General features: G+C 44.7%; 2 protein-coding genes across 4 annotated transcripts; both read right to left on the bottom strand.

The window, feature by feature from the left end:
- Positions 1-2,239: 2,239 nt before the first annotated feature.
- LOC138951143 (unconventional myosin-Va-like) lies at positions 2,240-40,931 on the bottom strand. 3 transcript variants are annotated; one of them, XR_011451010.1, is made up of 14 exons: positions 39,409-40,931; positions 26,827-26,947; positions 25,374-25,397; positions 23,527-23,604; positions 21,892-21,985; positions 17,502-17,654; positions 16,919-17,070; positions 16,611-16,700; positions 14,488-14,638; positions 14,113-14,255; positions 13,143-13,300; positions 10,760-10,931; positions 9,465-9,942; positions 2,240-9,329 (listed from the first exon to the last, which is right to left on the bottom strand). XR_011451010.1 is itself a non-coding variant. In XM_070322785.1 (13 exons), exons 1-13 carry the CDS (start codon positions 40,440-40,442, stop codon positions 9,694-9,696), a joined length of 2,619 nt encoding a protein of 872 aa, XP_070178886.1. In that variant the 5' UTR covers positions 40,443-40,931; the 3' UTR covers positions 2,240-9,693. The 3 variants fall into 3 exon arrangements, 2 of the variants coding, with proteins under 2 accessions (XP_070178886.1, XP_070178887.1); XM_070322785.1 differs by having other exon boundaries at positions 2,240-9,942; XM_070322786.1 differs by lacking the exon at positions 25,374-25,397 and having other exon boundaries at positions 2,240-9,942; positions 39,409-40,929.
- Positions 40,932-46,235: 5,304 nt separating this feature from the next.
- On the bottom strand, positions 46,236-48,494 carry LOC138950047 (uncharacterized). Its single transcript, XM_070321830.1, has one exon. It carries the CDS (start codon positions 48,492-48,494, stop codon positions 46,236-46,238), a length of 2,259 nt encoding a protein of 752 aa, XP_070177931.1.
- Positions 48,495-60,000: the final 11,506 nt, after the last annotated feature.

Here is a 60,000-nt window from a genome sequence, read left to right as displayed (position 1 = left end):
TATAATGAGCCAGTACAAAATGCTGCAGAAAAAGTGTAAACAGGTTTTCTGCAGTAAAACAACAGCACCATTTTACTGCAGCATTCTTGATTTCAATTTTACTGCAGTAAAATGTTTTGCTCCAGAAAAACCCGTTGCTTTGGCGAAAGATGATTATGCAGAAATGCTGCAGAAAAGACAGTTTTTCTCCAGTATTTCTGTTTTTCTGCAGAATAACTGAATAATGCCAAAATGCTGAAGAAAAAGTGTAAACAGGTTTTCTCCAGTAAAACAACATCACCGTTTTACTGCAGCATTCTTGATTTCAATTTTACTGCAGTAAAATGTTTTGCTCCAGAAAAAAACGTCGCTCTCGCGAAAGATGACATTATGCAGAAATGCTGCAGAAACAAAGAGTTTTTCTCCAGCATTTCTGTTTTTCTGCAGAATAACTGAATAAAGTCATAATCCGCAAAGGATAGTTCTGTCTCAGTTGTTTGGCTATTTTCTGAGCAGATTGAGAATTATGTTAACGTTTTTGAGCTGTAGAAGTTTCGCGAGTCAAACTCCATCAATCTGTGCCGGTTATTTAGAGAAGAAAAAAAAACCCACACAAATACATCCCAGTCCACCGCATGCAAGCCGTTCTTTCAAACACACACACACACACACACACACACACACACACCACGCTAATAACAGTCCTGCAGCGGTCGGGACACACACACACACACACACACACACACACACACACACACACACACACACACACACACAAATATTGACGGGAGTGGGATTCGTAAATATAAAGTTGTAACTTAGTGAATGTTCACACACAAACATAACAAACAAAGATGGAACAAACCGTGAACCACAGAGCGATTTTAAAGACATACACGCGCGTATGTGTGTAGAGTGTGTGAGTGTGTGTGCGTGCGTTTTTGACAAGGGAGGCAACTTTAACGCGGCCTGCCGAGGCTCCAACAGACTCGTGGTTATTTTACCCTTTTCTGCAGACGCTGCTTCAGGGCAGTAAGCTTCGGCACGGATGACGTCATTTTCTCTTGGGATGACGTCACACTTACCATGGACTGGGCCTTCAAAAGTGTCATCAAGGGTTACTCTATGGCTGACGTCAAATAATAATGACCACACGCAGACGCATGGCTGGGAACTGTTCACTGTTAACAATAAATCCCAAGTGCACCTGACATTTTCAGGCAGTAGAACATCCTTCTGAGAAGGTTTACCGTCTTTCTTTATTTGGTGTTTAACGCCGTTTTCAACCACGAAGGTTATATCGCGACGGGGAAAGGGGGGGAGATGGGATAGAGCCGCTTGTTAATTGTTTCTTGTTCACAAAAGCACTAATCAAAAAATTGCTCCAGGGGCTTGTGAGAAGGTTTAGCATTATGTCTCTCAAACTTAGCTTTCACATTACACTTCATGACAATATTTCCAGTGATGATTGACAGGTTGGTTGCTTGTTTTCTGTTGGTGTTAGTTCAGCTAACTGCTGTCAGTGTTGCTTGGTTGCTATGTATGCAGATTGTGAATTTGATGTGTAGTGTTGGTGTTAGTTCAGCTATCTGCTGTCAGGGTTGTATGGTTGCTATGTATGCAGATTGTGAATGTGATGTGTAGTGTTGGTGTTAGTTCAGCTATCTGCTGTCAGGGTTGTATGGTTGCTATGTATGCAGATTGTGAATGTGATGTGTAGTGTTGGTGTTAGTTCAGCTAACTGCTGTCAGGGTTGTATGGTTGCTATGTATGCAGATTGTGAATTTGATGTGTAGTGTTGGTGTTAGTTCAGCTAACTGCTGTCAGGGTTGTATGGTTGCTATGTATGCAGATTGTGAATGTGATGTGTAGTGTTGGTGTTAGTTCAGCTAACTGCTGTCAGGGTTGTATGGTTGCTGTGTATGCAGATTGTGAATTTGATGTGTAGTGTTGGTGTTAGTTCAGCTAACTGCTGTCAGGGTTGTATGGTTGCTATGTATGCAGATTGTGAATTTGATGTGTAGTGTTGGTGTTAGTTCAGCTAACTGCTGTCAGGGTTGTTTGGTTGCTATGTATGCAGATTGTGAATTTGATGTGTAGTGTTGGCTGTAGTAGTTCAGTAAGCAAGCAACACCGATGCCAATCTGTGAAATGAATTCAGTAAAAGAAACCCAAAACCATAAGTTACACCCCAGTCTGCTGCATGCAAACCATTATTTCAAACACACACTCACATAAACACACTCACACAAAATGACACTTTGCTGTTGTTGTATACCATGACAAACTTTGTTTGTGTTTATTCATTGATGTCTTTAAAGTCGATGGGTTGGGGGCGGGGGGATGAAGGAAAGGGTAACCCTCCCCAGGAGAACAGTCTACACTACATCCTGCTACCCAGGTATTTGTAACTACCCTCACAACCATCAGTGGCGCCATTTGACGCCCCACATTGTCAACTGAAGGGCTGTGTACTGACGTCAGGGTCGCACACCCCACTATTCACACGGTCGGTCAGTCAGTCAGTCAGTCAGTCAGTCAGTCAGTCAGTCAGTCAGTCAGTCAGTCAGTCAGTCAGTCAGTCAGTCAGTCAGTCAGTCAGCCAGCCAGCCAGCCAGCCAGCCAGCCAGCCAGCCAGCCAGCCAGCCAGCCAGCCAGTCAGCCAGCCAGCCAGCCAGTCAGTCAGTCAGTCAGTCAGTCAGTCAGTCAGTCAGTCAGTCAGTCAGTCAGTCAGTCAGTCAGTCAGCCAGCCAGCCAGCCAGCCAGCCAGCCAGCCAGCCAGCCAGCCAGCCAGTCAGTCAGTCCTGGCAAATGTTTCATTACACACAAGCACAAGACTTTGAAACTTCATCTTCAAAAAAATACCCAAAATAAAATGTAATAAAATTGTAAGAACTCCTGATTCTGCTTTATGTAGAAGCAATACACTGTATACATGTGCCATTACTTTCCATTTTCTAAAAATCTGCCATCTCTTCAAATCCTCTTTGCCATTTTGTTTATACCTAATTATCGTTCGCTGCCACACACATTTTTCAAGCTTATTAAAGAGTAGCAAAACAAAACGTTATGACCATTTCAACGCATAAGTGATTGTGAGACCTGATAACAGCTGATCAATTTAACTGCCCTAATTACATGCACAAAACAAAAGTACTTAATGACTTTCATCCTATTTCCATTTACTGTGCTCCGCAGTTAACTCGCTCAACTTATTCCACAATCCGAAATAAGTATGAAATGCCTTCCACTTTTTCACTCAGAAACAAACGTCTCAATATGCAGTTGTACTGCTAAATGCGTTCTTTGAGATGTACAACTCCGCTAGTTCAATGACACAGAGTCAGTTATGTAAACGCTTCACAAAAAGAATGGACGTTTGTCAGATGATGCTGTTTCTGTTACATTTTTCACAACTCCATTTCAAGAAGACAATTTGTTTGGTTGTATGAAAAGCTATGCCAGGCATGAAAACTGAAGAAAGAAAAAAAATACTGAAAACAAAATTCGAAGGCGCGTAGCGCCAAGTTTCGCAGACACAAAGCGCCAAGACTTCTAGGGGGGTCCAGGGGCATGCCCCCCCGGAAATTTTTTTTTTCAAGGGTGCAATTTGGTGCAATCTGGGGCTATCTGAGCCTTAAAATTGGATTCAAACATGGCCCTAAAACTATTTTACTATAACTATGACTAGGAAAAAAAAAAAAAAAAAACGAAAAAAAAAAAATACGGTTTATTTTTTTCAAAAATACGGAAAATACGGAGAATTTTCATGCCTGTATGCTGACAGCAAAATACACGTTCTGCTTTGCATGACGTCACTCCAAGATACAGCCATCCAATAAAAGGGGTGTATACGTTGCACTCACACCATTACGTAGTATCAATAACCATGAACACCCACAATTCAATCATCAAAAGTTGGTGTCATAGACAAAATCTGACCTAACCTAACAACTGAAACATTATCAAGTACAATGCTAATGCATTGAACATTTACCAGACTTTAAAACTGGCTTAAATATTCTAAATTCTGGAGAGAGAAAAAAGAGATGATCTTACAAAGAAAATGGGCTTGTTCAGTCCAATGTAGTATCAATTCATGTCTGCCTAAAATTCGTGTTCTCGCCTCAGTGAGGCACGATTCTGTTCACAGTGTGTGTGTGTATAATCCTCACCTTTAAGGGAAGACATTCAAGCACTTATCAAGATAACTACTTCAACCCCTCAAACATGGCTGAGGGCCCATCTGGGAACAGAATAAGTACAGTCCAACCTGCAGCGCAGACCTAACGACCGCCTCCCGACTACGATCACCTGCTGATAATTACGTTCATCCGAATGGATCCATAGCTGCCAACCTTCTGAAGTCAAAATCCAGGGTCCAGGGGGTCCAGGGGGACCGTTTAGTCTTGAATATGAACAGGGAGAAGTTGTAGAATTCAGGAGATTCCCGGAAAATCCGGGAGGGTTGGCAGCTTATCCCTTATACTGTGTTTTTTTCTACCATATAATTCTCCGTTCCAAACCAACCACCTGTCTGTAACAATAACTTTCTTTCTTTCTTTATTTGGTGTTTAACGTCGTTTTCAACCACGAAGGTTATATCGCGACGGGGAAAGGGGGGAGATGGGATAGAGCCACTTGTTAATTGTTTCTTGTTCACAAAAGCACTAATCAAAAATTTGCTCCAGGGGCTTGCAACGTAGTACAATGTATTACCTTACTGGGAGAATGCAAGTTTCCAGTACAAAGGACTTAACATTTCTTACATACTGCTTGACTAAAATCTTTACAAACATTGACTATATTCTATACAAGAAACACTTAACAAGGGTAAAAAGAGAAACCCGCGGGGGGTCCTTGGGTCAATTTGGGTGGTCGGTATTGACACGTTCCACTGTACTAATATAAAAAATCAGAAAAAAGCCAAACAGTGATGCGGCGGGGACTATTTCTATTGCAAATAAACACAATTTTTGTAAAGCAAAGTCGTGGTTTTGCTGAAGAATGTCAAATGATAGTAGCGCAATGGAATGATTTCATTATCATACAAACACAAAAAAGATAAAGTAAAGAAAATGTATAAAATAACAATTTCTACATTGATTTGATTTCATTTCTTGATCGGCGGGGCTTGACACAAATCTGTTGCAAGAAATAAACAGAAAAGGGTCTTCGTGTTTCGCATGTGCACATTAAAAAAAAAAAAACTCATGAAAAAGACTCATGAATTGTATACGCCTTTTACAATACATTCAACCTATGTACAACAAAAACAGCGGAATGCAAGCAAAAATGAAAAGTTCACAAAAACTCAATATTAGAAGCGATGACAAAGCATATTTTCATAACGACAAACACATGCAAAACTTTATTCAGTATGAACGCAAGATCCGTTAAAGCCTGAATGACTTATACATATGGCAATATTTCCTTGGAAGTTTCAACGGTGGTTTTGAGATGGGCAAATAAAATGAGACATAATTCATCCACGCTATTACTAGGATGAAGAACTATCATGACAAACAAAACCCACCCTACAAGATCAATGCCAATGCCCAATATACAATTAAAATATTCACCGTGGAACAGACACTGATAATATTTCAGTTTCCCAAACAAAAATTGCAATCTGTCATAATTACAACCAACATCAAACCAAGCACAAAAAGACTTCAATGTTCATTCTATGATATCTGTCACACAATCTCTGTTCATACTGCTATCATTTACACAAACATTACTTTGAATAAAACTACAAGTTTTTCATTGAAACATGATCGAAAAGATGTTAAAAATGATAATTATTAACAACTTTTCACAAACAATTTTTACACTGTACCCACTGTTTTTGCAAATAGCAATGCAGTTATGCTGTGACCAAAATCAAAACAGCTTGTTAAAACTTGGTTACAAAAGCTCAGTACAATATTGAACAAAGGCAGCTTGCACCAGCCAGGCTACATGGCAAATCAATAAATAAATACATCTTCATCAGACGTCATCCCTTCTCCATCTCTTTGCATCCAATATCACAGTAACTGCGAGTGAAACAGACTAGCAGCGTTTCGCGAAACGGGCACCCTGGACAGTGAAAGGGAGGCAAGCAACATCTGTGTATAGTTTTGACCACAACAACGCACAGAAAGGATACTCTACGAGTGTATGTACATCTGGAACAACACGTCTTCATGGGACCGTTTGGTGGTATGTGTACTCTTCAAGTCAAACATTCTGTTAACTAGTAAAAAAAACAATTGAGAGAAAAAAAATTTTTTTTTAGTGTTTTATGGGACAGTCTGGTTGTACTCTTCAAGACAAAAGTTGCGTTAACTAGTAAAGAAACAAAAAAAAGAAAATGATTAATCTTTCTTTATTTGGTGTTTAACGTCGTTTTCAACCACGAAGGTTATATCGCGACGGGGAAAGGGGGGGGAGATGGGATAGAGCCACTTGTTAATTGTTTCTTGTTCACAAAAGCACTAATAAAAAAATTGCTCCAGGGGCTTGCAACGTAGTACAATGTATTACCTTACTGGGAGAATGCAAGTTTCCAGTACAAAGGACTTAACATTTCTTACATACTGCTTGACTAAAATCTTTACAAACATTGACTATATTCTATACAAGAAACACTTAACAAGGGTAAAAAGAGAAACAGAATCCGTTAGTCGTCTCTTACGACATGCTGGGGAGCATCGGGTAAATTCTTCAAGACAAAAGTTCCGTTAACTAGTAAAGAAACGAGAAGAAAAAAAAAAGAAAAAAAGAATATGATTAAAAGTGTTCTTGTTTTATGCTTCAATTTCAATACAGTGTGGCCGCAGTTCCTGTGATTCAGTCCAATGCACAACAGACGCAGAATGAATCCCTGTACTGTGGAACCTGACTTAACAGACCCCAAAATTTAGGACCACATACATGATCAAAAAAAGAGCGTATGTTTTAAATTCCATGTGAATTTCTTCTCAGTTTCAACTCGTTGCCTTTCAAGAAACTTGAGAAGAATTAAATCACAGACTGTAACGCAACATATCCGTCCTGAAAAACAAACGCAGATAGTTCTACAAGAACTTCTAGTCTAAAGCTTGGAGCTGCACGAGTTGAAATACCTTGGCAGATACAGATAACCATCACAAACTACAGCCTGACACATTAGTCCCTGAACAGCAAAAAAACACAGACAACTCTACAAGCGCTTTCGGTCTACAGCTAGCTAAAAGCGACATGTTTGAAACACCCAGGCAGACACAGAAAACCCTGCCACTTTGAAACAACCCTACTAAACAACCCTACTAAACAACCCTACTAAACAACTGGTGTTGTTAAGACTGTAAAAACTGCGTTTTCATAACACCGCAGTCTTTTTTCACAACCGTTTTATTTCTCAAAACTCACTCATTTGGTATGAATAAGTCAACTGAACGCAATAAACTGTACCAAAAACTTATCCTGATATCCACATATCACCGATATCAACTATTTACAACTGGACCAAAAGCGTATTAACAATTCTTGACAAATCTCAACGGGTGTCAAATTCTTTATCAATCATTGCTCATAAATACAAGCAATGTTTTCTAAAGCACGTCCATTTTTGGGGAAAAAAAACAAGAACCAGTTTTACACAGCTGATGCTATTTGGTGGCTTGAAAAGCTAACAGTAACAGTGTCATTGCATACGTAGTAACAGCAGAAATGGAGGTACAGAAACGAGGCAGGCAGCTATAAAGCGACTGGTACGGCGGCCTCGCACACAAGACAGAAGGCACTAAATCTAGTGAGTGTGACGAGGAGCAAGCTTGTGACAGCACACACCAGTGGGTCACGTTACACAGTCAGCGTGTACCAAGCTTGTGACATCTCAAGCCAGTGAGTCACGTTACACAGTCAGCGTGTACCAAGCTTGTGACATCACAAGCCAGTGAGTCACGTTACACAGTCAGCATGTACCAAGCTTGTGACATCACACGCCAGTGAGTCACATTACACAGTCAGCGTGTACCAAGCTTGTGACATCACAAGCCAGTGAGTCACGTTACACAGTCAGCGTGTACCAAGCTTGTGACAGCACACGCCAGTGAGTCACGTTACACAGTCAGCGTGTACCAAGCTTGTGACAGCTTACGCCAGTGAGTCACGTTACACAGTCAGCGTGTACCAAGCTTGTGACAGCACACGCCAGTGAGTCACGTTACACAGTCAGCGTGTACCAAGCTTGTGACAGCACACGCCAGTGGGTCACGTTACACTGTCAGCGTGTATCATGCTTATGGAAGCCGACTGACACACTTCACATGACAATCAAAAGCATGCTTGTGACAGCACATTACACATTACACAGACTGAAACAACACAGTCACATATTTATTTATTAAGGAGATTTCTATATTCATAAATGACTCTCTTGATAATCTTCATTTTGCACAAACGTGTCGCTTAAAACATCACATCACATCCACTCAGCAGACGTGGTTAAATGACAAACTTGATGACAATGTTAAATGACAAACTTGATGACAACGAAGAAAGAATCTCCCACAGTTTATACGCATATTCTTAACTTCATGATAAAATGCGTAACCCTGAACACATGCTAAACAGTTCATGCATAATTACCTGCAAAATGCCGTCAACATTTCTATGTGACTCACAAACATTTGGTGTGCACTTGTAGTGAAAGTGTAAGAAGTATAACACTCAGCAAAATGACATGACTACCCTTCAGCTTTTACTGTGACTACCCTTCAGCTTTTACTGTGACTACCCTTCAGCTTTTACTGTGACTACCCTTCAGCTTTTACTGTGTATCCAGCATGACGCCGTGTTCTCTGAGACCGTATCTACAAGAGTAACAGACTCCACGGAACGCATACAGACATCATTCTCTGGCGCTACACAGGACGAGAACCTACAAGAATAAACTGTAACTGGAGACGACTACATCCACAGACAATATTGAGGTATTGGTGATACTCAAACCTGCCCTGGCGACCACCTCTTGATAACGACCAATTACTCAAAACGACAATCCTGAAGGATCCTTTAAGAGTGTGTTGTCCATGATGTGCCTTTCCATAGCAACAACCTGTCTATAACAGCCTATTTTGGTCAGCCTGTTGGTGGTCGTTAGAGACAGGTTCGACTGCATCATCACTAACTAAAACATCATCACTCCACGACTCTGCCCGTACTTTCAACACAGATGAGATGTGTTTTCAGAGACAGAAATCCGTCAGAGCGACAGACAGAGGGTGGTGGCACTCCAGAAATGTAAGAGCGACACTGTTGCCTTAGGTGGTCGTAAGAGACAGGTACGACTGTATTATCACTACCTGAAACATCACTACCTGAAACATCACCACCTGAAACATCACTACCTGAAACATCACTACCTGAAACATCACTACCTGAAACATCACTACCTGAAACATCACTACCTGAAACATCACTACCTGAAACATCACTACCTGAAACATCACTACCTGAAACATCACTACCTGAAACATCACTACCTGAAACATCACTACCTGAAACATCACCACCTGAAACATCACTACCTGAAACATCACTACCTGAAACATCACTACCTGAAACGTCACTACCCTACAACTTTGCCAACTCTACAACTGGTCTGGGAGACAGAAATCCGCCAGAGCGACAGACAGACAGATGGTGGTACTGTATAGCGCTAGAGGAATGTTGGGGGAGTGTTTACAGCTTCTTGAGGAAGCCTAGATGCAGCTGCTCGGGGACGTCGATGGAGTCGAGCAGGATGCTGGAAGGGTTGAAAGGGAAGGTGACAGGGAAAGAGAACTTGGTGTCCATCAGCAGAGTGTTCCCCCCTGTCTGCGCCATGTCGGCCCGCTGTTTCAAGCGCGCCTGGATCTTGCGGATGAAGGGGATGGGAACTCGCTCCTCGAACTCGTCCACCGGTGTGTACAGGTTGAGGATTTTCACGATCTGAAAACAAACGCAAAATATTATCATCTACATGTCCAGCATACAGGGTGACTCAGTCTTTAAACTATATAAGATTCCAGCTTACAGGGTGACTCAGTCTTTAAACTATATAAGATTCCAGCTTACAGGGTGACTCGGTCTTTAAACTATATAAGATTCCAGCATACAGGGTGACTCAGTCTTTAAACTATATAAGATTCCAGCATACAGGGTGACTCAGTCTTTAAACTATATAAGATTCCAGCTTTCCTGCACGGTAGGCCTCATTAGCTGCAAAAATGCGTTTCCTACCAAGTACAAGAAAGATTGTGAGCTAAGAAGACATTTCACAGTGTATAGACTCTGCGAAACTTCTACAGCTGTTCAAGACACACAACAAAACACACACACACACACACACACACACTCTCTCTCTCTTTCTCTCTGTCACAGTCTCTCTTTCTCTGCAGAAACCAGTACATACGGCCACTCTTATCTCTCTATAGTAGCTCTTTGCAGGGAACATGCAATCTTCAGAAATAACTGTCAGGATGTCCAAGCATTGTGGACGAGTTGCACCCCATGTTAGCGAGTCAAACAATAACACACTGTCAACCAGTTAAAACCAGCAATCACAGTGAAAAACTGACTCCCAATGTTAACCTCTCTCTCTCTCTCTCTCTCTCTCTCTCTCTCTCTCTCTCTCTCTCTCACACACACATTCATACACACTCTCTCTCTGTCCCACAAACTCTCTCTTTCACACATACACATTCTCTCTCTCTCTCTCTCTCTCTCACTTGCACACGTGCATACACACACACAAGGCAACCCCCACCTGAGCCATGGTGAGTTTGGAGCACATTTCACAGATGCTGTCGACATCGGTGTCCGTCTTCCTGGCCTGCAGGAGCTGAGAGGCCTGAACGATGGGGTCCAGAGCTGACTGCGCCCCGGACTCGTTGAGCTTGTTGTCTCTCAGCCACTGCTCCATGTGACTCAGGTTGTATCTGTAACAAGTTGACATGCAGTATAAATACATGCGTGCGTGCGAGCGTGCAGACAGTCGCAAAGTAACATTCCTGGATCCAGACTTGAAAGGCTTTATGGTTTCACAGGCATGAAATTCAACTGAAGTAACATCTGGTCTTTGCTTGCAGCACCTCCATAGTTACAGCTGTTTGGCAGAAAGCCCCCTCCCGCCCCCCATGCTTAAAACTATCTTTGATTTGTGTGAAGCTTTCAAGACAGAAAATGGGGATACCCCCTGCCCACACTTTTCTTTAGAGAGATAACGCTTGGCCTGCAACGCAACCGTGACTTGTTTTAATGTCACGTCATTCAACTTTTCTGTTGGAGAAATATCATGAGCAAACTTCAACCTTTCACACTAACGTTCAAGCCCCATTCTTTTTTGCCCTGAGAATATAACCTTTCACACTAACGTTCAAGCCCCATTCTTTTTTGCCCTGAGAATATAACCTTTCACACTAACGTTCAAGCCCCATTCTTTTTTGCCCTGAGAATATAACCTTTCACACTAACGTTCAAGCCCCATTCTTTTTTGCCCTGAGAATATAACCTTTCACACTAACGTTCAAGCCCCATTCTTTTTTGCCCTGAGAATATAACCTTTCACACTAACGTTCAAGCCCCATTCTTTTTTGCCCTGAGAATATAACCTTTCACACTAACGTTCAAGCCCCATTCTTTTTTGCCCTGAGAATATAACCTTTCACACTAACGTTCAAGCCCCATTCTTTTTTGCCCTGAGAATATAACCTTTCACACTAACGTTCAAGCCCCATTCTTTTTTGCCCTGAGAATATAACCTTTCACACTAACGTTCAAGCCCCATTCTTTTTTGCCCTGAGAATATAACCTTTCACACTAACGTTCAAGCCCCATTCTTTTTTGCCCTGAGAATATAACCTTTCACACTAACGTTCAAGCCCCATTCTTTTTTGCCCTGAGAATATAACCTTTCACACTAACGTTCAAGCCCCATTCTTTTTTGCCCTGAGAATATAACCTTTCACACTAACGTTCAAGCCCCATTCTTTTTTGCCCTGAGAATATAACCTTTCACACTAACGTTCAAGCCCCATTCTTTTTTGCCCTGAGAATATAACCTTTCACACTAACGTTCAAGCCCCATTCTTTTTTGCCCTGAGAATATAACCTTTCACACTAACGTTCAAGCCCCATTCTTTTTTGCCCTGAGAATATAACCTTTCACACTAACGTTCAAGCCCCATTCTTTTTTGCCCTGAGAATATAACCTTTCACACTAACGTTCAAGCCCCATTCTTTTTTGCCCTGAGAATATAACCTTTCACACTAACGTTCAAGCCCCATTCTTTTTTGCCCTGAGAATATAACCTTTCACACTAACGTTCAAGCCCCATTCTTTTTTGCCCTGAGAATATAACCTTTCACACTAACGTTCAAGCCCCATTCTTTTTTGCCCTGAGAATATAACCTTTCACACTAACGTTCAAGCCCCATTCTTTTTTGCCCTGAGAATATAACCTTTCACACTAACGTTCAAGCCCCATTCTTTTTTGCCCTGAGAATATAACCTTTCACACTAACGTTCAAGCCCCATTCTTTTTTGCCCTGAGAATATAACCTTTCACACTAACGTTCAAGCCCCATTCTTTTTTGCCCTGAGAATATAACCTTTCACACTAACGTTCAAGCCCCATTCTTTTTTGCCCTGAGAATATAACCTTTCACACTAACGTTCAAGCCCCATTCTTTTTTGCCCTGAGAATATAACCTTCCACACAAACGTTCAAGCCCCATTCTTTTTTGCCCTGAGAATATAACCTTTCACACTAACGTTCAAGCCCCATTCTTTTTTGCCCTGAGAATATAACCTTTCACACTAACGTTCAAGCCCCATTCTTTTTTGCCCTGAGAATATAACCTTTCACACTAACGTTCAAGCCCCATTCTTTTTTGCCCTGAGAATATAACCTTTCACACTAACGTTCAAGCCCCATTCTTTTTTGCCCTGAGAATATAACCTTCCACACTAACGTTCAAGCCCCATTCTTTTTTGCCCTGAGAATATTCATAGTGCAGGTTGGACGTATGGATTAATGACTGGGACAGTTCACATCGACATTTATTATTGTTCCGCCTTTTGCCCCCGTGACCTACCTGATTTGCATGCCCTTGGACCAGTTACACATGTCCTTTCCCCCATGACCTACCTGATTTGCATGCCCTTGGACCAGTTACACATGTCTTTGCGTAGCAGCAGGTTGTTGAGGGCCCCGGCACACATGAAGTAGTACAGCTGCCTGAATATCTGCTTGACTAGCTCGGGGTCCACCGCATGCTGCGTCATGATGCGCATGTAGCTGTTGAGCTGCACACACAGACAACACAACATTGGGTATCTTACACTGTCACACACAGACAACACAACATTGGGTATCTTACACTGTAGCCTGGTCAATTGCATTATATCTGATAGAAGCTACTTTTATCAATGCAAAGAATGACTCCGAGGACATTAAAGCCAACTTCTTCTGTCTTCTTCTGCGTTCGTGGGCTGAAACTCTCACGTACACTCGTGTTTTTTGCACGAGTGAAATTTTACGTGTATGACCTTTTTTAACCCCGCCATTTAGGCAGCCATACGCCGTTTTCGGAGGAAGCATGCTGGGTATTTTCGTGTTTCTATAACCCACCGAACTCTGACATGGATTACAGGATCTTTTTCGTGCGCACTTGGTCTTGTGCTTGCGTGTACACACGGGGGTGTTCGGACACCGAGGAGAGTCTGCACACAAAGTTGACTCTGAGAAATAAATCTCTCGCCGAACGTGGGGTCGAACTCACGCTGACAGCGGCCAACTGGATACAAATCCAGCGCGCTACCGACTGAGCTACATCCCCGCCCATTAAAGCCTACACAATTTGGTCGTTTGTTGAAGGACAAAAGCAACACCACTCGATTGGAGGTCATTCCAGCCTGTCTCTTTCATGTTCAAAATAGCAGCGCAAATTTTTTCTTTCTAATCAGCCTCCAAACATAACGGAAACCATGAATGCCACAACAAGCACGATGACAAAAACAACTTACAGTGTTGTTGATGTCTGATGTTGATGTCATGTCATATATGTACCTGAATAAAAAAATAAAAAAATAAAAATAAAAAAAATAAAAAAACTTACAGTGCGCATAAGCTGGTCAAGGGAGTGCATCGCGTCTTTCTCGTCGTCCAGCTCACGTGCGTTACTGGATGATCTGCCCCTGAGTCCCGCGGGCTTGCTGGCCGTCAGTCCTGCGATAGCCTCGTGCTCCAGTATTGCCGGTACTGTGGACATAGCAACATCATCCTCAATCATCATCATCGTCGTTGTCATCGTCATCCTCATCATCGTCATCATCATTATCGTCATCATCATCATCATTAATCGTCATCATCATCGTTCTCGTCATCATCATAATCATCATAATCATCATCATCATCATTAATCATCATCGTTCTCGTCATCATCATCATCATCATCATCATCATCATCATCATCATCAGCACCAGCACCTACCGATGTTGGGCTGCACCAGCTCCTCCATGAGCTTGATGAGCGTCTGGTAGATCCAGATGGCAAGGTCAGAGAACACCTGGCGGTACTCGGACAGGTCAAAGTTGCGTAGACACATCTCGTTCTGACGGGGCTGGTTGTCCACCTGGAATTGCTGGACACACAAAGAGTGACGTGTAAAACACATGGAGCTGTTTCATCGTACAGCAGCCTTATATTTCATCGTACAGCAGCCTTATATTTCATCGTACAGCAGCCTTATGTTTCATCGTACAGCAGCCTTATGTTTCATCGTACAGCAGCCTTATGTTTCATCGTACAGCAGCCTTATGTTTCATCGTACAGCAGCCTTATGTTTCATCGTACAGCAGCCTTATGTTTCATCGTACAGCAGCCTTATGTTTCATCGTACAGCAGCCTTATGTTTCTTGGCGTGACCCAAACGTCAGCCAATAAGGGATGCGGTCGAGTTTGACAGCGAAACAGGCACTGGTCATTGGGCAAAATAAAAAGATATGTTGGTTTAGGGTAACCCGACCAACCCTATTTTTTTCCCGCCGACTCTAAAACTCATTTCTCAAAAAAAATCCACAAAAAACAACCTCTGGCACATTTTTCGAACCACACTGAGACTAAAAATAAAAAATAAAATAAAAAGTCGACCTACCGACCCTATTTTTTGGGGTCATGTTACCCTAAACCAACGTAACTTTTTGTTTGGCCTCAGCAAAGAAATGTGGGATGACAAAGTTATAGAAGACGATCTGTACAAGACACATTTTCAGCCAAAGTTTACTTCAAATGAATCTAGAGTTGAAATACTTTTTCACCATCTCATGCGCCAAAACCGTTGTATTAAAGAAAGTTTCGTCTTTCACTACAGTCACCACTTTCACTACAGTCACCACTTTCACTACAGTCACCACTTTCACTACAGTCACCACTTTCCCTACAGTCACCACTTTCCCTACAGTCACCACTTTCACTACAGTCACCACTTTCACTACAGTCACCACTTTCACTACAGTCACCACTTTCACTACAGTCACCACTTTCACTACAGTCACCACTTTCACTACAGTCACCATTTTCACTACAGTTACCACTTTCACTACAGTCACCACTTTCAGTACAGTCACCATTTTTGCTTTCTCGGGCATAAGCTTCTGCCTTTGTGAGCATGCCGTTTCTTACACGCAGTGATAACAAATTCTTTTTATTTCGTTTTTTTTTGCCATGCATATAATTGTGGGGCTTTTAATTTCATAAACATTTGTTTGTTTGTTTGTTTGTTTCCTTAACGCCCAGCCGACCACGAAGGGCCATATCAGGGCGGTGCTGCTTTGACATATAACGTGCGCCACACACAAGACAGAAGTCGCAGCACAGGCTTCATGTCTCACCCAGTCACATTATTCTGACACAGGACCAACCAGTCCTAGCACTAACCCCATAATGCCAGACGCCAGGCGGAGCAGCCACTAGATTGCCAATTTTAAAGTCTTAGGTATGACCCGGCCGGGGTTCGAACCCACGACCTCCCGATCACGGGGCGGACGCCTTACCACTAGGCCAACCGTGCCGGTCTTTCATAAACATGTATCCCCCAATACATACAACTTTCAATTCAAACATGATCACTTAAAGTTGGCCAAAAAATGAGATTTTTGTACAGTAGTCAATCAGTTGGTAACAAGTTCTTAGGGCACTCACACTGCGAAACGTGCTGTTGTTCACACAGCGTAATGATCTCATTTACAAAGGGAAGTAAACACTGTAAATGTAGGCGACATGTACAACAAGAGTAAGTGAGAGTTATTTGGAACAATCTTCTGGCACCTGAGAGAATGTGTTAATTGTTTTACCTGTGAGGAACAGGGCCATACATGCAGAGAGAGAGAGAGAACTCAGAACTTTATTACATAAGGATAGGGGAGAGAGAGAGAGAGAGAGAGAGAGAGAGAGAGAGAGAGAGAGAGAGAGAGAGAGAGAGAGAGAGAGAGAGAGAGAGAGAGAGAGAGAGAGAGAGAGAGACAGAGAGAGAGAGAGAGAGAGAGAGAGAGAGAGAGAGAGAGAGAGAGAGAGAGAGAGAGAGAGAGAGAGAGAGAGAGAGAGAGAGAGCTGACCTTTTCCCCGCTGTACTGTTTCAAGGTGTGCATCAGACGACAGGTGTTGGCCAGCCACAGGGTGATCCGCTCCAGGTCATCCCCGTGTTTCTGATCACAACAGTCAATCACACAAACAATCAGTCAAGCAATGAGTCAGTCAAACAAACAAGCAATCACTCAAACATTCAATCAATCAACAAACCAACTAGTCCATCAAGCAATCAATCAGTAATTCAAGCAATCAGTCAATCGATCAACAACATGGTGCAAGCACGGTAAATGACTGCGGCGTCTCTCTGTGACAGCACTGCAGCATGTGCACTGACCTTGATTGTTTTCTTGATGCCGTTGATGGTGCCGGTGAGGAGCGACTTGACCTTGTCGTCGTCGTTGATGTAGTCGGTGTGGCGCACACACATGAAGAGGACGTAGGAAGGCAGGCCCGGTATCAGCCCCGCCGCCAGCTTGGGCTTGAGGTCTGAACAAGCAACACACAAGTCCCGTCAAGCGATATCAACACATTCAGTCTACCGGTATCAGCCCCGCCGCCAGCTTGGGCTTGAGGTCTGAACAAGCAATACACAAGTTGCGTCAAGAAATTATGTAAAAATTTCGTTAATCTGTCGGCCTGAAACTAAAAGATTGACACTGAAAGCCTGGGATCAGACATGGTCATAGCAAAGCCTGTAAGACGGATGTGCGAAAAGAATGGTAGAGCCATGCCCCAACATATATTTCTATCAGTTCCCCCAAAGTCCTGTGAGAGAGGCTTTGTGGTGATGACTTTTATGTTCAGCATTGCAAGGCATTTAGAACTTTAGTAGGATCTGCGTCATAAGTATATAAAATTCTACCCCCATTACGACTGTACACAGCTCCCTAGAATGTCACACACACACACACACTGACCCAGGATGAGGTTTTTGATGAGGGCTCCCTCGTCCTCGCGACGAAACTCCAGCATGCCCATCCAGGTCCTCTCCCGGTGTTTGACGGTGGCCCCCACCGCCGCCCCCTTCCCTCCCCCGTCATCCTGCTCCAACTCCGCCACGATCTCCGCCGCTGTCAGACACAACAACACACTTTCATTGGCAAAAATGTAAGGCTCCAATTCAAAAATTTACCGAACAATGAGAAAAGGCGCAATTCAACAAAGTTTACAAATGGGTATAAAGTCATGATAGTTATTTATCCAGAACAGCTGAGGTTCTTTATGGCTATCTTGAAAACTTGTTGCGTTATGCCACTCCTACTGATGCAGGTGTCAACCGTGTTGAAGGTCAAAGAGGGGTCAGGTCTTTGCATCAGTATTTAGGGGTTACACGGCAAGAAGACAAACACAAGAATCAACTATTATTTTTCACTGGAAATGGTTTTCATATAAAGACTGTGGTATGCTAAACATTTAATGTTCTATAAAAACAGAAATACAAGTGGCCCTGATTCACTAAGGGCAGATCGCCATAATTCTGGGCATCAAAGTGAATCAAGCGAAAACAGCAAAGCTCAGGACTCCAAAGAAAACAGTGACATAATGTAACTGCAGAAAGAATGACATCTAGTAAACACATGAGGGAGAAAACGTTGAAAAACAACTGGGTAAAAATGAAAGTGACAATGACTTCAAAAGAATGAACACTGAAAACAGTCACCTTTACTGTTGGCAAAAATGACAGAACATTGATTATATAAAACCTTTAAAAAAAATAAAAAATACTGAAAACTGTTGCCTTTTATTATTGGGCAAAAATGAAATAACATTAACAAACCTAACAAAAAGAACAACAGATTTGCCTGCACGGGGCAAAAACTCAAAACAATGAAACCATAACAGGTGTGAAACCGAGAACAACCAGAACCAACTTACTCGGGGGGAAGGGGGAAAACACAGACAAGCAATCGAAAAGGAATAACTGCATCGAAAATAAAACGAAAAGTCAGACCACAGTTTGGTGAACTTAAAATAGTCATAATCATGCTGGGTGACAACTGGAAACAAAAGTTCACCAAAAGCACCAGCTTGTGACAAGAAAACTTCCAGCCACGTTTCACAAAAAAACTAAATCACAAATAGAAACGTATCAAGGCTAAAACCACATAAATGATAATTATGTCCAGCATCGTTTTGTGAGAATGCAATGCTCTCATTTCACTGAAAATATGATTAAAGGCACAGTAATGAAACTCCATGAAAACAATTTGACTCACTATCTCAGATCATGTCAGGCTTTTCATTCAGACAAGAACAGCCCTCCACTTGAACAAATACCCAAAATCAACATCCTCACTTCTTCTTCAGCGTTCCACAATTTTCTGGTTACGCGTGAGCTCGTTTGCCCATTTGGGTTCCCCACACTATACTCTGAGAGCATAGTCAGCTTCACTCCGCTTTCGTTGGGTAGGCATGCTGGATATTTTCGTGTTTCTATAACCCACCGAACTCTGACATGGATTACAGGATCTTTTTCGTGCGCACTTGGTCTTGTGCTTGCGTGTATACACACGAAGAGGCACTAGCAGGTCTGCACATAAGTTGACCTGGGAGATTGGAAAAATCTCCATTCTTAACCCACCAGGCGGCAGCGACCGGGATTCGAACCCACGACCTCTCGATTAGGAGGCCGACGTCTTACCACCACGCCACTGCGCCCGTGCTCACTACTAACTGTGCAGTCAGAGTTTGTGCGTGTACAATTTCATTTAATAAAACATCATTTAAGAAATGAATTCATCGAAAACTCCCCCCCTCTGTACAGAAAACTCCCCCCTCTGTACAGAAAACTCCCCCCCTCTGTACAGAAAACTCCCCCCCCCCTCTGTACAGAAAACTCCCCCCCTCTGTACAGAAAACTCCCCCCTCTGTACAGAAAACTCCCCCCCTCTGTACAGAAAACTCCCCCCTCTGTACAGAAAACTCCCCCCTCTGTACAGAAAACTCCCCCCCCTCTGTACAGAAAACTCCCCCCCTCTGTACAGAAAACTCCCCCCTCTGTACAGAAAACTCCCCCCCCCCTCTGTACAGAAAACTCCCCCCCCCCTCTGTACAGAAAACTCCCCCCCCCCCTCTGTACAGAAAACTCCCCCCTCTGTACAGAAAACTCCCCCCTCTGTACAGAAAACTCCCCCCCCCCCTCTGTACAGAAAACTCCCCCTCTGTACAGAAACCCCCCCCCCCCCCTCTGTACAGAAAACTCCCCCCTCTGTACAGAAAACTCCCCCCCTCTGTACAGAAAACTCCCCCCTTTGTACAGAAAACTCCCCCCTCTGTACAGAAAACTCCCCCAGAAAACTCCCCCCTCTGTACAGAAAACCCCCCCCCCTCTGTACAGAAAACTCCCCCCTCTGTACAGAAAACTCCCCCCCCCCTCTGTACAGAAAACTCCCCCCCCTCTGTACAGAACCCCCCCCCCCCCTTCTGTACAGAAAACTCCCCCCTTTGTACAGAAAACTCCCTTTGTACAGAAAACTCCCCCCTCTGTACAGAAAACTCCCCCCTCTGTACAGAAAACTCCCCCCTCTGTACAGAAAACTCCCCCTCTGTACAGAAAACCCCCCCCTCTGTACAGAAAACTCCCCCCTCTGTACAGAAAACTCCCCCCTCTGTACAGAGAGCAGCCAGGTGATTTGTGGTATGTGTCTAAGTGGAGAGCTGGTCTTTATTCAAATATATGTACAGTGGAACTCCACTAATAAGACCTCCAAAAACGTATCAAAATCACGTCTTGTTTGTTTGTTTGTTCGTTCATGGGCTGAAACTCCCACGGCTTTTACGCTTTTATGTATGACCGTTTTTACCCCGCCATTTAGGCAGCCATACGCTGCTTTCGGAGGAAGCATGCTGGGTATTTTCGTGTTTCTATAACCCCCTGAACTCTGACATGGATTACAGGATCTTTTTCGTGCGCACTTGGTCTTGTGCTTGCGTGTACACACGGGGGTGTTCGGACACCGAGGAGAGTCTGCACACAAAGTTGACTCTGAGAAATAAATCTCTCGCCGAACGTGGGGACGAACTCACGCTGACAGCGGCCAACTGGATACAAATCCAGCGCGCTACCAACTGAGCTACATCCCCCGCCCCAAAGTCAGGTCTTAAAAAGGAGGGAGTCTTAAAATGGGGCTACATTTACCAAGGTTATGTACAGAATATTTGAGAATGAAAACAAGGTCAGTGTGGGGGAAGTTATGATGGGGGGGGGGGGTGTGTCTTAAAAGGAAGGTTCCACTGTATAACAATCCCCGGCCAGATCTGAAGCGTCAGTCAAATTGTTTATATGGGAAGGAAAACGAGAACAGATCCAAAGTGAACAGGCACTTTAACACTATGACAGTTACCCATCTCGGAGCTGAGTGACACGGAACCGGTCATCCCTGACCAGCGGTCCGGCAAGCCTTCAGACAGCCATAGAGTGACCAGAGGGAAGGAGCCATGTCAGATAATATCAATCAGAACTTGCATGCACAGCACAGGGGGGATAAGTCAGAAGAAGAAACAAGGAACCCCCACCTTTTACCGGGCCACAACCAAATAAGGTGACGCATTACGTGTACTGGATTTGTTGAAGAATAAAAGTGATGGTGACAATCTAGCAGTATATTCCTTCTTTCTCTGCAATGAACATGCATACATTCTCTCTCTTAATCTCTCTTTCTCTCTGTGGCAGACATGCATACAGCATCTCTCTCTCTCTCTTTCTCTCTGTGAAGAATATGCATACAGCATGAACTCTCTCTCTCTCTCTCTCTCTCTCTCTCTCTCTCTCTCTCTCTCTCTCTCTCTCTCTCTCTCTCTCTCTCTGTGCAGAAACCATGCATTCAGCAACTCTCTCTTTCTTTAGTAGCTCTTTGCAGGGAACATGCAATCTTCAGAAATAACTGTCAGGATTTCCAAGCATCGTGGAAGAGTTGCACCCCCTGTTAGCGAGCCAAACAATAACACATGGTTGACCAGTTAAAACCAGCAATCACAGCGAACAACTGACTCCCATGTTATGCAGTGTCCCCTCGATATGACCTTTTCCTTTCCAAAATCTGCGCATGGGAGCTAGTATTCACTGGCGATGGCCTGCAGTGATCGCTAAGCACGCATGTTTCCCAAACTCACGTGACCTCAAGCAAAAACTCACGTTACCTTCGCGATGACTCGGTGCAAGCGATCATTGCCACAACAAAATTGTAAAATCCACTGTGAATATTTTCAAAATAAATGGGGTCATATCGAGTGGACTGCATTTTAAAATTGATTCACTCCCCTTCTGCTCAGCTAACAGCTGTGTGTGTGTAGTATCATAAACATTACCTTCTCCGTCTTTCAACTTCTTGGCGTAGATCTTGAGCATCTTCTTCAGCTTGCGTATCTGGTCTGACTGCTTGTCGATTGTCTCACGAAGATCCTGAAACACAGGTTACAATGTCTCGTACTGGAAAGTTTCTTCCGTGCTCGCTAGAACAGTTCTTACCTCACTGTGTGACTTCAAGTCCTAGCAGATACAAAGTACAGCGGTACCTGAATGCGTGACTCACATTTAATGAGAAAGGACTATCTGTTGTTCTTTAGTCTGATCTAAATTATATAAATTATCTTAATATATGATTCGCTTGCGGCTTCGTGGCAGGCGGAAGAAAAAATCAGCGTGATAAGTTTTCGTCATTGTTTGTCTGTGCACTTAAAAGACAGTTGGGTCGATATATTTGTGAATGTATTGTTTTGTCAATAACAAACGTTCCAACATCCTACCTTTAATGTTTTTTGATTTTTAGTCTTATCATTATCTCTACCAGACTATAAACCTGTTATGCCACCTGCTGTAGTGACACTGTTGGCTGGTCTAAAGGGTGTCCTTTCATCACAGGTAAAACTCTACATTTATTGTAAACATGTATTGCATTGTTCAGTTTGATGTAAAGCGCGGAGAGCGTGGGTTAACCCCATGGTTCGCGCTATATAAGCTTGCCACTATTATTATTATTATTATAGCAGACCTTTAGATACACAGTCAATTGGTAGGTTTACCTTTTATTGTTTCCATTTAATGTCTAAGATCTTTAATTCCAAGATCAAAGCAAAAAAAGAGCACTTAACTCACCAGAATAAAAAAACAAGAAAGGTAAGTTGTTGGAACATTGTTATTGACAAAAATACGTCAGAATCACAAATATCAAATCAATCGACCAAACCGTCTTTTAAGTGAACAGACAAATTTACTCGCCTTCCTGGGGAGTGGGTGAAAACTGATCATTCCATCAAGTTAATTTTTTTGTGACTTATTGTTTTTCTGTTCACTTAAAAAAAACGTTGGGTTGATATATTTGTGATTGTAACGTATTTTTGTCAATACCAACGTTCCGACAACTTACCTTTCTTGGTTTTTACACCCCCGGTATAATAGGGGTGTGCATAGGATTCGCTCCATGTGTTTGTTTGTTTGTTTGTGTTCGCATATAGATCTCAAGAATGAACGGACCGATCGTCACCAAACTTGGTGAACAGGTTCTAAACATTCCTGAGATGGTCCTTACAAAAATTGGGACCAGTCAAACACACGGTTAGGGAGTTATTGGTGGATTAAGATTAAGATTAGGATTCGCTCCATGTGTTTGTTTGTTTGTTTGTGTTCGCATATAGATCTCAAGAATGAACGGACCGATCGTCACCAAACTTGGTGAACAGGTTCTATAAATTCCTGAGACGGTCCTTACAAAAATTGGGACCAGTCAAACGCACGGTTAGGGAGTTATTGGTGGATTAAGATTCTACAAGGACTTATAGAGGGAGATAATGGTCAAAGGGAAATAACCTTCTCAGTTGGTGGCAGTGAGAATGGTTATTTCCCTTTGACCAACGGGGGTGTTTTTCCTACCTCGGAGGAATTTCTTGTTTTATTCTGAATTTTGGAACGTTGGCAGTCTCTTTGTTTTTGGATTCACTACTCACCAGGTTTTCTGAGGTCATCCTGGTGATTTCGTGCTGCATCGTGGCTTCGATCTTTGCTTCTGTCCCAAGGGAAAGGTTCTGCACACACAAAATGTGACATAATGTTGTGAATAACACTGACTATATTCTAATACAAAATAAAAATCCAATAACCACACATGGACAGAGATTTGACAATATTTTCCTTGGTCTTACTCTACGGTTGGAGCTGCGGGGCAGATATTCTACTCTTGAATTTGTATCACTAGTAGACTTTAGAATATTATTATTTTTAGCCAGTGTCAGTAAAATTATCCCCCCTTTTTCAGAAAACCTGAGGCGTGGGGTGAGGTTAGGGCTATCATTTTTATTGCCTAAGCGCAAACACACACACACACACACACACACACACACACACACACACACACACACACACACACACACACACACACACACACACACATACACACACACACTGGTGCACAAATTATGATCATCAGAAATTCCTGATTAACATCGCAATTATGCTCCTCCAATCGGACTTTATCGCCAACAAAGTCCCACCAACACAATTATACCAAAATAAAGATACTAGTAGACGCCTGACCATGCCTTGACACTCGCTGAAAAGTGCTGTCAACAAAACTCAACCAGAAAGGCAAACAAGAAAGATGGTGTTGAAAAGAAACTGAAAAGTGCAACACATGCAAAATGATAAACTTATCTAAATCAAACAGAATCATCAGCTCTTCAAAGTATTTCAATGTTAGACTTTTACATCTTAACTGATCAAAAAACAGTTCACAATTATACAGAACAAAACAAAACAAACACAATACAGTAACACAATGGAGTTTATAGCATTAGTAACAATTATTCATCTCTCTGAGCCTGAGTGTGTGTGTGTGTGTGTGTGTGTGTGTGTGTACATGTGTGTGTGTACATGTGTGTGTGTGTATGTGTGTGTGTGTGTATGTGTGTGTGTGTGTGTGTGTGTGTGTGTGTGTACATGTGTGTGTGTGTAGTGTGTGTGTGTGTGTGTGTGTGTGTGTGTGTGTGTGTGTGTGTGTGTACAGGTATGTGTGTGTGTGACGTGTGTGCTGCAACTATCCCCGAATTCGGCCCTCATCCACAAATAAGCCTGGAGACTTGATTGATTGAGAAGTGAAAAGATGAAAGGCATGCAGGCACCATGCCAACATGTATCGTTCTGTTCATTCAAAACAACAAACAAAACCTTTCAACCATTAAATTGCTCTTTCTGCATGCATAAACATTCAAATAATGCATAATATTACATTCATGTCCCCGTCAAAAGTAAGTAGTTTTTTTTCCGGCTACAATTCTGAGTGTGTATGTGTGTATTTCCTTACAATTCCCTATTTCTTGTTGCACCCCCCTCCCACCGAGAAAAAAAAATCCATTGGTGCAAATGGTTACCCTTGCAAACATCAGTTTACATAATTTGAATCATTACAGTTTTCATCTTGGGCCCTTCAGTAATAATAGGACTGTTTGAAATAAGTTTGAAATAAACAAAGGTCTAATTCCTGTAATCCGTTACCTTCTAAGAATTTTATATAACCGACAAAACAAATTCTCAAGAATTTCTTTAAGAAACACCGGTTCTTGCCCATAAAGGTTGACATCACAACAGATCGTTTACAAATTGGTACTAATAGTAACCTACATGAATTTAAATATGACCAATGTTCTAAATCAAATGTAACCTGAGTGTACCCCGTTTTGTTTTATTTTATTGCACATTCATAGAAATCAGTTAATACTTGAGTTCTTAACAACATGCAGAAAAGTCATCCACACGTGTGTGACCATGCAAACTCTTGCTTGTAAAATCTGATACCCACATTTCTTGATACGCTTTTTATTCGCTGCAAATGCAACATAACATAAGAATTTAAATCGATGTCAATCATATAAAAAAAAAATGTTAACCCTGTTCTTATCCTTGAGTCGATTTTTTTACTCCATGAAACATCAAACTGTGAAAATAAACAATGCACATAAGAATGCAACAAATTTCACTTTTGCAAATAATTGTTTATAAAAAGAGAAAAGAAGAAAACTCCTAAATCATGTAGGATCTACACATACAGACAAATAAAACATATCAAAATGAAACACTATGCAATATTAAATTTGAAAATGCAGTGAAAAATCAGAAAACATTGATCACAAGCTAAAAAGAAGACTGCAGAGTCTCTGTCAATACAAATCTGTGTGTGACTGTGTGTGCGTGTGTGTGCTTGTCATAAATACATATGTGTGTGTCATAATTATATGTGTGTGTGTGCTTGTCATAAATACATGTGTGTGTGTGTGCGCTTGTCATAATTATATGTGTGTGCGTGTGTGTGCTTGTCATAAATACATGTGTGTGTGTGTGCTTGTCATTAATTATATGTGTGTGTGTGTGTGTGTGTGTGTGTGTGTGTGTGTGTGTGTGTGTGTGTGTGTGTGTGTGTATGTGCTTGTTAAGTGTGTGTGTTAATGTGTGTATGTGTATGCGTGTGTGTGTAATTGGGTACAGCTAGAGCAGCACTTTCTATCTTCTTCAATAATAATATATTGAATATACTCAAGCCAGGGGAATAGTCAGTGTTAATCTTACCGCACATGGCTGAAACAAAATCTTACGTATAGTTCAACACATCCACAGGGCTATATCTGGAGTATGCCACATTTGTTTCCACAGGGCTATATCTGGAGTATGCCACATTTGTTTCCACAGGGCTATATCTGGAGTATGCCACATTTGTTTCCACAGGGCTATATCTGGAGTATGCCACATTTGTTTCCACAGGGCTATATCTGGAGTATGCCACATTTGTTTCCACAGGGCTATATCTGGAGTATGCCACATTTGTTTCCACAGGGCTATATCTGGAGTATGCCACATTTGTTTCCACAGGGCTATATCTGGAGTATGCCACATTTGTTTCCACAGGGCTATATCTGGAGTATGCCACATTTGTTTCCACAGGGCTATATCTGGAGTATGCCACATTTGTTTCCACAGGGCTATATCTGGAGTATGCCACATTTGTTTCCACAGGGCTATATCTGGAGTATGCCACATTTGTTTCCACAGGGCTATATCTGGAGTATGCCACATTTGTTTCCAACATGTACAGTGGAACGTCCCCTTCAAGACCTCCCAAAATCTGAAGAAAATCAGGTCTTAAAATGGAGGGAGTCTTAAAAGGGGGGTAACTCTACAGAGGTGAATGAACAAAAAGTCTGAAAAAACAGGGTCTTAAAAGGGAGGTTCAACTTATAAAGACGTTGAGCATTGCTGACCTTGTTGATGAGTTTCTGCTGGCGGTCATTCTCCCTGCGGAGCTCAGACAGCTCGTCGTGATACGTCCGCTCCTTCTTCTTCAGCTCCTGCTCAACCTTGTCCAGCTGAGTCTGCAGCAACCTGCAACACAGCAACAACAATTTATTAATTTTTTTTTTAACTCACAGTGACATGATGAAATGCTCATTGTCGCAACACTGAAATGAAACAAGAGCCAACAATTAATTAACACAGTTCTGAGACCAAGGGTTACGGTACTGGATGGTGGTCAGAGGGAAGGGGAGGGGGGGTTACAGTACATTGTCCAGCTGGGTCTGAAGCAACCTGCATCCCACCAACACCAATATACATTCATTAATATTTTTTTAACTTGCAAGCTAACAATGATGAAATGCTTTCAACACCGATATGGAACAAGAAAGTGACGGGCGCAATGGCCTTATAGTGGTAAGAAGCCGGCCTCCCAAGCGGAAGATTGTGTGTTCAAATCTCGGCCGCGCCTGGTGGGTTAAGGGTGGAGATTTTTCCGATTCCCAGGTCAACTTATGTGCCAACCTGCCAGTGCCTTAACCCCCTTCGTGTGTACATGCAAGCACAAGGCCAAATGCACACGGAAAAGATTCTGTAATCCATGTCAGAGTGCGTTGGGTTATAGAAACACGAAAATACCCAGCACGTACCCTTCCTCCGAAAGCGGCGTATGGCTGCATGTCTAAATGGCAGGGTAAAAACGGTCATACACGTAAAAATTCACTTGTGCAAAACCACGAGTGTACGTGGGAGTTTCAGCCCATGAATGCAGAAGAAGACAGAAGAAGAACAAGAGACAACATTTTACACAGTTATGAAATCAAGGGTAGCTAGGAACTGGATCTGAAGCAACCTACAATACGCCAACAACAATACACAATCTATGCATTCATTTTACTTTCACTGACAGTGACGGAATGGTCTCAACATGGATATGGAACAAGAGACAATAACACAGTTCTGAAATCATGGGTATGGTACTGGATGGTGGTCAGAGAGGTGAAGGGAGGGGGAATGTGTACTTCACTTGGGTGGCCGAGTGGTAACGCACTTGCGCTCGGAAGCGAGAGGTTGCGAGTTCGACCCTGGGTCAGGGCGTTAGCAATTTTCTCCCCGGCCTTTCCTAACCTAGGTGGTGGGTTCAATTAGTGCTAGTCTTTTGGATGAGACGAAAAACCGAGATCCCACGATTGACAAAAGGGTCTTTCCTGGCAAAATTGTATAGGCATAGATAAAAAATGTCCACCAAAATACCCGTGTGACTTGGAATAATAGGCCGTGAAAAGTAGGATATGCGCCGAAATGGCTGCGATCTGCTGGTCGATGTGAATGCGTGATGTATTGTGTAAAAAATTCCATCTCACACGGCATAAATAGATCCCTGCGCCTTGAGTCCGAGTCTGGAGATACGCGCGCGATATATATAAGACTTCATATAACATATAACATATAACATATAATTGTCCAGCCGAGTCAAAACCTCAACTACAGCAGGTCAACAGACTACAGCCTTAAACGACACTGGCAAAGATGAAATGCTCTCAACACTTTTAAATGGAACATTAGAGACTGCAGGTATATGTGATCTCATCAACACAATTTAACGACACACGAAACTGTCACAATAATAATTACCCACACAGTAACTGTCACAATAACAATTACCCACACAGTAACTGTCACAATAATCATTACCCACACAGTAACTGTCACAATAATCATTACCCACACAGTAACTGTCACAATAATCATTACCCACACAGTAACTGTCACAATAATCATTACCCACACAGTAACTGTCACAATAATCATTACCCACACAGTAACTGTCACAATAATCATTACCCACACAGTAACTGTCACAATAATCATTACCCACACAGTAACTGTCACAATAATCATTACCCACACAGTAACTGTCACAATAATCATTACCCACACAGTAACTGTCACAATAATCATTACCCACACAGTAACTGTCACAATAATCTGTACCCACACAGTAACTGTCACAATAATAATTACCCACACAGTAACTGTCACAATAATAATTACCCACACAGTAACTGTCACAATAATCATTACCCACACAGTAACTGTCACAATAATAATTACCCACACAGTAACTGTCACAATAATAATTACCCACACAGTAACTGTCACAATAATCATTACCCACACAGTAACTGTCACAATAATAATTACCCACACAGTAACTGTCACAATAATAATTACCCACACAGTAACTGTCACAATAATCATTACCCACACAGTAACTGTCACAATAATCATTACCCACACAGTAACTGTCACAATAATAATTACCCACACAGTAACTGTCACAATAATCATTACCCACACAGTAACTGTCACAATAATAATTACCCACACAGTAACTGTCACAATAATCATTACCCACACAGTAACTGTCACAATAATCATTACCCACACAGTAACTGTCACAATAATCATTACCCACACAGTAACTGTCACAATAATAATTACCCACACAGTAACTGTCACAATAATAATTACCCACACAGTAACTGTCACAATAACAATTACCCACACAGTAACTGTCACAATAATCATTACCCACACAGTAACTGTCACAATAATAATTACCCACACAGTAACTGTCACAATAATCATTACCCACACAGTAACTGTCACAATAATCATTACCCACACAGTAACTGTCACAATAACAATTACCCACACAGTAACTGTCACAATAACAATTACCCACACAGTAACTGTCACAATAACAATTACCCACACAGTAACTGTCACAATAACAATTACCCACACAGTAACTGTCACAATAATAATTACCCACACAGTAACTGTCACAATAACAATTACCCACACAGTAACTGTCACAATAATAATTACCCACACAGTAACTGAGTAAGCATCACATGTTCACAATATCTGTAAATGTCCACACCACATTCAACATTGTCAAATTTCGATAATGTGCTATGTAATATTATTACAGTTGTTAACAAGAAGAGCAAACGCTCGATCGAGTCACTTTCGCAGTTCTGAATATTATATGAGGCATCAGATGGACAGGAAGAAATTGCTATTCACAACACAATGAGTCACGTTCACATAAAATTTGAGCCCGGTCACTTTTATAGTTTCCGAGAAAAGCCCAACGTTAAGTTGTGTGTTGCCGAACAGAAAAGGCTAGTTATCTCCCTTGTTTTTCTGATAACGTTCGTAAAAGGCTACAGATGTAAATACTTTGATGTAAAGAATAATCCTACAAAGTTTCAATCACATCCGATGAACTTTGTCAAAGATATAAAATGTCTAATTTTTCCTTTGACACTGACCTGTGACCTTGAAAAAGGTCAAAGGTCAACGAAACCATCGTTAAAGTGTAGAGGTCATTGGAGGTCACGACTAAACAAAATATGAGCCCGATCGCTTTGATAGTTTCCGAGATACTTTGTCAAAGATATAAAATGTCTAATTTTTCCTTTGACGCTGACCTGTGACCTTGAAAAAGGTCAAAGGTCAACGAAACCATCGTTAAAGTGTAGAGGTCATTGGAGGTCACGACTAAACAAAATATGAGCCCGATCGCTTTGATAGTTTCCGAAAAAAGTCCAACATTAAGGTGGTGTCTACGGACGGCCGGCCGTAACACTGACCGATTACATAGAGTCACTTTTTCTCAAGTGACTCAAAAACAACATTCCAGACAGCCGCAGTACCTGATTCTCATAATTTATCCAGAGTTAAATAGAGAGTCACCATACACAGATCCAAAAAGTCAGCAACTTCCCCAAACTGCTGTCTTCCCTTTCTAATGGTAATATTCGCCTGTTTCCAAAGCAAAGTATCTAAAAAATGTCCACTGCCTGTGAGTCGGAACAATCACACAACCAAAGTTCTCTTGAACGCAAGCCGATCCACTTCTCTCGTGCCTCTCAGGCGATGCTTTGTTCCGAGCTTTTCCCAAATGTCTCCCAAACTTCTCCGCACCAAGAATTTAGGCACACAACAAAAAAGGTCCCGTAAATGCAGTGCTAATTCTCTCCCTTGTATTCCTCAAAGCAAATATGTCTAAATTACACTGCCATGTTAAGGCCCCAAACTTCTTCACATAGAGATGCCCTTTGCAGTGAAATGTCTCAAACCAACACCCTAACAACACCCTAACTTTCACAAAAAGCTGTGAATATACGACAAAACTGTTCCCGATAATACACACTAACTCTTGGTCTCTTCTGCTTCGAATCTCTCCCGTCTTATTGGCTGTGACTGAGCAGACCAGCTTCTACACGCACAGAGAAGAACACACAACAAAAATAGCGGTCTGTGTTCGCTCCGTCAATATCAACAACAAGCGACCAGCCGTCCTGGCATCTTTGCTTTCTGATGCTAAGAACCTGAGCTCCGTCGTTTGCCAGAAAACACCGGGACAGGGTAGGTATACATAACTAAGATTGCTATATTCACCACATGAAACAGACCCATTCATTAACCAATGATAATTAGGGTCATCCTGTAAATAAGATGTGTACAAATCAGGCTCCCTAATTCCAGAAAACACCGGGACAGGGTAGTTATATACATAACTACGATTGCTATATTCACCACATGAAACAGACCATTCATTAACCAATGATAAATAGGGTCATCCTGTAAATAGGATGTGTACAAATCATCTCCCTAATTCCCTAAATAACTCCCTCTTCCCACACTCATTAAATACTATAATTTAATCTGAATAACCAAAGTGCATCATGTCTGCCACTGGTAACAGTAGCAGTTGGTTTCAGAAAACATATACTTACAGTTACTATAAAAGACTGTCAGCACATTACACAGACACATTTGAGAAAAGAAAGGGAAGCAATTTACATAAATTAAAACAAGATTTAACAAGAAGAGCAAACGCTCGATCGAGTCACTTTCGCAGTTCTGAATATTATATGAGGCATCAGATGGACAGGAAGAAATTGCTATTCACAACACAATACAGATGTAAATAATTTGATGTAAAGAATAATCCTATAAAGTTTGAATCAAATCCGATGAATAGTTTCAGAGATATGATATTTCAATTTTTTTCCTTCAAGACATACCTGTGACCTTGAAAAAGGTCAAAGGTCACCAAAGCAGACGTCAAAGTGTAGAGGTCACTGGGAGTCACGTTCACATAAAATTTGAGCCCAGTCACTTTTATAGTTTCCGAGAAAAGCCCAACGTTAAGTTGTGTGTTGCCGAACAGAAAAGGCTAGTTATCTCCCTTGTTTTTCTGATAACGTTCGTAAAAGGCTAAAGATGTAAATACTTTGATGTAAAGAATAATCCTACAAAGTTTCAATCACATCCGATGAACTTTGTCAAAGATATAAAATGTCTAATTTTTCCTTTGACGCTGACCTGTGACCTTGAAAAAGGTCAAAGGTCAACGAAACCATCGTTAAAGTGTAGAGGTCATTGGAGGTCACGACTAAACAAAATATGAGCCCGATCGCTTTGATAGTTTCCGAGAAAAGTCCAACGTTAAGGTGGTGTCTACGGACGGCCGGCCGGATGGCCGGCCGGACGGCCGGTCGGACAGACTAACACTGACCGATTACATAGAGTCACTTTTTCTCAAGTGACTCAAAAATAGAACAAACTCAGGACTCTGAGTGCAGAAATAGCTGGTTATTGCAAGATCAGCCACATAAACAGACCAGGCAGGTAATAACTCATGATTACCTGAAATGATCAGTTTAATTAACAGCAGTGAGTTTGAGACAATTACACACACATACACACACACATACACACACATACACCCACACACACGTACACACACCCACGCACGCGTACACATACACACACACACACACTCACACACACACACACACACACACACACACACACACACACACACACACACACACACTCATTTGAACCTGACCTGGTCAACAATGGCTTATTGCTCTTAGCAGCATTTTGCTGTAGCAACATCACACAAAATAATATTCTGAGCACAATAAAATCAGAGCTGTTTTGAACCGCACAATGATCGAACCAGACTCATGCTTACAATCGGGCATACTTATCTAAAGTGCTCCAATGTCATACCTATCAATACACTATTTAATCCTATAAGCACATGCAATAATGCTTTCAAACCAATAATGCAGATGTACCCACTGACTTGATGTTGACATCTTCTGTGATGAAAGGACACACTGTGTGTGTCATGTGTCTGTGTGAGTGTGTGCTTGTGTGTGTACATGTGTGATTGTGTGTGACTGCATGTGTGTGCGAGTTGGAAGGATGCTCTTAATTGGTCTTGATACGCGCTCATGTGTTATTTATTCATGAACTTTTATATCAGTGTGTTTTTGTACGCACTTAATCTGAGGATATGTTATTGGTTCTAAGTTTAACTAAGATAGAGAGAGCGGGAGAGAGAGAGAGAGAGAGAGTCTGTATGTGCGTGTGCGTGTGCGTGTGTGTGTGTGTGTGTGTGTCAGTGTGTGTGTGTGTCAGTGTGTGTGCCGTGAGAGACTCATGATTAGGATTTTTAGATGTGCTTTAGTGCAACTCTAAATTCTTAGTAAATGTGATACGGTTTAGTGTTGTTAGTTTTAAGTGCAATCCTTAATTCTTAGTAAATTTGATGTGTGTATGTCTGTGATTGCCTGACACTGCATGGCAATTTTCCTTGTTTTTATAAGGACAGAAAAAAGTTGAGTCTTTTCCCTACATTGCAGGTGGCCTGTCAATTGACAGGTATAATTTCTCTACAGATAATGGCAAACTGGTGTTCTTAGGCCAAAAAAAAAAAAAGTCTGTTTACGGTAACCCTAATCAAAAAATTGCTCCAGGGGCTTGCAACGTGGTACAATATATTACCTTCCTGGGAGAATGCAAGTTTCCAGTACAAAGGACTTAACATTTCTTACATACTGCTTGACTAAAATCTTTACAAACATTGACTATGTTCTATACAAGAAACACTTAATAAGGGTAAAAGGAGAAACAGAATCCGTTAGTCGCCTCTTATGACATGCTGGGGAGCATCGGGTAAATTCTTCCCCCTAACCCGCGGGATTAACTTTAAGACACTTAGCAGGTCTGTACATAAGTTGACCTGGGAGATCGAAAAAAGCTCCACCCTTAACCCACCAGGCACAGCCAGGATTGTAACAAGCAACCTTCTACTTTTTTTGTTGTTGTTTGCATGTTTGTTTGCTTAACGCCCAGCCGACCACGAAGGGCCATATCAGGGCGGTGCTGCTTTGACATAATTAATATCATGCGCCACACACAAGACAGAAGTCGCAGCACAGGCTTCATGATTGCCACTAGATTGCCAATTTTAAAGTCTTAGGTATGACCCGGCCGGGGTTCGAACCCACGACCTCCCGATCATGGGGCGGACACCTTACCACTAGGCCAACCGTGCCGGTAACCTTCTGCTGAAAGGCCTGTGTCTTAATCCACTGGGCCACTGTGCCTCCCAGTCCTCTCAAGGGAGGTAATTCTGCTCATATCATCATATGATTAGGGCCTGAAGCTTACATCACAGTCACCACTGTATTTTTGCTCTTGCTCCAATCCAGGAACAGAAGGAGGTATCCCATAGCCATGCACTTATGGCAGAATGACCGAAGTCTTTTACGTGCCATTGTGACACGGGTCAACTTTATGTGCAGACCCAGAGACGGAAGCCATGTTCCACCCCCGTGTCATCACAATGGCACGTAAAAGACCTTGGTCATTCTGCCATAAGTGCAGGTAGCTGAATACACCTAAACACGCAAACACCTGGGTAGTGCGACTCCGTTGCTGCTAGCTTTCCAATGGGAGGAAGCGACCCGAATTTCCCAGCGATGGGACAATAAAGTAATGAAAATGAAAATGAAAATGACACCCCGGGGGTGGGACATGGCTTCCGTCTCTGGGTCTGCACATAAAGTTGACCCGTGTCCGTCCCGGCCCGAATTCGAATCTGCGACCTTCCGATCACAAGTCCAGTGCTCTAGCTACCAACTGACTGTCAGCTACCATAGCCATGCACTTATTACCACTCAAAAGCCAAAACATCAGGTCAAAGTTAACGGTCAAAATCAGGGACTAGCACAGGAAGGAATCATAGGCAAAGTAATCGAATCATCGATCAGGTTTTTAAAGAATGAAATGGGAAAGAAAGGAGGGCCAAGAAGATTGATGGCTGTAATTAAAACAAAATTTGAAAGTACTGACACATCACTCAAGAAAACCAACAAACTGAAGTTCGGGGCATGTTGTATTACAACATTACACTCTTTACCGACAACATTACACTCTTTACCGACAACATTACACTCTTTACCGACAACATTACACTCTTTACCGACAACATTACACTCTTTACCGACAACATTACACTCTTTACCGACAACATTACACTCTGTACCGACAACATTACACTCTGTACCGACAACATTACACTCTTTACCGACAACATTACACTCTTTACCGACAACATTACACTCTTTACCGACAACATTACACTCTTTACCGACAACATTACACTCTTTACCGACAACATTACACTCTTTACCAAATGGTACAGAATTTATGGACCCATTAAGCAAACTATTTCTTGATCACAATAAAAATCCATTTCAGGTAATGTGACGTCCAACCAACCGTGACAACATTAATTCAATATCCTAATGAGGAAGGCAATCAAGCAGAACTGTTTTGCAACCGACACGGATGACAGAATGCTTGAGTATACTTCATTACTGATCTCGGTTAGCATAGAGACAGTGACACAGAACCGTGAAATACAGTGGCACGTCCCCCCTTTTAACTCATTGTCTCCCAGGTACGGATATATCCGTACCCACTCATATTGGCTCTATCTGACCTGGAGGTACGGATATATCCGCTCAGACGGTTAGCTTCAGTTGCTTCAATTGTAACATCGATCTAACGCCTGCATTCTAGCGTGTTGATACACACTTTCTACACAGTTACTACAATTCTGAGTGACCTGGCTGCTGCAGCACAGCTGGTCTCGGCTAAAAAAAAAAGTTGGTAAACATAGGTGGGGTACAAGAAAGTGTTGAGACGCCCTAATTTAATTAAGACGTCCTCCCTCTTAAGACCGGCCAGGTGTTTTCTCAGATATTTTGTTCATAAAGCCTCTGTAAATTTACCCCATTTTCAGACTTCCTCCTTTCTGAGACCTGCTTTTCTAAGATGTTTGTACCTGCAGCATAAATACCTGTTTGTACCTGCAGCATAAATACCTGTTTGTACCTGCAGCATTAATACCTGTTTGTACCTGCAGCATAAATAATCACCTCCATAAAGAAAGGATTGTAACATTTTGTGAATACAGGTGTTGATCACTAAATTTTCCCTCAGGTGGTAAGACTACTCCTACTTCACCAAGTCTTCCTGCCACGAGAGGTTATACCCCCAACCTAACTACATGGGTGTTACTGGGAAAAATCAAAAAACCTGAAAGGCAGGGGTCCAAAATGCTCAAGTTTGAAAGAAAGTTTCTGGACACCGACGAAACCAAATCATAATAAGCAAGATGGCGGCAAATCCAAGGGAGCGAACCGAGAAAGCACGCGAACCAGTGTCAAAAGTCGGATCGGAACCGCTGCTCGTTATTTCAACTTAGCGAAACAAAGCTTTTTTTTGTTTTTTGAAAACCCGGAAAACCGGAATTTCCGGCTTCAGATTTTTTTCAAAAACCGGAAATCCGGCAAAAGCCAGAAGAGTAACACCCATGTAACTATAGTGGTACGTACCTGTAACGATCTACCCCCTCGCCGTCCCAATTAACCCCCTCACCGTCCCAATTAACCCCCTCGCCATCCCACCCAATTAACCCCCTCGCCGTCCCACCCAATTAACCCCTTCGCCGTCCCACCCAATTAACCCCCTCGCCGTCCCACCCAATTAACCCCCTCGCCGTCCCACCCAATTAACCCCCTCGTCGTCCCACCCAATTAACCCCCTCGTCGTCCCACCCAATTAACCCCCTCGCCGTCCCACCCAATTAACCCCCTCGCCGTCCCACCCAATTAACCCCCTCGCCGTCCCACCCAATTAACCCCCTCGCCGTCCCACCCAATTAACCCCCTCGCCGTCCCCACCCCCCTCCAAGAGAGGACACCTCCCACTGTAAACATTGAAGAATGTCCTTGACTGTTGACTGTTGACTGTTGACCCGTGAACATCACTGAACTGTAAAGTAAGTTTCCCTTGCTGTGACCACACCTGAAACACAGGCTGACACTTTGGGCTGCAGCCCGCCGCCGGCCCGTACAAAATTTGTTTGTTTGTTTGCTTAACGCCCAGCCGACCACGAAGGGCCATATCAGGGCGGTGCTGCTTTGACATATAACGTGCGCCACACACAAGACAAGAAGTCGCAGCACAGGCTTCATGTCTCACCCAGTCACATTATTCTGACACCGGACCAACCAGTCCTAGCACTAACCCCATAATGCCAGACGCCAGGCGGAGCAGCCACTAGATTGCCAATTTTAAAGTCTTAGGTATGACCCGGCCGGGGTTCGAACCCACGACCTCCCGATCACGGGACGGACGCCTTACCACTAGGCCAACCGTGCCGGACCGTTCAGAGCTGTCCTCTCAGCCACAGTACAGAACAGTCGAACCCCCCCCTTTGAAGACACCCCCACCCCAAGCCCCAATTTAAGATCCCCACCCCCACCCCCTTTTAAAGACCTTTATTTTCCAGATTTTCATGAAAACCTCCGTAAATTTACCGACAGAATTTGAAAGGTCAAGGGGTTCCACTGTCCAAGCCTGTAAGCATGTCATTGTAAGTTTCCTCCGTTTTTGGACATGTATAGTTTTCTCCCATTTCAGATCCAATTTTAGGGGCGGGGATATAGCTCAGTCGGTTACTAGCGCGCTGGATTTGTATCCAGTTGGCCGCTGTCAGCGTGAGTTCGTCCCCACGTTCGGCGAGAGATTTATTTCTCAGTCAACTTTGTGTGCAGGCTCTCCTCGGTGTCCGAACACCCTCGTGTGTACACGCAAGCACAAGACCAAGTGCGCACGAAAAAGATCCTGTAATCCATGTCAGAGTTCGGTGGGTTATAGAAACACAAAAATACCCAGCATGCTTCCCCCGAAAGCGGCGTATGGCTGCCTAAATGGCGGGGTAAAAACAGTCATACACGTAAAATTCCACTCGTGCAAAAAACACGTAGTGTACGTGGGAGTTTCAGCCCACGAACGCAGAAGAAGAAGAAGAAGATCCAAGTTTATCAGATTTCTTTAGTTGTTAGAATTAACAGGGGTATTGCGCTGCACAACTGCCAATAAATTGAATGTCAGCTGCCACGTACGGCAGGTATACCGCTGTCATGCTTGTACTGTGGCAGGAAAAGAAGTCTGTAACACTGCATGGATGTTCCCCATTTTCGAGTGTTTGAGTATACCCCTACTGTTAACATCTAGGTGTGCCTTTCTTTGTGTCCTGTCTGCCGGTAACCAACCAGCTAACAGTAACAACTTGAATCAGCCCTGGGGGGGGTGGGGTGGGATAGAGCCACTTGTTAATTGTTTCTTGTTCACAAAAGCACTAATCAAAAAATTGCTCCAGGGGCTTGCAACGTAGTACAATATATGACCTTACTGGGAGAATGCAAGTTTCCAGTACAAAGGACTTAACATTTCTTACATACTGCTTGACTAAAATCTTTACAAACATTGACTATATTCTATACAAGAAACACTTAGGTAAAAGGAGAAACAGAATCCGTTAGTCGCCTCTTACGACATGCTGGCCGGGAGCCTGCGAATGGAAACTGTAATCGCTTAATGTTACATTACAGCTCATTCTGGTCCAACCCAGGTTTAAAATCTGCTAGGTACATGTATTTTCATTACACCCCCGGTATAGGGGTGTGTATAGGATTCGGTCGATGTGTTTGTTTGTGTGTTTGTGTTCGCATATAGATCTCAAGAATGAACGGACCGATCGTCACCAAACTTGGTGAACAGGTTCTATACATTCCTGAGACGGTCCTAATACAAAAAATTGGGACCAGTCAAACACACGGTTAGGGAGTTATTGGTGGATTAAGATTCTACAAGGACTTATAGAGGGACATATTAATGGTCAAAGGGAAATAACCTTCTCAGTTGGTGGCAGTGAGAATGGTTATTTCCCTTTGACCAACGGGGGTGTTTTTCCTACCTTGGAGGAATTTCTTGTTTTGTTCATTTTCATTACTAAATTATTGAGAAATTCGATTTGCATCCTCCCAGTGGAAAGCTAGCAGCATTTTTTACACAGTCACGCCACCCACATATATATGCGTATTTGAGGGTATAAATTAGCCACCTGCGCTTTTGGCAAATTACCGATATCTTTCAAAGTGGTTTTGCGGGGGTGGGACATGGATACAGTCTCTGAGCCTGCCCGAGCTAATATAAAGCCCAGGTCTCATCTGACTTCACACCCAACAAGAAACATTCACTCCATGGTAACTCTCAGCACAGTTTACATGATCTAGGTTCGAACCCTTCCTTACCGCACTTCCTCCAAAGACTCGGCGTCAGCGTGAGCCAGGGACCACCTCCGACTCAGACCCCGCCTCCGCACCCCCGACCGTACGCTCTCAGCATTCCCTGAATCGTCGTCAGACGCGTACGACACTGCAGAGTGCGAGGCGGGCAGGTTCCCCACCGACAGTCTGTTCATGCTGGCGTGGTACGTCCGCCTCCTCCCGATGACGTTGCCGAACGGCCCCTCCACCGGGCCTGACGCGGCCAGGTTACAGTCTGAGGCGAAGAACCCCTTGTTGCGGTATTGCACTTCCGTGGAAGACTGAGCCTGACCCAAGCTCTCCATGGATCCGAACACAGCCGTCGTGGATCCTGACAGAGGTTTGGGTCGAATAAAAACTGATTCTGAACCCAAATCTGCAGCGGAATCGATCGATACTCGAGTTCTAATTGAGCCCCCCGGCGTGGGCGTGTCTGGTCGGATAGAGGATATTCCATCGTCGGCAACTTGAAGGAAGCCTCCTGAAGGTTGTGACCTGGGAGTGGAGTCGTTCTCATCGTCTGTGTCAGAATCCCCATCTGGAATCTGAAGGTCTGGGTGTGCCGGGCGATCCAGAATGCCCTCGTCGGACAGTTCGCTGTCACTGTCTTTCACAAGGCGCACCAGGTGCTGCAGGTGACCGGGGGGCGGTATTCGATCGCCGCCCACCCTCTCCACCTGTATGCCTGGCACCACTCCTGCACCGCTGGCTTTCCCTTCTGCGTTGCTGTTGTTGTTTCTGTCACTCACACTGCAGAATGATTTCGTCAGCTCTTCCACTTCTGAGTCGGAGTCGTCGTGAAGTCCGTTCTCGAACGTGAGCATGTAGTGGCTGGCCTGGCCCGATATTGCTTTAGAAAAAGTCGTGGAGGTGCTTATCTCCCCCTCATCGTCAGAACCAAGTCTGTGTTCCTCAACGCCATTAGTTTCACTCTGACTTTGCCTGTCAAAGGGAGGCGACTCCTCTCTCCCGTTAGCTGGGGGAGTTAACTCACCCCCAGGAGGAGGTGACTCTGTCATGTTGACTGCGCCACAGGAATCAAAGTAAAATTTAAACTGATTCTGATTTGAACACAAATCTCAGGTTCCTAAACTCAGGCATTTCTAATGCATTAACACAGTGTCAGGTGTTTGTGTTTTAACCCCTGTAAATTCCAGAAGAACATCGGAAAGTTCTGCTGCAAGTCAAGAATCCACTGCGAATGATTCACACAATAGACACACACACTTTTTTTATGTGACTAAATATCTCCACCTCTTGATACACGCGGACACACTGCAGTCATGCACACTCAGACTTTCTCACAACATTTAGCTGATGATCATCCAGTGCAAATTTATATTGCTTCTCACTCCCAGATGTTCAATTTTGCTACAGTTAGTAGTACCGGTGTACTATCCCCTCTTCCCTAACACAGTGTTATACAATTATAATATCCTTTTACTTTTATCCGAGTACACTCCATGCTCCCTCATGAATGACCTTACTCAGCTATTAGTAGCACTGCGACTCTGTATGCCGTGTCATGTTATGTACACCTTAAAAAGCTCATTAACATTGCAATTAGCATATCCATTCTGATTTTGCTTCAAGACCCCGAGGGCAAAGATTAATTACTTTGAATACAAAACTTTCTGACCTCAGGTCACGGCCCCACCAATTAGTGAATGATTAAATTTTGTACTGACATCGACTGTATTGCCACTTATAATATATAATATACCCTTTCACAAACATATTGCTTGCCTTGGACTCTTCCATGCTCACACAAATCCATAATAACTGCTATTTACCTAGAACATTAGTATAGACCTGTTATTACTGGTATTTAAATCATATATTTTACTTTGAGGTCATCATTATTTGCGTTGAAAATAAATATATGGTATCATTATCCCCGTATTTATTCTATTTCCAGGTCTGGCTTCGCATTACACTGTACCAATCTCAAGCATGAATTTACCATCTGCACACAATGGAAGTAATCTGAACTGAAAATCCACACTGCACTCACAAGAGATTATACCCAATACCAAGCGATCAGTTTAATTAGAACTAAAAAAAGTTGCACTGAATCTGATACGCTCTTTTTCATATGCTCTGATGTGTATGAATAATTATAGCGTTATATCTTGGTATTACAGACGGGCGCAGTGGCGTGGTGGTAAGACATTGGCCTCCTAATCGGGAGGTCGTGAGTTCGAATCCTGGTTGCTGCTGCCTGGTGGGTTAAGAGTGGAGATTTTTCCGATCTCCCAGGTCAACTTATGTGCAGACCTGCTAGTAACCCCCTTCGTGTGTACACGCAAGCACAAGACCAAGTGCTCACGGAAAAGATCCATGTCGGAGTTCGGTGGGTTATTGAAACACGAAAATACCCAGCATGCCTACCCAACGAAAGTGGAGTGAAGCTGACTTATTACTGTCTTTTCTAGCTCGCTGATCACTTTGCTGAGACAGTGTTATTCCTGTCAAGCTTTCAGTACTTCTCGGGTCCAGTCACAACTTGGTACACATGTAGTAAAATCTCTATACACTTCAAACACTGCAGGGAAGTGTAAAGAAAATTGCGTGCTATTGAGATGCTATTGAGAGGCTGTAAACTCCACTCCAAGATACCTGCACATAATTCCCACCAGGGTGGACATACAGCGGAACCCGACTTCTGAGCCTACTTCTAAGACGTCAACAAATCTGAGAAAATCAGTTCTTAAAAAGGAGGGAGTCTTAAAACAGGGGTAAATTTACAGAGGTTGTAAACAGGGAGTCTTAAAATGGGGGGGGGGGGGGTGAGTTAAAAGGGGGGTTCCACTGCACCACTTGATATCACACTGCACCATCGCAGCCCATGATAAAAGATTTATTGGGCCTGTAATAAAAGGAATCCTGAGTGAAGGTCCTTACAAAGCTATAAAGCCTCTTACTCTGAAGCAGGTCGAGAATAGCAGTGAAGCTGGGAAGCTGAGTCATTTACATTCTAACAAGTCTGACCTAATCAGTGCTTTAGGCCAAACAAAAAAATAGGGTAGGAAGGTAGGCAATCACTTTTTTTTTTTTTTACTTTTTTTTTCTAATGTGTACAAATTAAACCTACTACAGGGAAATAATTGTGCGACTCGGGCGCTTTCGCTTTCATTGCATTTTCTGCACCCGTTTTCTTGTTGTTGTTTTTTTGTTGACAAATGTAATAAAAAGTTATAGGGTCGGCCCCTAAAAATAGGGTAGGTCGGGTTACCGTAACCACACCTATTTTTTACACCCCCGGTATAGGGGTGTGTATAGGATTCGTTTTTTTAGGCCTTAAAAGACCAATGGCAGTTTCAATTTATAATTTACCCGAACAAATGCCAGAAAATGTATACATGTCCTGAGTAAGTGTTGTTTATATATAACTGCCAAGTGTGCTCAATATTCGAAAATTTCAAAACTAAATTTTCATTTAATTAATATACTTACTCAACTCACATAAATGGCATTAACTTCAGTTCATTGCTAAGATATTGAAGTAGTACTCGACCCTGGTAAGGGGGGAAGTAACTCCCTAAGAAAAACAATCCGTAGTCAAGGACGGGAGTCACCTCCCCTACCGGTAACCCGCACATGCGCGGACCTGCTACCGGCCTTCATTCCCCCACGGAAACACACACCTGTAACACATATAATGTTAGCGGGGATGGATGGGAGGGTATAAACGATGTGAGTTGAGTAAGTATATTAATTAAATGAAAATTTAGTTTTGAAATTTTCGATTCAATCACATATTCTTACCTCAACTCACATAAATGGCAGATTGCACATAAAGGCGGTGGGATACTCACATTAAACTCTTGGAAGTATCTGGCCTGCGGCAACCATGGCTGGGAGGCAGTTGGTACCGTCCGGGTGAGTGCTGGCAATGTCCCGGAGGTAGTAGCTGAGGAAGACATCTTGAGACGTCCAGTATGCAGCTTTGAGGACGTCTGACATCCTACCAGACTTGAGGACAGCTAAGGAAGTTGCCCACGCTCGAGCCTCGTGAGTCCGAGGTGATCGAAGAGGAAGGACTGACTGCCCCCCCCCTTGTGTCTGCCACCACTGATAGGCATGCCTTATAAGTGTGGAAGACCATCTGGTAAGCGTGGTTTTTGCAATGTCTTTATTTCGAGCTGTATTAATCGAAATAAACAACAACTTCTGAGCTGATGCTCGAATCGGAGCGGTACGCAACAAGTAAGCCTTAAGCGCACGTACCGGACAGTTAGAAAGATCCGGATCGCCGGGGGCTAAAATGTCCCGAAGAGGCCGAATGGAAATGATCGGTGAAAGTTGGTCCGGTTTTTGATTTTTGGCGAGAAAATCGGGACGGAAACGCAGTGAAACCGAGCCGTCTCTTTCAAAAGTGATATCACGGTCTAAACCTGAGAGGCCGTGGATCTCGCTGCCCCTTCGCGCGGAAGCGAGCAGTATGAGCATGAGAGTTTTGCGCGTAAGGTCAGAAAGACTAGCGTCTTGTAAAGGTTCGAAAGCACTAGAACGGAGAAATTCGAGTACTAGCAGAACGTCCCAAGCCGGGACAGAAGTTCTCTCCGTTGCAGAACTGAGGGCCGCGCCCTTTAGCACACTCGCGATGACTCCCCCGAGGGAGATGGAGCGACCAAGTTGCTTAAGAGTAACTGAGATGGCTGAGCGGCGAACGCGCAAAGTGGACGCGGCGCGTCCCTGAGCGGAGAGCCATGCCAAGTGGTTTGCGACCTGCATTGATCGCGGGGCAACCGGGACAACATTGTTGGCCGCACACCATCGAGTCCAAGCCAGCCAGTGCGACGAATAAACGGAGGAGGTGGAACGCCTGTGAGCCTTCTGGACTAAGTCCAGAGTAAGGTCTGAGGCGCCTGAGCGCTTCAGTGATCGCCGAACAGTCGCCAGGCGTGAAGATCCAGGAACTCGGGGCGATCGTGAAGAATGCCCGTCCTGGGCTGTAGAAGCTCCCCTCGCCGAAGGCTGAGCGGAATTGGCGGGCCGCTGGCGAGCCGCAGGAGGTCCGGGAACCAATGCTGACTGGGCCAGCGCGGTGCCACGAGAAGAAGACGAGGCCGCTCTAAGTCGGCTTTTCGCAGGACCCTTCCGATGAGTGGAGTGGGAGGGAAGGCGTAAGCCACTAGCCCTGTCCAGCTTATCGTCATCGCGTCGATCTTCCACGCTTCCGGGTCCGGAAACGGGGAAACAAAGATCGGAAGGCGACGCGAAAACCTCGTGGCGAAGAGGTCGACCATCGGTCGCTCTACCTGCGCCCAAAGGCGGAGGAGCGCCTGATGCGTGATGGTCCACTCTGTGTGGAGGATCTGAGAGGACCGGCTGAGGGCGTCGGCCAGGACGTTCAGGCAGCCGGGCAGGTAGCGAGCCGAGACCAGAATCTGATGGCGAGCGCACCAAGAAAGGATCTCGCATGCTCGGCTGGACAACAGTTGAGATCGGGAACCGCCCTGTTTGTTGAGGTAGGCAGCGACTGTCGTGTTGTCGGTATGAATCAACACATGGGTGCCCTGGAGGGCGGAGAGAAAATGCTGAAGCCCCAGAAAGACCGCCTCGAGCTCGAGGCGATTGATGTGCCAAAGCCGCTGCTCTTGTGACCACCGACCGGACGTCGTGTGTGTGTCTACATGAGCCCCCCAACCCTTCTGAGACGCGTCCGAAAAGAGATGCGTGGAGGGAGGAGGAAGCGCTATGGGCACTCCCTGCAGAAGCCAAGGGGTGTTCATCCACTGAAGCGTGGTCTGCTGAAACCAGACCCCGAGAGGAACCAAAACGTCCCAGCCTTGTGAAGTCGGATTCCAGACTGAACTGAGAGCCGCCTGAAACGGGCGCTTGTGGGATCTGCCTAGCGGAATAAGGGACGACATGGACTCCATCTGGCCCTGTACAGACGCAAGCGTCCGGGCTGGAGCTGACTGAAGCCCTAAAAGGGAAGACAGGAGAGCTTGCAGTTTGTCCACCCGGCGTTGAGTGGGACGAACTGTCCACTCCCGTGAATCGAAAACCATGCCGAGGTAAGTAAAGGTCTGCGACGGAGTCAACTCGGACTTGGTGTGGTTGACTTGGAAGCCGAGATCCTGAGCCTGGGCAAGGACAAACTGGGTATGCTGAAGGCATAGCGCTTCCCGCTGATGAAGGATCAGCCAGTCGTCCAAGTATGCCCTGAGCCGAACCCCGTGCTGCCGAACAAGGGCACAAAGCTGGCGCACCACCATGGTGAACGCCCAGGGAGCAAGTGACAGCCCGAAGGGTAGGGCCCGAAACTGGAAGATTCGGTCCCCCCACAGAAAACGCAACCACTTCCGGTCCGCCTCGTGCATGAGGATGTGGAAGTAGGCGTCCGTCAGGTCGACGGACGTCACCCAGTCGCCCGGGCGAAGCGCCTCCCTGACGGTCGCCGGCGTTTCCATGGTGAACCGAATTTTGCGCAAAAAGCGGTTCAGTGGAGAGAGGTCCAAGACTGGCCGCCACCCCCCGGAAGCCTTGGGGACAACGAAGATTCTTCCGTAAAAACCCAAGGAGGAGTGGTCGAGAACCTCCTCTATAGCCTGCTTCTGCAGCAAGAGAAGGATTTCTGCCTGAATTGCCTCCCGAGCGTCGGGGCTGGCCGGAAACCGGAAGTTGGCCGGCGCTCTGGACAAAGGGGCCTTGCCTTCCTGCCAAGGAAGGCGGAACCCCGATCGAATCACCCCCATGATCCATAGGCTGCTTGTCCGAGACAGCCAAGCTGGAAGGGCCCGGGAGAGGCCGCCTGCTACCAAAAGGGTAGAGGCTGGGGGGGTGACTGGATCGGGGGGGTCTCATTGGGGGTTGGGCTTGCGCCCAGACCCCCGCTTCCCAAAGGAAGGTTTACGCTGGTAAGGGCGGGAACGTGAACCACCCCTACCTGCCTGAGACGACTTCTGCCCCGAGGACTTGCCTGCAGCTGGTGCAGAACTCCGTGGTTTGTTACCGTGCTGCTTAAGAGCGAGTTCCGTCAGTTGCACCACATGATGGTCACGAGCCTCCTCCGTTTGCTGCCGGAGGGCATCCAAAGAGCGTGATCCCAGCAACGCACCCTCTGAGAAGGGAGAGACTCTCAAAGAGTCTATGGTGGCCTTATCCGTCAGGCGTGAGCCGTTAAGAAAAGCCTCGCGCCTCCAAAACACAACCTGAGAGTAGAGCCGAGCAGCAAGAGTCATCTGACTGTCAGTGACCTTCGCGAGGGCCGCCAAGAGCATGGCAGCGTCAGCCTCAATGGCATCGTCACGGAACCTAAAAGGTTCGATGGACGAAGCGATGGCTCTCGTGAGAGACCGGATGAGCGTTTCCGCTAAAGAGGTCAGTTCGAGGGAAGAACGCCCGCTCTCCTCCAGCCCGAGTAGACTCTGTTCCGTACACACGGCAGTCCTATCTCGGCTATAACCGTCCTGCCGTAAGCGAGCCAGTTCCGGAGTCACCGGAAGTGGAGCTGTGGGCAGTGAAAACGAGGAGAGAAGAGAATGTGGCCTGCTAGGCAGCCGCGATCTTCTTGAATTAGCTGGGAGGCCGCCGCCTGCCTGAGCCGAGGCTAACCAAGGCTGAGCAGACGGGGGGGCTTCCCCATGAGCAGCCAGGAGAGGGTAGGGTGTGTTAGCGTCCGCCAACACCTGAGCCATCACAAAAGGGACGGAAGGAGATTCCATGAACCGGAACTTCACCTTCGTGTCCCCCGCGCCCGCAAAATCTGCCAAAGCAGAAGGAGGGGGTGCGACCACAGTAGAATCTGCGGAGACACCCTCAGGGAAATACCGTGAGGTTATCTCCGCAGCCAACTCCAGAGTAGGGCCCAGTTTATTGGGAATCCGTAAGGGGGTAGCAGATTCAGAGCAATCCTCATCCCCTTCCTGTTCCTCTCCAAAACCTTCCTGATCTCCATCAGAAGGAGGGTCCGGCAAACCGGAAACCCACCCGTCCACGGAAGCGGAAGTGGCTAGAGTCGGTTGAACAATAGACGGAAGCGCCGCAAACTGTCCACCAACAGCACCGCCGACAACCGGAACCGCCGCGGCGGAACCGGAAGTCGGGGCCGGAAGTCGATGCGTAACCAGGGACGGGATAGCAGGGACACTGCCACCGGAACCACTAGCCCGCTGTCCTCCACCGGAAGTGCCTGCCACAGCACAACCGGAAGTCGAGGACGACAATCCGCGGGCAGGCCCGACCGGAAGCCCCGAGGGGCAACCAGAGGAGCCTACCCCCTGCGAACTCCAACCAGGAACGGCGGCAGCCGAACCAAGAGCTACAGGTCGATGACCGCCGACAGAATCTTGTAGGCCAGAGCTGGGCAAACAAGACGCTGCTGCCTGCCCCCCAGAGGCCGGGACAGCCGAAACTGATCCCAGGGGGGCAGGCTGGCGCGCTACGCCGCTCCCTAGCGCACCCGCCACGTGATGGACGGTGTACTGCCGGGGAGGAGCCGTCTGCGAACCCGGCGACGCCAGAGCGTAACCCGGGCCCGCAGGCAAGTGTGAGCCCCCAAAAAGATGGGGACTCCCACAAACGCCGCCCAACGCCGAAGCGCTGGAACCGGGCGGCGCTAAGGACGCGAACCCCCCTGAAAAGGCAGGGGAATCCGCGACCGAACCAGAAAAATCCGGCCCGAGATCAGCCGACGTGATCGTCGCGGACGGCCGCAGCCTAGAAAGAGAAGCCACCCCCCCCACGCCAGGCGGGAGGGGAGCGACAGGCCTTTCAGCCGAATGCAAGGCAACTAGATCATGTTTCAGAGTTGCAAACATAGCCAGAATTTCTTCCCGCGACACGGACTCGCTAGACCGTGGCGTCTGCGAGCGCGAGAGAGGAGAAGTAGAACGTTCCCGCGTAGGGAAAACCGGTGACGGTGACGTAGAGTTGAGCGACACCCGTTCTGTCTTCTTAGTCGCCGGGTCAGTGACCAGAATTAAAGAAGTAGGCTGTGAAGAAGACACAGAGGCACGCGCCTTTGATTTAGACTTGGGCTTGTCTTTATCCTTCTCTTTTCCCGGTGAAGAGAGTAGGGAAACAAGTTTGCCCTTGCTTTTTGAGTTTTTGTCCGCCATTTGCAATATCGAACACGCGCACGTGGAGATGAATTACAACAGCGAAAATACTCAAACGAACGAAAATACTCGAACGAAAGCAGCGAAGAGATTGAAACGATCTTACCTAAAGATAGCAACGCAAAAACCAGGGTCAAATGGCCTTCCACGAAGGCCAAGGCAAAAAATATGCCGGAGTACAACAACACGTCTGTGCAGTAGTGTTGAAGTGGGTGGAATGAAGGCCGGTAGCAGGTCCGCGCATGTGCGGGTTACCGGTAGGGGAGGTGACTCCCGTCCTTGACTACGGATTGTTTTTCTTAGGGAGTTACTTCCCCCCTTACCAGGGTCGAGTACTACTTCAATATCTTAGCAATGAACTGAAGTTAATGCCATTTATGTGAGTTGAGGTAAGAATATGTGATTGAATTCAAACACAGATGTTAAAGGTACAATTTCCTTCTCGCGAAAGAATCCTAGCTGTTCACTTCCACAGACCTTCTTCTTCTTCTTCGTTCATGGGCTTAGACTCTCATGTTCACTCATGTTTTTAGCACGAGTGGATTTTTACGTGTTTGACAGTTTTTACCCCGCCTTTCAGGCAGCATACGCCGATTTCGGGGGAGGCATGCTGGGTATTTTTGTGTTTCTATAACCCACCGAACTCTGACATGGATTACAGGATCTTTTCCGTGCGCACTTGGTCTTGTGCTTGCGTGTATACACACGAAGGGGGATAAGTCACTAGCAGGTCTGCACATCAGTTGACCTGGGAGATGGGAAAAATCTCCACTCTTAACCCACCAGGCGGCTGCAGCAACCGGGATTCGAACTCACGACCTCCCGATTGAAAGGCCGACGTCTTACCACAACGCCACTGCGCCCGTCACTACCACAGATCTGTCAACTCAAGCTTAAAACTTTGTTCAGAGTGATTCTTTCAAATTGACAAAAATCAACAGCAATTGATTGGGTAATTTTTGTGTGAAATTAATTGTGTCAGGATGCACCTACATCTATCCTATAAATCAATTCCGAAAAAAATTCTCACTGCACAGAATTTTGATTTTTAGTATGTTTCTAAATAAAAAGATGCTGAGACTTATTTCATACTAAAAGCTTTAAAAGTGAGACCTGTGGTGGCTACTGTTATTAAAATGAGGGAGGTACCTTTAACACCGATAGTACTATGTCGATTAAGAGCAAGACTCAGCCCTGAATGGCCAATTTACCTGTGTTGACACACCTGCCTGTTCTACCTGCCAGCTTTACCTGCCCCTCCTGTGATTACAACTTCTCTCTCTCCCTCCCTTCAGCCCTGTGTAACAACACTGCACAAAGGCTAGGCCTCTGAGGTAATCACAATGCAATCTCCACAAGTCGCCCTCCACATCCACTAGCCCACACACCTTGCGTAATCCACCAACAACATTCACAAAACAAAGCCTCTTCTGTCCCCGTTATGTCCTCCCCTCTCTCTATTTTATTTCTTCCTCTTCAAGTTAAAAATCCTCAAGCTGTCTTTTCAAGTCTATCCTCTATCTCTTGAAGCTAAAAATCCTCAGTCTTTTTCAAGTCTTCCTCTATCTCAAGTCTTGCTCTGGTTTTCAGATCTTCTTGTCGTTTTTAAGTCTTCCTCTTCTGTCTTTTTCAAGTCTTCCTCTATCTTAATGTTTAAGTCTAATTCCTTATTTCAGTATGTTAAGACCCAGAGAACATTGTAACATTTGCAAGCAAGGTCAATTTTTTTTAAATTTTCTCACCGCTCAAATAAAGTTAAATTTAGTTTCCCCCTTGACAACACATTGCACGCTAGTGCTGGGGTTAACAAAGCTTTCTCTCATGATTCCACATGCATTTTGAGGAAGAAAATCACTTTTTCATTGAACACTTTTATTGGGTTCCGGAGACTAAAGTGACTAACAATAGCTGTTGCTGTCAATTTTCCAGAACCCTTCCTTATTCGATCATCTACATCACATAGAAAAACTGCACAGACTGGCAGGTAAAACTAAGCAATATGTCAACTGTCATTTTCCCCGGTCACAATAGGCGCATTATCTACCTTGCAGTCACATCACAGCTTGATCATTTCACCGGTCTACGTCAGGCTCTCAGTAGAGACCCAATACAGAAAGAATGCCCCTACCCAGTGAATACCTGTCAGTGTCACAACGAGACATAACCTAACGCCCATTGCGTGCACTGTAACGGTAACTGTAAGTAGAACAGATGGGAGTTGCTCGAGTCATTAACTCTTCCCTGACAAATAAGATCGATATGATTTACCTCTCGAGTGTAGATTTCAACCGTGGACAATTGCTATACACCTGTTAACACAATAACTAAGACTGTAAGAGTGATTTCTTTTACTAAACAATGATGTAAGTAATACAGAAAGCTGCACTCATCTACCTCACTCAGTCTCTAGTTGTGGTAAAATAGTTTAGTCCCTCTTTAGGGTGAGGGCCAGATGCAAAAAAGCATATCTATGCTTATTCTTGTCACCCTCGAAAAATAAAGATTTGTCATTGTCATTGTCTACCTTAAGTTAAGTCACAATGCAGAAGTTACAGTAACAACACATATATAGCCAGTAATCACAATTAAGTCAGTTTGTCCTAGCTGCTACTCTCACTGTCTACACTGTAACAGTAAGTCACAATGCAGAACTTACAGTAAGAACATATAATTATAGGCCTTAGCCAGTAATCACAATTAAGTCAGTGTGTCCTATAGCTGCTACTCTCACTGTCTACACTGTAAGTCACAATGAAGAACTTACAGTAAGAACATATAATTATAGGCCTTAGCCAGTAATCACAATTAAGTCAGTGTGTCCTATAGCTGCAACTCTCACTGTCAGTGTCAACACTGCAACAGATGGTTTCAAGGTTTGATTTTCCTTTTGGCCCAATGGGGCTTTTGAGCTAATGCAATTTATACACAATCCCCCCCCCCCCCTCTCTCTTTTGCTCTGCTAAGAGATTTTAACACAGTAACCGCCCTCCCCCTGCCCCACCTCTTTTTTAAGTTTTTTTTAAATTTTTTTTTTAAATTTTTTTTATTTTTTATTTTAATCTTCGTTAAGGACACACACTTGCACTTCGCCAACATGTTAATAATGGTCAATTCATTGATCGCTGAACATTATTGGAAGAAGAAGAAGAACAAATCTCTGTAGAAAGTCTCTGCTGACTTTCAATTGTTTCTTTCACAACTTACTTCTTCTTCTTCTTCTTCTTCTTCTTCCATATTGTGACCACGGTCATTTTGGCTGACCATTATGTCACATTGTGGAGGGTTGCAGATTCCAAAGAGTGAGAAAAAAAAAAAAAAAAAAAAAAAAAAAAAAAAAAAAAAAAAAACCTAGCTAGATTCTACTGGGGGCTGGGGAGTTCCTGCACAATGCAGGAACTCGACTCCTGCGCAGTGCAGGAGTCTGGGGCCTGGGGGTGTGAGAGGAGGAGGGATGAAGGGGTCTCGTTCCAGTCCCTGATTGTTCTTGGGAGGAAGCTGTTCTTTCTGTAGTTTGTTCTCGCTGGGATCCGCTTGAATTGCTGTCTCTCTGTGGGGACTCCTCTTCTAGCCCTTGGGGCGAGTAGGTGTAGCTCCTCGCACCTCACATGTGCGGATCCCGATGTGATCTTCTTCAGCATGGAGAGCCTGGCCTCTTTCCTGCGTTCTTCTAGCGAGGGCCACTCTAGTTCGTTGAGCATGTCGTCCACTTCTGATATTTTACAACAAATTGAGTAAATATTTCCCCTTGCATGTGTGGGACTTGCTTGTGTCATTGTAAACTCTTCCCTGACCAATGAGACAGGTACAAATCGAGACCGGTACAATGCGTCTATTTCCCCCTACCCACTGATAAGCGATCATATGATCCGGCTACCAGTAAGTTCGTCACACGGTAGATTCGTCACCGGTCCCGGTAACTTCGCCACAGTAACTTCGCCACAGTAGTCCGAGCGCGGCTCTCTCTCTCTCTCTCTCTCTCTCTCTCTCTCTCTCTCTCTCTCTCTCACTCACACACACTCTCTCTCAGTCTCTCTCTCCCTCTCTCTCTCTCTCTCTCTCTCTCTCTCTCTCTCTCTCTCTCTCTCTCCCTCTCACACACACACACACACACACACACACACACACTCTCTCTCAGTCTCTCTCTCCCTCTCTCTCTCCCTCTCTCTCTCTCTCTCTAAAAAATGTGAATCTTGAATCTCTCCCACAAATCAAACATCTGAAAGCATAAGCTCTTTAGCATAAACACCCGCCCACCCCTGCCAGTAACTTCGTCATAGGTGACGAATCTACCGTGTGACGAACTTACTGGTAGCCTATGATCCAGACTGCTTCACGGACTTCAACTCAGTCACACACTCACTTTCTTCATGTCTCCCCCTTTCTGTGTAGATCTCTTAGAACCACGCACACACACGCACACACACCCACAGTCACACATCCCACACACTTATGAACACGCACAGAAACGTCCTTGTCGGGTATGAAGAGCAACGCCCACGAACGCCGTCCGTCTCAACACAACACAGCACACTCACTTCCGTATTACACACGTCAACACTGACAACATTCCCTCTCTCAACTCCAGCACTCAAAGTCACAGGGGCGAGCGAGATCCGCAAAGATCCTCTCAACGATCTCTCACCAAGTGTCAGTGTTTGTTTCTTCATTTCCCCTTGTACACAAAACACACTTACAAACACCGAGGCACGCTCGTCACAAATTCTTTTCACTTTCCGAAACACCCCCAAATCGCCGACACGGCAAAATTCCTCGGGGGAGACAAACGTCCAAGCAAACGGCCAGGTAAAAACTTCACCAACTTGATCCCCTGCCACCCATCACACACCGCTCACAAAACACTGTCGTCTGCTACTTCGCTGTCGCAGCAGACGACACCCTTATCAACTTTTTCCCAGCACCGCGTAGCGATCAAAAACTGGATGAAAGTCGGAGATAAAAGTGGTGCGGTGGTCAGATATGAATCGTTTACAGGGTTCGAATCCCCTGAGGGGAGATGTGGGCCGAGCGGACGGTGTTCCGCCGATCCAGTCACGCTTCCTCCATATTTCTGTGTGTCCCCCTGTTCCACTTCTCCCCTGTGATCTTGCCGTCGCCCCGCCAAGGTATGCAGTGCTGGGGCCCTGCCAGGGGCACTGTCTATTTTCTGTCTACTGTCTACTTTCATTTTGCCAAAGGCTACGACACTAAACGGGTAGCGAGGGATAGACAGAAAGACACAAAGATAAAATATTGTTATTTTCGAGGATAATGGGGGAGGGAGAGGGAGGGAGAGGGAGGGAGGGAGGGAGAGGGGGAGAGGGAGGGAGAGGGGGAGAGGGAGGGAGAGGGAGAGGGGGAGGGAGAGGGGGGGAGGGAGAGGGGGAGAGGGAGAGGGGGGGAGGGAGAGGGGGAGAGGGAGGGAGAGGGGGAGGGAGAGGGGGAGAGGGGGGAGGGAGAGGGGGAGAGGGAGGGGGGGGAGAGGGGGAGAGGGAGGGAGAGGGAGGGAGGGAGAGGGGGGGAGGGAGAGGGGGGAGAGGGAGAGGGAGAGGGGGAGAGGGAGAGGGAGAGGGGGAGAGGGAGGGAGGGAGAGGAAGAGAGGAGGGAGGGGAGGGAGGGAGGGAGAGAGAGAGAGAGAGAGAGTCAGACAGACACAGAGACCAAGAGAGAGAGACGAGAGAGAGACAGAGTGACATAGAGAGAGAGAGAGAGAGAGAGAGAGAGAGAGAGAGAGAGAGAGAGAGAGAGAGAGAGAGAGAGAGAGAGAGAGAGAGAGAGAGAGAGAGAGAGAGAGAGAGAGAGTCAGACACACACAGAGACCCAGAGAGAGAGACGAGAGAGAGACAGAGTGACATAGAGAGAGAGAGGAAGAGAGAGAGAGAGAAAGAGAGAGAGACAGAGAGAGAGAGAGACAGACAGACAGACAGAGACAGACAGAGAGACAGAGAGACAGAGAGCGCGAACTCCGAAGTCTTCAACACCACACTGTCTGACCACCTGTCTATGTGCACAGGCCAAATCACGTGACGCACCATGCAGGTGACAACAGGGAACACCTGTAATTAACCTACTTTCTTCCTTCCTGCATGCATGTCTGTTGACGGACCGCTGACAGGCACATGGCAGTTGGTAAGGGATCAACACTACACTTAAGAACATTAGGCAAAAAAAAAATTGTCTGTTTCTGGTAACATGGCTAAAAAAAAAAAATAGGGTCGGTAGGTTGGGATTTTTTATTTTTAAATTTTTTTTTACCCCAAATGTAGACCAATAAAACTAACTTTAAAAATCGCGCAAAGAGACTGGATTCACTATACATAGAGACAAGACACTCAACACATTTACAAATCGTCAGCGGACTTTCGTTTTCACACGTTTTTGTTGTTCATTTTTTTCACCCTGTCCTTTACCTCAAAAAAAAAAAAAAAAAAAATTGAGTTTGGAAAAAAAAAGTTTAGGGTCGGCGCCGAAATTTAGGGTCGGTCGGGTGACCAGAAACAGACAATTTTTTTTGGCCTTAGGAACTAGAGATAGAGGAAGGGGGGGGGGGGGGGGGACTGACAGAAGGAAAGGGGAGTTAGTTAGTCAGTTGCTTTTTGGGTCCAGCGGACCATATAGGCCAAATCAGGACCCCAGGAAAGGGGGTATTCTTTGACTATGAGACAAAAAGGCAAATGTGACCCACAGGCACATGGTATTTAATAAAGGATGAACATCCAAGAAGAAGAGAGAAAGAGAGAGAGAGAGAGAGAGAGAGAGAGAGAGAGAGAGAAAGAGAGATAAAGAGACAGGGAGAGACACAGAGAGAGAGAGAGACAGAAAGAGAGGGAGAACTCAGAACTCAGAACTTTATTACATAAGGATAAAGGTTTTAGGCTTAGCCTAATCTTCCAACCTGTCCTTGGAACATATACAGAGAATAATTGTAAACGAAAGCAAAGACTGCGCACATACACACACACCCACACCCACGTATACACACACACATGCACACATAAACTCACACACACACACACACACACACACACACACACACACACATGCACACACACACATGCACACACACATGCACACACACATACACACACACACACGTACACACACACACACACATATACACACACACATGCTCGCGCGCGCGAGCGTGCGCTCGCATATCTACACACAAGCACATGCTATCATTTCATACCTAAAAGGAACAGTATCTAATCAAAGTATTAAACTAGTAAAACATCAAAATAATGGTCGAGTATAAACATAAAAACAAAACACTTAAGAGCATTGCATACATTATCCGAGTACACAATGGAAACTAGACATCAGGGGCAGTTTATAGTGTGCTCAAATGTGAGTGCAACTGCCTTTTAAAGGCCTTTAATGATGCGGATCGTTTGATTTCTATTGGCAAAGAATTCCACAGAGATGATCCTGAAAAAGAGAGAGAGAGAGAGAGAGAGAGAGAGAGAGAGAGAGAGAGAGAGAGAGAGAGAGAGAGAGAGAAAGAGGGAGAGAGACAGAGAGAGAGACAGAGAAAGACACAGAGAAAGAGAGAGAGAGAGAGAGAGAGAGAGAGAGAGACAGAGAGAGACAGAGAGACAGAGAGAGAAAGAGAGAGAGGTACCCCTACCACACACACATACACCCCCTCCCCACATACACACACACTCTCTCTCTCTTGTACACATCTCTCACTTCAAATACGCGCTCTCTCTCACTCTCTGTTTTTCCTTCGAGCTAGGGTGTACGTGTGTTCAATGTACTGGTAAAACAGCTTTCCACGATAAATAATTTCTGAAAATGTTCTCTCTTTCTCTACATTTGCGATCCGCCACCTCCAGTGCGATGTGTCCGTGATGTGGACAGTCAGCCTGAATCCACCTTAACCGAGAAAAAGAATCCAGGAACTGAGCTCCTCCGCGTTCAAGCTAATAGCAAGATCTAGATCAGCACTTTTCAGGACGTGTGCGTGAACGTGAACGGGTAACGTCATCAAATTTAGTTTTTACGTCACGCGTTTGCCAAGATCTGCAGTCTTGGTGGGAGCAAAACAACGTAACTATATATAATTATGCATTTGGAACATTGGAGAAAAGAGTGAGTCACGGGTGACGTAATATCTACTCGTACACGTCTCTGCTACAAGTTCGACCATCTAGAACACAGTAATGGTTGACACGATGTAGGGAGGTGGGAGACAGGAGCCTGTGGAGTGAGAGGTGGGGGGGGGGGGGGGGTTAGAGAGAGAAAATGACGAGAAATGTGAGGAGCAGAGGAAGTGAGAATTAGCACAACGAAAGGTCCACACATTCCAAAAAACATCAAAAGAAAAAGGAAAATTAGAGGGCCCAACTGAAACCAAGACACAGAGTGGAGACAGACAGAGAGAAAGAGAGACAGGGAGAGAGACAGAGAGGGACAGATAATTAGAGAAAGATAGAGACAGAGACAGACAGAGAGAAAGAGAGACAGAGAGAGACAGACAGACAGAGACCGAGAGAGAGAGGGGTGGGCCTGGGGTAAAGGGTCTAGGGCCAACAGAAGGAGGGGGGGGGGGGGGGGGGGGGGGGGGGCGAAAAAACGCTAGCAGACAGACGCACAAATTTGCCAAAGCAAAACGTACAAAGCCTGGAAGGAACGGAGGGGGTGGGGTAGAGGGGAGACCGCCCAATTTGCACAAGCAGAGGGGCATGTTTTACCTGCAAACTCCGCCCTCTATAGGGAAAAATAATTCACTAATTTAACTGTGGATGGTTGTGAAAACATGCTGCCGTTCTTTATTCCCCCCCCCGCTTCCAATAGTGAACAGTTGTCTCTTATCGCTATGTTTTATAAACGCACCATGTACAGATTTTACGCCCATGTGCCTATTGAGGAAACTCCGTCTGACATGTTCACGCAACAGAAAATAGAAAATCGACTGTCAAAAAGACACAGTCCTTCCACATGAGTGGCAATTAGCGAAATTAATTCATAAAAAAACCCCTCTTCACTGGAAGCAGTGAGACCGTTACATTTAGGTATGTGGTCCAGTGTCGGGGTAGTTTTATCCCATGTAAAAATCTGGGACAGATTTCAAATGGCGACCCCGACGGGCGCAGCGGCGTGGTGGTAAGGGCGTGGTGGTAAGACGTCGGCCTCCTAATCGGGAGGTCTCTGTATCTGTAGGGTACGTCGCTAGCATCCAGATTGCTGGCTTTGGCGTGACGGGTGGGTGTGCGCAGCGACGTCGTCTAGCGGCGGCTGGTGGTTAGCGCCGACTTGAATGCCTCAGTAGAGTCTGAGTGGACAACTATGTTGTCCAGGTGATTCCACTCTAGTGTGGATCGTGGGAAGAACGGCTGTCTGTATTGTTCGGTGTTGCAGCGAGGTACAGCGAAACACCTGTTGTTGTTGTTTTATGTCATTGTCTATGGGGTTGCTACCAACCACGGTAGTCTGCTGTCGTGAGTTCGAATCCCGGTCGCTGCCGCCTGGTGGGTTAAGAAGAAGATTGTTCCGATCTGCAGGACAGTAAGCATTCTCTCATTCCTTTCTTTCAAGTGCATCCTCTTGGACTCAAGTTGAATGACGCGCACAGGAACAGAGGTCACCATTGTGTTAGAGGGAAGTAAGACGCGGAGACAAGAGTTGCACGCAGCGTAGCGAAACAAACTTTTTCCTCGATTTTAAATTACAATGATTTGTATTGGTCACGCACGAGAGAGCGCACACACACACACACACACACACACACACACACACACACACACACACACACACACACACACGCACACACGCATACACACACACACACACACACACAAAACACACACTCACACACACATGCACACACGCATACACACACACTCCCACACACACACACACACACACACACACACAAAACACACACGCACAACATACACACACACGTATACGCACACGTCAACAATAACTGCCGACAAATGTTGAAAGACTGAAAGACATAATGAAATACAGAAAGAAAGAAAGAAAGACAAACAAAGACTGCCTTAAATCAAGAAAGACAGACAAGAAAGACAGACAAGAAAGACAGACAAGAAAGACAGACAAAGAGACAAGAACTGCCAAGCGGCTTTGAAAGAATCCCAAGCAGCTAACACCTTCGCGTGTCACCGTTCCCACACAAACACCAACCCCGACAGGGCCCCATCTGGAAAGTGGAGCGTGAGAGGGGGAGGTAGGCTAATAGGCGACCCTGACATCCCTAGAGTCAACTCTCAGGTGGGACAGGGCCTCCATGTCACACTCACACTGGGTCAGTCCATGTCACCACACCGGGGGAGTCACAAAACTAAGTTTACCTCTGACCACTACAGCGGAACACTCAATTTGAGACCTAGCTCCAAAAGTCTCACAACTCGGGTCTTAGGAGGAGGGATCTTAAAATACAAGTTTGTTTGTTTGTTCGTGGGCTGAAACTCCCACGGCTTTCACGTGTATGACCGTTTTTACCCCGCCATTTAGGCAGCCATACGCCGCTTTCGGAGGAAGCATGCTGGGTATTTTCGTGTTTCTATAACCCACCGAACTCTGACATGGATTACAGGATCTTTTTCGGGGGTGTTCGGACACTGAGGAGAATCGGCACACAAAGTTGAAATAAATCTCTCGCCGAACGTGGGGACGAACTCACGCTGACAGCGGCCAACTGGATACAAATCCAGCGCGCTACCGACTGAGCTACATCCCCGCCCTAAAATATAAGTAATTTTAAAGAGGTTATTCACAGAAAGTCTGAGACACCAGGATCTTAAAGGGGAGGGTGTCTAAAATTGAAGGGTCTTAAAATAGGGGTTCCACTGTAGATGAAAACATATGTTCTCAGACCCTACATCTTAAGACTCCCTCTATAATTATTACCACCTGGTTTTTTTCACTCTTCTTTGTGTGAATAGATTTACACCTGTTTCAAGAATCCCTCTCTACTGAGAATTTGTTTAAATAAAAAAATAAAAAACATTTACTTTATTTTTTGTTTATAGATTGTTGGCTGTTCAAATCATATGTAAGTTTCTTTTTAAAGTGTGAAAGAACATCTGTTTGAATAAGTTGTGTTGGTTGTACTGGGTAAACAGTAACTAAATTCCATTACAATACACAGTTAAATTGTGTTTGTACAAGCTATAGTAGATCCTGAAAGGGAGAACGAATATGAAATGGAGAAACCAAAGGGATAGCTAGCTACGTGTCAAACAACTTTGTAACCAATTTTTTTTCTGCAGAGCACATGCAGTTTGGGGCAGAGGTGGTTTGGATGGGGGGCGGGGAGAGCCGGTGGGTGTGTGACCAGAACGGATTGGATTACAAAGCAGAACAGATATTAAATATCTGAGGGAAAGCTTCATGTAACTAGAAGTAGGATTTTGACATTGCATGTCTGTATCACTGACAGAATGTTAATATACTCTGATCTCACCTTTTCACTGTGGCTGTGTTTTATGACTCATGAAAGAGAGAGAGAGAGAGAGAGAGAGAGAGAGAGAGAGAGAGA

Source organism: Littorina saxatilis, linkage group LG16 (assembly GCF_037325665.1).
Source record: "Littorina saxatilis isolate snail1 linkage group LG16, US_GU_Lsax_2.0, whole genome shotgun sequence".
Classification (NCBI taxonomy): Eukaryota; Metazoa; Mollusca; class Gastropoda; order Littorinimorpha; family Littorinidae; genus Littorina; species Littorina saxatilis.
This window is presented reverse-complemented; position numbering and strand designations above follow the sequence as displayed.

Excerpts from the sequence above, each read along its gene's own strand:
- LOC138951143 (XM_070322785.1), bottom strand. The coding sequence starts at position 40,442 with ATGACAGAGTCACCTCCTCCTGGGGGTGAGTTAACTCCCCCAGCTAAC. Across the intron at positions 25,398-26,826 it reads AGCAGAAACTCATCAACAAG|CGAATAAAAAGCGTATCAAG; the intron begins GTCAGCAATGCT and ends TTGCATTTGCAG. Across the intron at positions 21,986-23,526 it reads GGATGACCTCAGAAAACCTG|GATCTTCGTGAGACAATCGA; the intron begins GTGAGTAGTGAA and ends CCTGTGTTTCAG.
- LOC138950047 (XM_070321830.1), bottom strand. The coding sequence starts at position 48,494 with ATGGCGGACAAAAACTCAAAAAGCAAGGGCAAACTTGTTTCCCTACTC.